This window comes from Panthera pardus, unplaced genomic scaffold (genome assembly GCF_024362965.1).
Source record: "Panthera pardus isolate Hobbes unplaced genomic scaffold, ASM2436296v1 HiC_scaffold_1, whole genome shotgun sequence".
Classification (NCBI taxonomy): domain Eukaryota; kingdom Metazoa; phylum Chordata; class Mammalia; order Carnivora; family Felidae; genus Panthera; species Panthera pardus.
Genome location: NW_026526654.1, coordinates 75,717,861 through 75,789,949, shown reverse-complemented (window position 1 = coordinate 75,789,949; position 72,089 = coordinate 75,717,861). Strand labels below are relative to the sequence as shown.

Genomic DNA, 72,089 nt, shown 5'->3' with positions numbered 1-72,089 from the left:
AATAGAGACCCAGTCGAGAGACTATAAATGCACAGAAGAGGAAAACTAAGACTGGAGAGTCTGGGGGAAGCACAGTAGCCACAAATAGGTGAGATCAGTGTGTCAGCTGTGGAGAAGCTGAAAGAGATGAGAGCAGAAAACAGAAGAAAAATACGTCATCACTTAACCAGAAATGTCATTAAGTAGGTTTACTGGTCTGCTCAGGCTGCCAAAACAAAGTATCACAGACTAGGTAGCTTATCAACAGAAATTTATTCTCTTACAGTTCTAGAAGCTGGAAGTCCAAGATCAAGGTGTCGGCAGACTTGGTTTATCATGACGCCCTTCTCCTTAGTTTGTAGATGGCCACCTTTTCCCATGGCCTTTTCTCTCTGTGAGCACATCCCTGGTGTCAGTCTCTCATGTTGTGACTAGGACCCCAATCCACTAGGGCCTCATTTAACCTTAATTACCTCCTTAAACTCCCTATCTCCAAACATAGGCTTGCACGTATAGATTGGGGCGGGAACACAATTCGGCCCATAACACCGAGGTTTGCTGTGCCGTGCCTATGGGGGAACAAGGTCTACATTGGCAGGTCTTAAAGTGTGGTCTTCTGTCCAACAGCATCAGCATCACCTAGGAATTTTTTTGGAAAGGCACATTTTGGGGCCTGCCCCACATCTAATGAACCAGAAACTCAGGATGGGGCCCAACAACCTGTTTCAACAAACCTTCCAGGTGATTCTGATACAGACCAATGCTGGACTACTACTGATCTAGAGTAAAATACCTACTCAAAAGCACTGGAAAAATGAAATTGGTCCTACATCCTAGTGAATGTGATGTGGTGGGAAAGGTACTGAAAAACAAATCTTCACGACCACCATAGAAGGTAGGCAGGGATGATATAATGAAATCTGTTCTATGTGGGAATGAAAAGCAGCACAGTTCCATAGCTGAATTACCCAAGGACACACATTACTGTACCGGAATGGCAGCAGTGGGGCTCAGGTCTCCTGATTTAGTGCCAGGACACTCAACACTTCCTACCAATCTCCTCTGATACATCTAGTTCTACAAATGACAGCTTGTGGTCTCCCTAGGGCAGCTCTTTTGACAATTTTGAATGTGACCAAGTCCTACATACACATCAATTATCAATAAAATGATTATGTTTTTCCTTTTTTTTTTTTTTTAAAAAAAGCTTATTTATTTATTTTGAGACAGAGAGCGAGTGTGAGTAGGGGAGGGACAGAGAGAGAAGGAGAGAGAGAATCCCCAGCAGGCTCCACACTGTCACCGCAGAACCCAATGTGGGGCTCAAACTCACGAACTATGAGATCATGACTAAGCCAAAGTCTGACGCTTAACCGATGGAGCCACCCAGCTGCCCTCAAATTACTATCTTTTTCAAATGAAAATTTCTATCTAGCCATGACTTCATGGTCAAAATAGTAAAGAATAAATAGAGCACAAGTCATTAAAATTAACTTAGGGCTTCATGTTTATAATTGAAAATTGGATGTAAAGAAATTCAAATACATCCTTAGAACACTGTGGAGGAAATCAATGGACACAAATTTATCCTCCCAAAGGTAGTACCAGAGCTGTGGGGTGAGTTCTGAGAAGGAAGAGAGAGACAGTTGAAGACTGTTAGTCAGCACTTTAAGAAGATGCATTTAAATCTGGTCCCCCTCTATCGGGAACATCATTTGGCTTTTGTTTTCTTCTGGGAAAATCTCCGCCTCCATCAGCCTTCTCCAGGACATTTATGATATGCGAGAGCTGAATTTGAACCCTGGGAAAATAAACATTTGGAGAAGCCAAACATTGTCTTGAAAACTGGCAAGGGTAAGAAAATTTGGGGGCAGTGCGAAAAAGTAAAACTACTTCCTAACTGCTTCCAAGTCCTTCCCATACAACGCCTTTCTGGCATGCCAGGGGTTGTGCTGGCTACATTCATAAAGCAAAACAAACTGTAAAATACGCTTCTGTGCCCAGAACTTTTACTGAGATTGTACACTCATCCCCTAAATTTCTGCTACTGACTTGCTGACTTACTTAAGGTAGAATAAGTGACCTATTTTTATATATGGAAGTTTTAATAAATATACTTTAAGGTGGTAGTTATCAAACTTTGCTACATATTTAAATCAAGTGAGGAGCTTTTAATAATCCACTGCCCAGGCTTCACCCCAGGCTAAGTAAATCTGAGTTTCCGGGGTAAGCTTCAGGGATTGGTATTTTGTAAACTTTCCAGGTGATTCCAGTGCACAGCCAAAGTCTAGAGACATGGCTTAACAGTAATATTTACTTTTCTTCATCCCTCTCATGACAGTTACAAAAAAGAAACAAGAAAGGAATTTAATCTAGAAAGAGAAAATTAGAAAAATTCACTCTACAGAGAAAGAAACTAAGTAGTAATTATATCATTTCAGCCTTCACCAGATTAATGACTGTGTCAAATCCAACTTCTTTAACTAGTATAGCCCTCAGTGTTTTATTCTCTGGGAACTGGCTAGAACATAATTTAAAAAGAACAAAAGAAAAATCACAGAAATCTTTCCGTGAGATGTATCTCCATGCTAGGAGGAGGGGCACTGATCAATCAGACCTTACGAAAAGTAAGCAGACCTCAGTGTAGCCAAAAGGATTTCCTATAGACACAAACTCTCAATTGGGCTCAAAATCTTCACTCTAATCATCCATCAGTTTTGATCATTCCTGAGAATACTGTTTTTTTCTAGGCCAGCCAATAAGAAAAAACCCCAATCCAACCAACCCAACTAGTTTTACAGTCTCATTTCTCCTCATTCTCCTGAAGAAAGACCAACATCAGGTTTCTAATCTATGAGACATTTTGCAGGGATAATTCTGAAGGAAGAGAGGACACTGGGAGATGTCACAGGAAGCAGGGAGAACTGAGGGAGATTTCACGAGTTCCTTCTGCCCCCATACTGGAAAAGAAAATCGGAGGAGGAAGAGTTGGCAAGTCTTTCCACTCCCTTGTAGCGACACTAGCAGATGCCAGAACTTCCAATGGGGTAGATCGGGAATGCCGTGCAAGGTTTACAGGCTGCTATGGCCATAGAGGTGTGACTGAGGACCCAGTGCTTGGCCTTGGCCCAGAGGAGCAGAGCTGCCCACCCTCTTGAACCATGTGGGCTTGGACACAATACAGTAAGAAGTGAGAGAGGCTCTTTCCTAGATCCTGAAACTCCTGTCCACCTAGACATAAAAGAAGGGGTCTCCATTATAACTGAGATGGAATTTGCTGGTAACCTGGTGGGATGGGGGCTTGAAGAAGATTAGTCTTGACTTAGGGTTTTTAAAAAATGTGAAATTTTTACCTTCAAAATTATAGAGGAAAATTCACACTGCTTTCCTGGTATTTCAAAGACTGACCTAGTCTCAGGAGTCAAAAGCTGTACCCATCAGAGCATATCTAAATTTCAGTTCCAAGATGAAATCACAGATGTAGAGGGAATGGACTTCTAAACAGCCAGAGCTGCCCACTTTTGGAGACACTGCCATACTTTTCAGGATAGGCCTGAGACACAAAGATTCATCCCCAAACTCAGAAATGTTTGCTCTTGGGGTAAATCTGTATGTTCTTGGCACACAGAGTTTCACCTTCACATCTGGCAGTGTCTTTGGAAACTACAATGCACAGCTAAGCAGGAACGTGGACACAACTTGAGGTTTCCTCTCTACAAGCAGTTCTCACTTATTCACCCAATAGACATTTACTGGGTATCTACTAAAGGTCAGGTGCTGGGGAATAAAACCAAGGGCTAAACTGGCTTAAGAAGTCGGATTTAACAGAGGCTTTCATGTCTGTTACCTCTTTATTTCCCAGTAATGACAGCTAATGACACAAACCACAGGGCAAAGAGCATCAAAGCTGAGGAACAGTTATGAAGATGTGAAAGCTAAAAAGCAAATGGAGAAGTAACTGATACTTGAGACCTTAGACAGCTGAAATCTATGCTAGCAAAAGGGAAACTAAGAAGCAATGTGATTTGTACCACAGAACCCCAGAACAAATCAGGAATTGGCAATACAAGCTATCTCTAAAAAGAAGGGCAAAAGTGGGGCTGAAAATGGCAAAACCGATTAAAATAATATTTAAGAAGCAGCTTGGCCAAAGACTAGAGCTTTACTCTCTGGAAAGGGTGCTTTTCTGGACTGGGGACACAGGACAGTGGGTGGGGTTGTCACAGTGAGAATAGAAATTAGGTGAAAGTGAAAGTGTATTAAATGGCAAGATCCCCTCCCAGCTCATATCCTCGATAGGCCTCCTGGACCACCAGGAGCCAGGCCCATGCCCCTCAGGTAGAAGAGTAGAAGATAGTTCTCCAGGAAGAATCTGACCAGTCCAAGGGACAAGGATGGAGGGTTCCCAGTGAAAGGGGACCAGCAAGATCACCCAAACCCTGGAGTCAAGCCTAACAGGACACAAACCCTGACCTTGTACTTAGAACCTCCAACTGACAACTGGATAACCTCATTCTTAAATATGACCAGAGAGTCAAATTTTTGAGATTTGGATGTTTGAGATGTAAAGCAAATAAATAGGGGGAAGAAGGTACGCAGAAGATACAACACAAAGTGAAGGTAATTTAAAAAGAAAGTTTGTCATTAATATCTCAGAGACATTAAGAGATTGAATTGATGAAATAAGAACAGAAGGTAGTATTCAGAGAACTAAAAGCAAAATTTTAATAAAAAATAAATGCAGAGAGAGAGCTCTTAAAAATTTTAGGGGTGCCTGGGTGGCTGAGTCAGTTGAGCGTCTGACTTCGGCTCAGGTCCTGATCTCACGGTTCATGAGTTCAAGCTCTGCGTTGGGCTCTGTGCTGACAGCTCAGAGCCTGGAGCTGCTTTGGATTCTGTGTGTGTGTCTCTCTCTCTGCTCCTTCCCACTCGTAGGCTGTCTTTCTCTCTCTCAAAAATAAATTAAAAAAAATTTTTTTTCAACGTTTTTTATTTATTTTTGGGACAGAGAGAGACAGAGCATGAACGGGGGAGGGGCAGAGAGAGAGGGAGACACAGAATCGGAAACAGGCTCCAGGCTCCGAGCCATCAGCCCAGAGCCTGACGCGGGGCTTGAACCCACGGACCGCGAGATCGTGACCTGGCTGAAGTCGGACGCTCAACCGACTGCGCCACCCAGGCGCCCCTCTCAAAAATAAATTTAAAAAAACATTAAAAAAATTTTAAATGATAGTACAAATGAAAAATTTGTCTAGAAGGAGTGAAAAATAAAATTCTGAAACTCTCCAAGAAATAGAACAAAATCAAGAGAAGGGAAATAGGAAAGAAAGGATAACAACAACTAGAGCCTGTGCAAACAATAAAAGTTCCAGAAAAGATTAACAGAATGAAGACAAATTCAAAAATTTTCCCACAGGAATATAAATTCGCATATCATTTGCTACTCACAATGAATTAATAGAGACCAAATCAAGACACAGCATTGTAAAACTTCCAAATATTGGGCTCCAAGAGAAAATTCTAATGCTTTCCAGAAAAAAAAAAAAAAGAACGGGAAACATACAAAGCAGTGGGAATCATACTGATATCAGATTTTTCAATGGCAACACTGGAGGCTAGAAGACAGTGGTGCCTGCCTTTAAAAACTAAGGGGGAAATATTCCCTTCCAGAATTCTATGCCCCAAAAAACTTTAATCAACTGATGTATAAAATATCTTATTACCACGTGCCCTTAGGAAACAACTGAAGGATATGGTCCTACAAAATGATAGAACGGACCCCCCTGCATGCCCCCCCCCAAAAAAAGGACAAGTGAGTAGAAACCAACACGGACTCCAGGAAATAAGGCATCCTACAAGGGCAAAGGGAATCTCCACAATGCTAGTGAAGTGGGGGCCAAGCCTAGTACAGCCTGAGCAAGTAACCAGTCCATGTTGGAATAAGACAATAGAAGCCATGTCTTCAGAAAGATGGAATCAAAAAATATGAGGTAGCTATTTTGCAAAGAAAGGAACAGAAGAAGCACTCAGAGGGGAACTGGAAGAACTAAACCTTCATCTCCCAGAAAGGAGAGTCAATAGAGAAAAATCTAAGATGTAAAAATCAAGATATATAAGTGCAGGCATATTACTTAGAGATTTGGACGTAACTGCAAAAAAGAAAAAGCCAAAGCATGAAAGTGATTGCCAGCTCAGGTGGAAGGAGATGGCAAGGCGAGGAAGTGTGGAGACAGGACACCCCTCTCTTAGAGAGTACAGTTAGACTGACAGATGTTTTGGAAAATTCCACCCCTAGCTCAGATACCTCCGTCCCTCTGTCTTTTCAGTGGTGCATTCAGTGGTGCACACAATTATTCCTTGGCATTATCAGAGCAATCAGAAACAATCAATACATACTAAATATGGTGGATTACTGTCAGTGAGGCACAGATAAGGAATATGCTGTGCTTTAAAATTAGATGTACGTTACTTTTTGGGTGAGAAGCTAAAGCAGTAACCTCAAGAATAAGGCTGAGAAACTCTGTGGTTCTAGACCTAATTTAACCAGCATGTGGTATAACCTGGGGCAAATCATTCTTCTTGCTTGGAAAACAGAGTTCTAAAATAAGGATTATAATAATATTGACCCTGTTCACAGGAAGGTTATTAGGATTAACTTACAAATAATTATAAAATGGCTTTGCAAATATTGCATTAGATCAGAATACCTAACCCCAGGCAACATATCTTTGCAGTTGAAATAAAGTTGAAATGTCTTTGATTGTTCATCATGGCCATAAAATAGAATGGAATACGAATGAATTACCAAATGTTAAGGTTGCCCCTAATGAGTTCATTGGTATTCATTGGTTACATTGCTCATGGCAGCCACACAAATCAACAAAATTTCAGTTGAATGTACTGGGTCACAGGTCAAATCCAGACAATTTTTTAAAAGATGGTTGATGGGTTTTGTCAAATAAATTAACATCAGTTTAGAAATTCAGGTAAATGAATAGTGTATCAGACAGAGTCCTGAGAAAAACACAGAATCCAATGCAGGTGGTTTAAGGAGCTTTCATTAAAATGTGGGCCAAGATAAGCAACAGACCTAAGGTATTGATGCCTCTAGAAACTAGCCACAAAGGCATGGTTACCACCCTTACATCTGAGGGTCAAGGGAAGGTAAGCCATGTGGGGAACCCAGAACTGAGTTGTGGGAAAGCCTGCACAAGGAAACATGGTCAAAGAATCCAGACTTTGCCAGGAGAGAGAAGGGAAGACATGGCCTAACTTCACTCTCCCACTACTTACCACATTTCATTCAGTATTTCTATTTGCTTTTAAAATCTTGACTGATTCAGACCACTATATCCTAGTTCTGCTGCTTTTGCAAGACAATCAGTAAATCACAGTCTTACAGAGTTGATGCACAATTAGGTAGGTTTCAGAACTAAATATACAGTTGGTTAAGTGTCCTACTTTGGCTCAGGTCATGATCTGATGGTTCGTGAGTTCTAGCCCCGCACCAGGCTCTGTGCTGCCAGCTCTGAGTCTACAGCCTGCTTCAGATTCTCTCTCTCTCTCTCTCTCTCTCTCTCTCTCTCTCTGCACCTCCTCCACATTCAAGTTAACAGCATAATGGGCTAACTTTGAGAAGCAAATATTTTAGTATTAAACTTCAGTTAACTCTAGTCATTGGATTCAGAAACACAAAATAGTTATTCTAAAAAGGAAAATCTAGTTCTTGAGTTAGCTGGGGCGCCTGGGTGGCTCAGTCGGTTTAGCATCTGACTTCGGTTCAGGTCATGATCTCACAGCTTGTGAGTTCAGAGTCCCACATCGGGCTCTATGCTGACAGCTCAGAGCCTGGAGCCTGCTTAGGATTCTGTGTCTCCCTCACTCTCTGCCCCTCCAGTTTGCACTCTGTCTCTCTCTCAAAAATAAATAAACATTAAAGAAAAAAAAAAGATATTACCTGTTATTACCACCCAACCTCCACACTCTTACTGGTGCTTCCCACTGGTTGTTTCCAAACAGAAGCCAGAAGGTCAGGAGATGCAGTTCATAGGTCAGCCTCTTAGGACACAGAGGATGCCTGAGGGGATTGAGAATGTATCCAAGGGGTGGTAAATGCAGAATAACCAGCATAAATAAATTCAACCCCCAAAACGCTGAATACCAGCCTAGCTTTAAAAATAAGGTTGTGTCTTCCTTTCAACGTATTCATAAGCCATTGAAAAATTCTACTCTACATTTTTCTTGGCAGTTAGCAACAAATTCCATATGTGCTTGGGTTTTGACTAGGCGTGCACTTTGATTAGGGATGGTACGTGACTAAGTAACAGAAAATCCCATTCCAGTGACGAAGGTAAGTGGGATTCACCCATGAGAAGTTTGGAGGCAGTAGGCTGCTGGCACAGTCAGTACCCAAGGACATCAGAGCCAGACTCGGTGGTTCTCTGGGCTTTCACCTCAAAGCTTCAAGATAGCTGTTGCAGCTTCAGATATCAAGCCTTCAAGGAAGGAAAAGGGCAGAATGGAATAGAGAGCGATGCTAGCTGCATCTGTCTATTTTTATCAGGAGAACAAATGTTTTCTTAGACAACTCAGTCAGATTCCACACTTGCTTCAGTCAAATTCCAACTTTGTTTCATTGACCATAACTACAACACACTTCCAACTGCAAAAGAGGCTTTATAAGCATAGATTTAGGTGAATGTTCCTACCCCTAACAAAATCTGGGTTCTGGCGGCATGAAGGAAGGAGATGTTTTATAGGTAATTAAAAGTATCTGTCACAGTGAAGTGTCATCTATATATTTTATAGTTTGTTACGTTAGATACTCAAAAGAAGCCCATTAATACTCATTAAACGTTAGATAAGAAAAAGCAATGTCCACTTACTCTTGCTTCTCTAATGAATGAACCAGAAGGGTAGTGAGTCTTATGGTCTGAAAACTTACCCTGTCCATTGCCACCAACCCATTTCTTATAGCTGTTAGGACAGAAGTGATTTAAAAGAAGTATCTCAGGACGCCTGGGTGGCTCAGTTGGTTAAGTGACCAGCTTCGGCTCAGGTCATGATCTCATGGTTCGTGAATTCGAACCCCATGTTGGGCTCTGTGCTGACTGCTCAGAGACTGGAGACTGCTTCAGATTCTGTGTCTCCTTCTCTCTCTGCCCCACCTCCACTCAAGTTCTGTCTCTCCCTCTCTCTCAAAAATAAAAACATTAAAAAAATTTTTTAAATGGGGCACCTGGGTGGCTCAGTCAGTTAAGCATCCGACTGAGGCTCAGGTCATGATCTCATGTTTGTGAGTTTGAGCCCCACATCAGGCTCTGTGCTGACAGCTTAGAGCCTGGAGCCTGCTTCAGATTCTGTATCTCCCTCTCTCTCTGCCCCTACCCCTCTCACTCTCTCTCTTTCTCTTCCTCAAAAATAAATAAATATTAAGAAATTTTTTTAAATTAAAAAAAAGAAATAACTCAAGAACATGATTTTGCTGTTTTCAAGGTTATTTTGTGTTCCTGTATCCTAGTCATTGCTAGGGCTTATATTTAGTTCAAATAGTACTAATATATTTGCTTCTGAAAATTTGCCCAATTATGCTCTTAAAAAATCTTATCTAGTTTCCAAATACACCTAGTATTGCCTTGACCCTATAAGACATGGTCTCTGGATTGCCATGCAAAGGCAGCAGCACAAGGAATTACAAATCTGAATTGGAAGAGGTTTTATTATAATTAAAAGTATTGAGTAAGATGTCCCTAGATGTAGCATGCTGATCAGTTACAAACGATAATATGCCACAGACCAATTATTGGCTTATTTACAAGGGGTGATCCTACCTACCCCTTGTATTAATGATTAGCTGCCAAGTAACAGTCACTGAAAGAGAAGGAGAACACAGAAACCACACCTCAGACTTCTTTATGGCCATGATTCATCCTACTTATACAACCTCAGTGTGATGTGTGACCTTGAGGTGCTATCATTTCAGTGGTTTTTAAATTTTTTTTTACCACTATTTTATTCTGCATTACATTGCATCTATTATTCATATGAATCTTGGAACAAAGCTAATATTCCTGCCACATCACCTTGTTTTCTGTCACACTCCCTTTCTGGCCACTTCTGCTCCAGAGTACTCTTGATGAAAGCGTTTGTTATACAACCAGCCTACAGTGTAAACCTTGCCCTATGGGCTTAACTTCACATTGAATCACAAAGGGGAGGGAAAATCATATTTTGGAGTGTAGACTTTAAAATCTGAACAATTCTGGAGGGTTTGGGTTGCTCAGTCAGTTGAGCATCAGGCTCTTGATTTCAGCTCAGGTCATGATCTCACAGTTGTGGAATCAAGCCCCACATCGGGCTCTGTATTGACAGCATGGAGCCTGCTTGGAATTCTCTCTCTCCCCCTCCCCTGCTCACGCTCCCTGTCTCAAAATAAATGAATAAACTTAAAAAAAAAAATAAAATCTGAACAATCCTGGTATATCCATAATACTGAGACAATGTTTCAAAGGCAGCCTCATGCAAAACATGGAATGATATTCAATTCAGTAATACTGGTCTGTGTTTTAGTTAATCAGTACTGTTGAACTATAACAGAAAAAGATTTCATAATCACAGTAAGCCATAGTAGACTATAGGCTATAACTCCTGTAATGCTTGAAAATTGAAAGTTTGAAATGGGGGATTGCTGAGTGGCTCAGTCACTTAAGCGTCCAACTCTTGATTTGGCTCAGGTAATGATCTCATGGTTTGTGAGTTCAAGCCCTGCATCAGGCTTGCGCTGAAAGATTCTCTTGCAAGTCTTTCTCTCTCTCTTTCTGTCTCTGCCCCTCCCCTGCTCACTCTCATGCACTCTCTCTCTCAAAAATAAATAAATAAAACATTTTTTAAAAATTCCACACCGGAAAAACAAATAATCCAGTGAAGAAATGGGCAGAAAACATGAATAGACACTTTTCTAAAGAAGACATCCTGGGGCGCCTGGGTGGCGCAGTAGGTTAAGCATCCGACTTCAGCTCAGGTCACGATCTCACGGTCCGTGAGTTCGAGCCCCGCGTCAGGCTCTGGGCTGATGGCTCAGAGCCTGGAGCCTGCTTCCGATTCTGTGTCTCCTTCTCTCTCTGCCCCTTCCCCCTTCATGCTCTGTCTCTCTCTGTCTCAAAAATAAATAAATGTCAAAAAAAATTAAAAAAATAAATAAATAAAATAAAATAAAATAAAATAAAATAAAATAAAATAAAGAAGACATCCAGATGGTCAACAGGCACATGAAAAGATGCTCAACGTCACTTCTCATCAGGGAAATACAAATCAAAACCACACTGAGATATCACCTCACACCAGTCAGAGTGGCTAAAATGAACAAATCAGGAGACCACAGATGCTGGAGAGCATGTGGAGAAATGGGAACCCTCTTGCACTGTTGGTGGGAATGCAAACTGGTGCAGCCTCTCTGGAAAACAATGTGGAGGTTCCTCAAAACATTCAAAATAGATCTACCCTATGACCCAGCAATAGCACTGCTAGGAATTTACCCAAGGGATACAGGAGTGCTGATGCAAAGGGGCACTTGTACCTCAATGTTTACAGCAGCACTTTCAACAATAGCCAAATTATGGAAAGAGCTTAAATGTCCATTAACTGATGAATGGATAAAGAAATTGTGGTTTATATACACAGTGGAATACTACTTGGCAATGAGAAAGAATGAAATATGGCCTTTTGTAGCAACGTGGATGGAACTGGAGAGTGTTATGCTAAGTGAAATAAGTCAGGCAGAGAAAGACAGATACCATATGTTTTCACTCTTATGTGGATCCTGAGAAACTTAACAGAAGACCATGGGGGAGGGGACAGAAAAAAAAGAAGTTCAAGAGGGAGGGAGCCAAATCATAAGTGAGTCTTAAAATCTGAGAATAAACTGAGGGTTGATGGGGGGTGGGACGGAGGGGAAAGTGGGTGATGGGCATTGAGGAGGGCACCTGTTGGGCTGAGCACTGGGTGTGGTATGGAAACCAATTTGACAATAAATTTCATTAAAAAAAAAAGCAGTGTGAAAAAAAACTTGAAATGGGGTTGTATGATAATGAAAGTCAGTCCTACATTTATTATGGACAAAATTACCTCAGGCATCTCCTGAGACATTTCTTTAAAATACAGCTAATAGGACATGCCACTATTTTGCCCTTTTTTCTTTATTATTTCCTTTATCCTGCTGCTGAGAACATGGCTGGAGCTTTTGGTACCATCGTGGATCATGAGGCAAAAGGTCCCACCTTAGGAATGATGGGGTAATGAACTGGAAGGACTGGGTTCCTGAAGACTTTGAGGACCAGCTCTTGATTTTACACTTGGAGATTTCAATGCGAAAGAGAAATAAGCTTCTATTTTGTTTAAGCCATTCCTGTTGTGGGTCTTTAGTATTCACAAACACATTGCTAACACATATAAGCTCAAGTAACAACACTAATGATAGCTAACATTTATTGACTTCTTGCTTTATCATATACTATGCTAAGCACTTTATTTGCACTATCATCTTTAATCTGTGTAACACTCTTATGAGGCAGGTGCCATTATTTTACAAAGGAGAAAACCAGATTTCCGGCAATGGGATTGAAGCTCAGGCATCTGACTCCAGTACCCAGGTTTGAAACATTAACCATGGTGAGAAATATCTTTGTGAGTTTGACTCATGGCTCCTGTATATAGTTCACTTATATCATTTCAAGCATTATTTTGTCTCATTTTTTGAACCGTCCCTCCTTCCAAATGCCCTACCTATTAAACACTTTATTTTTTTAAATTAATTTTTTAAATGTTTAGTTATTTTTGAAAGACAGAGATGCGAAGGGGGAGGGACAGAGAGAGAGGGAGACACAGAATCTGAAGCAGGCTCCAGGCTCTGAGCTGTCAGCACAGAGCCTGACACAGGGCTCCAACACATGAACCATGAGATCATGACCTGAGCCAGTTGGACGCTTAACCAACTTAGCCACCCAGGTGCCCCTTAAACAAATACTTTAATAGGTTACAATACTCTATGTTATCTAAGGTTAAGGAAGGGAGAGATGGCATTTATTCTGATAGAGCATATATATAACTGGCTTGTGCTTTGCAGAAAAAGACAATTTAATTTTCCTTACTGCTGTACAATGGGGAAAAATAAGTAGAAGATAGAGAAAATGTCTTCAAGAATGATTCAGAAAGGAGGGATGTAGTCAGAGAACAATCTGCGGCCAGTAGTATCCCAATGCAACCCTCCACAACATAGCATTTAGAGTACTTTATAGGTCAGAAACTAGGGAAAGAAAGAAAAAACAAGCTTAAAAAAATGCAGAAAGAGAAGAGTTTTGCCAAAGAAGTTAACCAGAACAAGCTTTGGTAGAGTAGACTACAACACCTTTGTTTCTCCATTATTCTAATGAATTCATTATAATGTCTAGCCTGGGATAAATTTCTTTCAGCCTCTTCCTGGATTTTTGACAAAAGTTTGCAAAATTATCTGGTTTCCACCAATGGTGTGTTTTTCCTTCATTCATTATTTTTAGTAAATATTTGTTGGGTCCCTATAAAGTGCCAGGCATTGTGTCAGCTCAAAGATGAGTATGAAAATAAAGAAGACATTGCCACTTCTCTACTGTGGCTGGGGAGACAGACAAGGAGAAGGTAGTGTAGACTGGGGGCCAAAAAAGAATAGATAGGCAGCAGTGAGGCAGGAGGGACCTACAGAGGGGCTGGAACACAATGGGCTATTCTTGCTGGCTGAGCGGTCTGGACACATCCAATGTCATGGAGAGACACCGAAGGATTTTAGGCAGAGGATTAACAAAGTGTTGTTTTAAAACTCTGATTCCACACAGGAGTATGAGATATGGATTATATGAGATTAGAATAGTGGCAGACTTTCTAGTGAGGAAGCTAAACTACAATAATCCAGAAGACAGATGATTAGGGCCCAAGCCAAGGCAGTGAAATAGGATGAAAAAGGGACTGAATGCAGAGAGATCTCATAGAGAAAATTAATAGGTTTAGTGTTTTAAGAGATGAGAGAGGGGAATAGGGAGGAAGAGGAAGTAATCTATGAAGATTTTCAGATTTATGGCTTGCTGGGCTGATTCTGATATTTTACAGGTAGTTGAGGTAGAAGATAGAGCACCTACAAACTGGCTGCTGGGAGTTTGTTGTTATTTTTTTTTTCCTTGCCTCTATCTCTTAGCAGCAGTTTAAACCTCTGCTTACTCATCTGTAAAATGAGAGTAAAATTTTTTACTTAGGATTTTAAAAGGAGAATTAAATAAGATAATATAAGAAAGGAACAAACAAAATAGGCCCTGCAACAAAATAGGATCTGTCAGTCAAGATTCAGTTCAGGAAAGAGAAACCACATAAGGTATATCAAGCATAAAGGTATCTAGTAAAGGAAACAAGATGCCTGCAAAATAATTACAAAGACTAGAGGAATGACTGACACAAACAGTAAGCTTTTAGATGTACCACTGCAACTACCATTAGGAAGTAAGAAAGCTGCTGTTGCTGCTACCCAGAAGCCAGGTGGCTCCAACAGATGTCAACATCACAGATGCTGTGCAACCACCAAAGCAGTAATGAAATGTAAAGCCCAGTCACTGAGCACATCCACCAAGGGCCACGTGTCAATCACCACTGTGTCTGGAGGGAGAATGGCTCTCCCTCCCTTTCACCTCACAAACACATATAAGTGCATTCGTTTGATAGAATATCAATTGCATCCAGAACTCTATGTGAAATTCTTAGGTTTCTGGCTCCTCAAATATGAGGCAAAGTATAGAAGATAGTGGAACTGAAAAATAACCAATAAATAATACCTGGCTCAGTTTGAGAATGACTGGCACTACTTATTCTTGAAATATCTGATAAAATGCACTGTGGAAGCCATCTGCTCCTGGGCTTTTCTTTGTTGGGAGGTTTTTGATTACTGATTTAGCCTCTTTACTCGTTATCAGTCTGCTCAGATTTTCTATTTCTTCATGATTCGTATCGTAAGTTAATAGGAATAGCAAATGTAGGAATTTATCCATTCTTCTAGGTTGTCCAGTTTGTTGGCATATAATTATTCTTAGTAGTCTCTCATGATGCTTTTGTATTTCGTAGTATCAGTTGTCTCCTCTTCCATTTCTAATTTTATTTATTTACCTCCTTTTTCCTTCTTGGTAAATCTAGCAGAGGTTTGCCAATTTTGCTTATCTTTTCAAAAAACCAACTAATTATTAATCTTTGTTATTGTTTCTCTTTTGTTTCATTTACTTCTCTGATCTTTATTATCTCCTTTCTATTAACTTTGGGCTAATTTGTTCTTTTTCTAGTTCCTTGAGGTATAAAATTGGGTTATTTATTTGAGATCCTTCTTTTTTTTGTAAATATAGGTAATTATCATTATAAACTTCCCTCTTAGAACTGCTTTAGTAGCATATCGTTAAGTTTTGGTATTTTGTGTTTCCATTTTGATTTGTTTTCAGATTTTTTTTATTTCATTTTTCATTTCTCCTTTGGCCCACTGGTTGTTCAGGAGTGTGTGGCATAATTTCAACATATTTGTGAATTTTACAGGTTTTCTCCCGTTATTGATTTCTAGTTTCATACCATTGTGGTCATAAAAGATACTTGGTATGACTTCAATCTTTTTAAATTTGTTAAGATTTGTATTGTGACTTAATATGTGACCTATCCCGGAGAATGTTCCATATGCACTTGAGAAGAACGTGTATTCTGATGTTGTCAGATGGAATGTTCTGTGTATGTCTGTAAGGTCCATTTGTTCTAACATGTAGCTCATATCCAATGTTTCCCCATTGCTTTTCTATGTGGATGACCCATCTATTGTTGAAACTAGGGGATTAAAGTTCTACTATTGTATTGTTGTCTACTTCTTCCTTTAGACCTGTTAGTATTTGCTTAATATATCTAGGAGCTCCAATGCTGAGTTCATATACATTTACAATTGTATATGTATTCAATTCACCAAGAAGGAACACTTCATCATCATGTAACGAACTTTGTCTCTTGTTACAGTTTTTGACTAAAAGTCTCTATTGACTTTATATAAGTATATAAAGACAAAGTATGTGAATTTAAATATATAAATATAGCCACCCCCACTTTCTTTTGGTTTTAATTTGCGTGGAATATCTCTTTCCATCCCTTTACTTTGAGCCTATATGTGTCTTTAAAGCTGAATTGAGCCTCTTATAGGCAGCATGTAGTTGGGTCTTGTTTTTTTTTTGTTTTTTTTTTGTTTTTGTTTTTTGTTTTTTTTTAATCATTCAGCCACTCTGTGCCAGAGCAATTAGGCAAGAAAAAGAAGTAAAGGTATCCAAAGCAGTAAGAAAGAAGTAAAATTATCTCTGTTTGTAGATATTATAATATTACATTTAGAAAATCCTAAAGATTCCATCCAAAAAAACATGCAAATTAATACACACATTCAATAAAGTTGCAGGACATAAAATCAACATACAAAAATCAGTTGCATTTTTATACACTATCAATGAACCATCTGAAAAAGAATAAAGAAAACAATACCATTTACAACAGCAGCAAAAACAATAAAATACTTAGAAATAAATTTAACTAAGGAAATGGAAGATCTGTACACAGAAAACTGTAAGACATTGATTAAGGAAATTGAAGAAGACACAAATAAATGGAAATGGAAAAATATCTTGTGTTCGTGAGTTAACATAAAAACAGGTATGTAGACCAATGGAACAGAAAAGCAAGAGTCCAGAAATAAATCCAAGTATTTATGGTCAACTAATAATTGATGAAGAAGACAAGAATACTCAATGGGGAAAAGATAGTTTCTTATATAAATGGTGCTGGGAAAACTGGATATCTATGCTCAAAAAATGAAATTTGATGGGAGAAATGGGTTAAAGTGGTAAAAAGGTACAAATGTCCAGTTATAAGATAAGTAAGTTCTGGGGATGTAATGCATAGCAATGTGACTATATAGATACCAATACTGTATTGCAATATGACCTGTATCAAATCATTATGTTATATACCTTAAACTAATACAATGTTACATGTCAGTTATATCTCAGTAAAGCTGCAAAAAAAAATGCTAATCAATGGTCAAACAAACAAATTAACTAGAGAGCTTTCATTAGCTTTATCAACATGGATGTCATTGTTTTCCTTGGCAGGTTAAGTGTCAACGACAGAAGCAAAGTTAGGTTTCTATGTTGTGAGGAACGGGTCTTTGGTATGGACTCCTTCAAGAAGCACAGCCATGGAGGAAAGAGATGGGACAGGGAGAAAAAAATGTGTTTTAAAAAAATAGCTCTGCATCATAAAATGAACTACTAAGATGTTAATATAAGTTCTTTTCACTTCCAGCTATCTTTGGTAGCTATGTGTCTGTGTAATGTATTCTGAAAATACTTCGTTAGGTCTGGGATGATGATCACCCAACATTATAATGGCTCTTCTAAATGGTATTATTTTCTTTCACTTTTTTCATAGTTTGAATTCTTTATAATGAGCATAAATTGTTTAAACAAAAGCAAGTGTCATTATCCCCTAAAGAAAATAAATTTCCTCCATGCTTAGGGTGAATTGGTACTTAAGGTTATTTTATACAAATGGCATTTTTATTGATAAAGTCTAGGACAAGGAAACCCAGTGTCTATGTAGGTATCAAACTTTTTCCTGGACTCGGGGTTTTTAAAGGTAATTATGCTATCGGAACATCTAAAGAGAAATACAGGATGAAGGAGATTGGAAATTAACCCTAAAACTTATTCCACATGGCTAGAACCTTACATTGAATACTAGCTTCACAGTTTAAGATGCGGGATTTTAAGATGGAGGGAAATAAAGAGACCAGAACCCAGTGCCTTAAATTATAAATGGAAACTGAGGCCCAGGAAGGACCTGGCCAAGACCACACAACTGAAAGAATGGGAAGTCAGACCCTTGAATCTCGGACTGAGACTCCACCCACTAGGTCAAAGGGCTCATGAGTGACGTAGAGAATTTGGAGAACCTCAGAAAGGGCCAAGGATTAGAAAATAGGTGTAGAACAAAAGGCTGGAGAATTTGGGATTATTTAAACTGGAAAAGAAAAGACTGAAGGGTTGCTTAATAATTTCCCACTACAAAAGGAACAATCTTTTTTATCTCTCCTAATGAAATAGATAAGTTTGGTCCACACTTTGCCCATGCTGTTTTTTCCATCTAAAATACTGCTTCTCTTTACTCCACACCTACCCACATATAACTCCCCCTCCCCCAATGTCATTAGATGAGTCCCACTCTTTCTAAACCTTCCCTAGATGAACTTTATCCTCTTAGGTCTCCTCCTTTAGCACTGATGGCTGGGATGGGACCAAAAAGATTGACATTATGCCTGTTTCACTAGAATGTGTCTTACCCCTTCTGAGAGATCTATCCCAGTCCTTCAATCTGTAACCCTACTGACTTTTGTCATGGCCTAATAAAGCGCTGCACTTACAGTAGATAATAAATATTTGTAGAATTTAATTAAACCATGGCATTGTAATTATTATTTGTTAAATATAAAACATATTCTGCTAATTGCAAATATTATTATTAAGTAGGATGCAAACACTCTACTACTTAAAAAAAAAAAAAGGCATATTATCTATGCAGGAAATTTAAGAACCCAAAGCACAAGGTTGCACAGATGAACTTCAATCCTGAAGTTCAAGTCTGAGCCTTATGATTCTGTCATTATCTACACTGAATTACAAAGTATGTGTCTCTCAAATACACTTCTTCAAAAGATGCACACAGAGGTTTCATCTCTCGGTAAAGTTGATTTAAACTACTACAAAATCGGGGCACCTGGGTGGCTCAGCTGGTTGAGTATCTGACTCTTGATTTCAGCTCAGGTCATGATCTCGTGGTTCCTGGGATCAAGCCCCACAATGGGCTCTGTGCTGAGAGTGTAGAGCCTGCTTGCGATTCTCTCTCTCCCTCTCTTTCTGCCCCTCTCCCACTTGGGTTCATGGGCTTGCAAGCATTTTCTCTCTCTCAAAATAAATAAACATCTTAAAAAACCCCCACAAAAACCCAAAAAACCACTGCAAAATCAAACTGATGAATCACTCAATTGATGAGATATTTGTAATGATTTTCCATAACATATAAATAAAATGAATAAATCAAATGAATGATTCAATGATCATATGATCAGAATATTCTAGTTCTATCCAAATAATGAGAACCACATGCAAAAGCCACCTTATCGCTCTAATGTTACAAAAGATAATTAACTATAGATGCACTCACTCTTTATGAATGACTAATCTATTATCTCTAATATTTATAAAATGTAACTTTTTTCAAATGTTTCTGTAGCCTTCCCCCCCCCCCCCCATTTTCTTATTTTTACTCAAGTCTGTGATACAGTGAAGAAGACAGGATGTCACTAAGTGACCTCAGCAGATAGAAAGAAAAAGAAATCACTTATAAGATACTGCATTCCTGCATATTTTAGATGATTATCCTTAAGGATTTTTACTGTTGTTTTAACTAAAACCACTCTAATTTCATGCTTCCAAAGTTTTACTTTCACCATAAAACATATGCCTGGGACTTGCCCTTTTATTAGCATGTAAATCTATTAATATAAGAAACATGATCTTTGGGATAATGAATTACTTGCTCTCCAGTAGAGCTCACTAAAACGTTGCCTCTAAAATGGCCTTCCTGAGAGGCAGACCTCTTTAAAAAATTAATGGGAATCATGAATTAAGTTTGTGAAATTTGTAGCATTTCCGTTTAGTAATAGCTATTCTTTCCTATAGACAAAGATGGCATTTGGTGCCCTTTGGGATGTTTTCATGTCTAATAATATGAAATATAATACAATTTCAGAATAAGTAGAGCTTTTAAATGTCATTTAAAATATGACACAGCTTAATGAAAGGAAACAACCAAACTGTCTTTGTCACATTTCAGGCCTCTGCTCTGTATGACTTAAGGTCGCTTGAAAAACAGCCATGCTCTAGTGCAGGATTTGAGAGGCGGCCATGTCTGGAACAGAAAGTCCTCCTAACATAGAGATGTACGTACTGTGAAGGTAATGAAGCTGACCCTTCAGGGACCTCCCTTGCACAGCGCTGTGAAGGCCACAAGACGCTGGGCTATAGCGCCCTAGAAGGGAGCGCAAGCCAGCTTCCAACCAGGAAGCATTCCCATGTGCTCACTGTTGGTGAGCTGCCTAAAGAGATCTCTGAATCTTTGAGCCTTCCATAATTTGTTGTGATTTATTTTTCTCATTTTAACTTAGATCGCTTTTGTGACTTGGTGTATTTTTCCCTAGAGGGATCTCCAAATCATGTTTCAGGCCCCACAAAACAGCAAGAAGGATTTCTTTGCAAAGAAAATTTGTTTTAAAGAATCTTTTCAGTCGACATTTTCTGAGTTTCATTAGTTTCACCAATGCCCCCCCACTGTAATTTGTGTGAATGTAGGTAGACAAATGGTCTGCATAAATGGTCACTGGGATATCAGTGGTTAAACCCCAAATGCCAAAGGCAACTAAACTGCAGAGGCAAATGAAAGCCCTAATTTAGAAGTAGCAGCACAGACCCTTAGAACAACAGGGGGATCAGTGCAACAGAATGACCCAGCAGATGTTAATTCCAACCTCACCACTAGGCAGGGTACTTCTACAGGTTCTGCCTGAGGTTCTGACGCATCAAACAAAAGTCAGGGGAAAAATCTTGATCTACCCTGAAAACTGTCAGCACAAAGTGAATTCAGGGACACAGAAAATTCAGCAGCCAGTGCAAACCATGACGAACAATGTGACGTGGAGATTTCAACCAATATGAGAAAAAAGACATCAAAAAATTAGAGGGGCCTCTGAGTACCATCTAGCCTACTAATTCTATTCTGCTGAGCTAAAGCATCACAACTTGAACATGGATCCACTTCTGATGAACTGATACTTGTCAATTATCCCATAAGAGGTGGGCTAATAACACATAAATAGCACTCAATAAGGGAAAAAAAAATCTTACTTTTAATTTCTTTTTTTTTAACTTTTTAATTGTTTTTATTTATTTTTGAGAGAGAGAGAGAGACAGAATATGAGTGGGGGAGGGGCAGAGAGAGAGAGGCACAGAATCTGAAGCAGGCTCCAGGCTCTGAGCCATCAGCACAGAGCCTGACGCGGGGCTCGAACTCATGAACCGTGAGATTATGACCTGAGCTGAAGTCGGACGCTTAACTGACTGAGCCAGCCAGGCGCCCCATAATTTCATGACTTACTAGCATGTCTTGTACTGTAGAAAATTTGCCAGCTATAACAAGGATACGGCAGTCCTGCATTGTAGTTAAGTTGGAGTATGTTATTTTTAAAAATAAATTCTTATATTTTATTATTTTTATTTCTGAGAGAGAGTACACATGCAAGTGTAAGTGGGGAGGGGCAGACGGAGAGGGAGAGAGAGAGAGAGAGAGAGAGAGAGAGAGAGAGAGAGACTCTTAAGCAGGCTCCATGCCCAGCAGGGAGCCCCACTCGCAGCTGGATCCCACAAATATAATGACACAAATATAATGACCTGTGCTGAAATCAAGAGTCAGACACTTAACTGTCTGAGTCACCCAGGTTCCCCCAGCATAAATTATTTTAAAATAATTTCTATCATCTGCATGAAACAAACTTTCAATATTTAAAATAAATCTGTTTTCTAAACATTTCCACAAAACCAAAAAGTCAGAACACCATCTTTTGAAAGAAAAAAATTACAAGTGCTGACTCTAATGGTTAAAAGGCATTAGTAGTGAGAGATGTCAGGAGTGTGGATGGGGAAGCGAGAATGGGAAGGGGAGGGGAGGGTATGGAGATGGGGGGTAAAGATCAAGGTGAAATCTAGTGAGAAGACTTTTTCAGGAGAAATTGCCTTCTAGCCAATGCCTTAGGACAGTGGTACTCCCCATAAAGGCCAAGGAAAGCTAAGGGTCTCTGAGACACTTTGAGGGTATTCAAAAACTCAAACTATTTTTATAATAATACTAAGACATTATTTGCCTTTTCCTTGTGTTATTTTGCATCAATGGTGCAAAAGCAATAGTGAATAGAACTCTTGGTGGCTTAGCACAACGCAAAGCAGTGGCTCAAACTGTAACCAGTAAAATGTACCAGTTTTAATGTTATGTTATTGTACTAGTATAATACACATTGTACGTCACTGCCATTCACTGGCAGGGGGGAAAAAGCCAGAAAAGAGTTTCACTTTAAATGTCTGTTACAAGGCAATACAGATTATTAATTTTATTAAATATCATCCCTTTAATATACATCTTTTTAATATTCTGTTTGATTAAAGGGGTAGTATGCAAAAAGCACTTTTACTGCATACTGAACTATAAATGTCTCAAGGAAAAGCACTTGTAAGGCTGAGTTGTGACCTGAATTAGCCACTTTTTTGAGAGAATATCATTTTATTTGAATCAGTGAAGAATCATGTTTCTCTAGACTTGGGTATTTGGCAGACATTTTCTTAACAATGCACCAAGTAAAGATTATCACTTCAAGGAAAATAACTGACAGTTTTGGTCCCATGATAAAATTCAAGCTTCAAAGCAAAAATTAGAATTTTAGACAAATTGTATCTACAAGTGTGAGCTTGACAGCTTTCCAATGCTCAAAGACTTTTCTGATGAGATAGTAGTGATATTAACGAATATAATATTTTATGGTGAAATATGCCAGCATTTGAAAGATCTGTACAACTCAGTGAATCAATATTATAAATGACCAATATATCATGTTATGAAATCATAAACGGGTAAAAGATATAAGGTATCTTATAAGGTATAAGATAAAACAATAAATTTTAATAGCTTCATGATTCAACTACCTCTCAATACAGCATCACGCTTCTCATGGGTCATGGGTCATGTATTACATCAGAAGTTGTCTGAATCTGCCCCATGGCCTACTTTTGAAAATGGAGTTTTATTGGAACACAGCCAGGCCTATGTGTTATACACTGTCTGTGGCTGCTTTAGACCCAGACAGCACAGTTGAAGAGTTGTCACAGAAACTTTTATGGCATATAACCCCCCCAAAAACTTAAAAGAGGTACTGTTTGGCCACTTACAGAATCAGTTTGCTTACGCCTGTCTTAAATTAACGTTCTGCAATTTACGCTGTTTCTACCTTTCTTATAAGGACACCAGACATGCTGGATTAAGGGCCCCCCCTACTCTAGTATGACCTCATCTTAAATCTTAATCACATCTGCAACAAACTTATTTCCAAATGAGGTCACATTCTCAGGTACTATGGGTTAGGGCTTCAACATATCTTTTTGAAAGATGCACTTGAACCCATACATTCATACATAAGAAAATTAGCTTTGAAAAGGAAAACTGAAATGGAAGAATTATGAACAAAGAAATTGTTAAACTATGTGAGTAAAACTAGAAAAAAATTGACTACTCTCTCTCTCAAAATAAATAAATAAACTCTGAAAAAGAAAGGGGGGGCTGGGTAGCTCAGTCAATTGAGCATCTAACTCTTGATCTCTCTCTCCCCCCCTCTGCCCTGCTTGCACTTTCTTTCTCTCTCTCAAAATAAATAAATAAATAAATAAACTTAAAAAAACTTCTTTTTGAAGGACTATGCAACCACACGAGTTTGAAGGCCATGCAACAGTCTAGTCATTTCCTTCCAAACACCTTTAAGTCCTCTGTCCTCTCCTGTCATTGCACTCATCAGGCTTAAGTCTAACCCTGGTTCAACCCAACTAATTACCAATTCCACACCTGTGCTCAAGCAGCTCACTGTCGCTGAAGAGAAGCCTGAGACCATGCTGACTGGTTTCACATTCAATCCACGATTACAACGCTCTAGAGGATACACCACACTGCCTAGCGGTCCTACTAGTCTGGCATGTTCAACTACTTCACACCTTCTTGTCTTTCCTCAACATTCCTATCTCACTGCCTCCACATCTCAACTAGCAGCTTATAACTTTACCTCATAGCTCCTTGAGAAAATGGTTGGAATAAAATCAGACCTTTCTCATCTTCTCTCCAGCAACCTTCATTTGTACCCATGCTTTGCCTCCCACTTATCACTATGGTGACGTCGCTCCACAGAAGTCTGCATTCCTCTTATGCTCTGGGCCCTGTCCTCTCTCAGCTCCTTGAAGACACTGTCCCTAAAGTTACCTCCTCTTACGTGTATCATCACCAATACCTCTTTATATCACATCACACCCATCAACTTAACAACGTGCTTTCATATATCCTGTCTTAAAAAACCCTCCCATCTCTCCACTTTCCTTCAGAGATGAGCTTCTGAAAAGAGTCTTCTATGTTGCCATTTCACTTCCTTAGCTTACATTTTCCGCCCTGTCCATTCCAAACAGACTTCCTTCACACCATTCCATGAAGACATTTCATTAAGGACAATGATAGTTTCCATGTTGCCAAATCCAATGGCTACTTCTCTCTTCTTATCTAATGGATCCATTGATCACTTCTTCCTACTTGATCTCTAATTTTGGAGTTCTCCCTGGTTTAGTGTTAGTTCCTCTCTCCAGTCAACAGACACCTTTAGGTACTTTACCTTGTGGTTAAAATACCATTGTTATGCTAATGATTTTCTAATCTACATTGCAAACTTGATTTCTTTCCAGAAGGGCCTACTTGCCATCTTCATTTTTATATCCAATAGATATCTTCAATCTAACTTGGTGAACATAAAACTTTGGATTCCTTTTTTTTATATTTATTTATTTATTTAGAGAAAGAGAGATGGAGTGAGGGAGGGGCAGAGACAGACAGAGACAGACAGAGACAGAGCGGCAGGGGTGGGGGGAGAGAGAGAGAAATAAAGAGAGAATCCCAAGCAGGCTTCACACTGTAAGCACACAGCCGATGCAGGGCTCGATCCCATGAACCGTGAGATCATGACCTGAGCCAAAATTAAGAGTCAGACACTTAATTGACTGAGCCACTCAAGTGCCCCAAGGATTTCTAATATCTCTATACCAGACTCTCAACCCCATACCTGTATTCTGCCTTATATTCAGTCTCAGTTAATGGCATGATCATTCACTTAGTTCTTAAACCAAATTAAACCAAAATTGAGCAGTTACCCTTGATACCTCTATTTTTCTTATTACTTATATCTAATCTCTCCCCCCCAAAAATCTGTCTTCTAAATCTTCAAAATATATCCATACTGATTGCTTTGAGAGTTGCTTTGTGGCCTATTAATTGGCTAGTTACTAAAAATGGTTAATAGATATTTAAGAAGAATGTGTATTCTCACTGGAGGGATGTTCATGAGATCAAGCTTATTAACTGTATTTTTTAAGTAAAATCTTCTATATTTTTACTAATTTTTTGTCTTGATCAGTTTTTGAGATGAGTTTTAAAATACTCCAATGTTGGATTGTCTTCAGATAAATCCGGTAATTTTGACCTTTGTATATTTGAGACCTAATTGTTAAGTACACATAATTTAGAATTGGCTATCACTCAGTGAATTTTAACTGTTTATCATTTTATAGTGTCTCTTCTTATCTATAAATAATAACTTTTCCTCAAAGTATTTTTCCTAATACTAATGTATCTGCATCAAGACTGGTTTAATAAACTTTCTTCTGTCCTTTTACTTTGGATGTTACTATATCCTTTTGATGTGGGGAACAAAGGGAAAAGGAAATGTAGATAAAATTAAATTTCCTTATAACCTACAGCCCATTGAAAAATACTTGAGGCAGGTAGAGTATAACATTCTTCCAGGAACTCCCAACTGTTTTAATGTTAATGTTTGCTAGAAGGGCAAACAACCTTAGCTTGACAACAGCTAGGCCTCCAGGATCCTTGAGTCTTCTTTAGCTTATGAAAATCCTTTCAGAAACTTCCCTTGTCTTTACCTTCCCCAACTCCCAAGTATATAATCAATTGCTCATCACAATCCCAGTGTAGCTCTTTCTGCCCATGGGTCCTGTCCCCGTACTTTAATAAAACTGCCTTTTTGCACCCAAGACATCTCAAGAATTATTTCTTGGCTGTTGGCTCCAAACCCCAACACTTCAAACTACATCACTTATATTTTAGATAATTCTCTTCTAACACCTCTTATCTGGTTGACAATCTTGGCCTTTCAACTGGAGAGTTTAGTGCACTTACATTTAATATTATTACTGGTATATTTGGAATTATTGCTATCCCCTAATCATTCGTGTGTGTGTGTGTGTGTGTGTGTGTGTGTGTAGTTAATGTTACTTGTTTTTTCTCCTTGACTTCTTTTGGAATGAATTTTTTTTTTTTAATGACACTTTTTCTCAGTCACTGTTTGGAAGATATACTTGTACTCTCAATTTCTATTCTCTGAGAGATTACTCTTAAAATCTTAAGCTAGATATTTAACTGAAAGTCTAAAACTATTCAATATCCCTATTATTCTCCTAAATATCTTAGATAACTTGTGTTTTGATAGCTACCCTATCTTATATTTATTGTTATTTTCCTACTTTAGTTTTATGTTTAACACTCAGTTAATATATTTCTTCATGGTTCTATGTAGTCAATTTTTTTATTTTATATATACATATTTTTCAAAGTTTATTCTTTTATTTTGAGAGACGGAGCATGAGCAGGGGAGGGACAGAAAGAGAGGAGGAGAGAGAATCCCAAGCAGGCTCTGCATTGTCAGCACCGAGCCTGACAAGAGGCTCAATCCCATGAACCATGAGATCATGACCTGAGCTGAAATCAAGAGTTGGGGGCTTAACTGACTGAGCGACCTAGGCACCCCCTCCTTAAGAAGAATTTTGAAAACCTATGTAACCTTCACATATTTTTTAAGGTAACATCTAAATTTCAAATTTATGTTGAAATATGATACACAGTACTTTTTGACACATAATACATTTTGATATATCACTTTTTAGAAAATGTAACTGCCAGAGGCCATTGGTAATGTTATAACAGAATACTACAGACCAGGCGGCTTATAAACAACAGCATTTATTTCCCACAGTTATGGCAGCCAGGAAGTCCAAGATCAAGGCATTGGCAGATTTGGTGTTTGGTGGGAGCCCACTTCCTGGTTCAGAGATGGCCATTTACTTGCTGTGTCCTCACATAAGGGAAGGACAAGGGAACTCTCTGGGGTCTCTTTTATAAGGACACTGATCCCACTCATTAAGTTCCACCCTCATGACGTAATCACTTCTCAAAGTGATTAGGCCCCACCTTCTAATGTCATTACACTGAGAACTAAATTTCAGCTTATGAATTTTAAGAGAATGAAAACATTCAGTTTATAGCTGTTAAGCAATGAATTTTAATACTATATAAATTTGGTATCTACCATCATTAAAAATACATTTAAAAGCGCTTCCTAAATTGAAATTTTATCATTTTCCTTCTACGTGAACTTATACTTCCAGTATACTTACTCTCCCTGACAACTGAATTTTATAACATATTTTTGTATTCACAAGTTTTTTATTTATCACCTTCACACATTTCTCTGCAACAAACATGTATATAAACTGAAGTTTAATGTAATTTTTGTATTTTCTTTGAGCATAAGGCTCTGAGTGTTGAAATTTGTCTTCCAGATTAGTTGCCATTATAATTATTATTAATATACAATGAACTAAAACAATTTTCATATATTAAAAACTTATAACCAAAACATAAATATATTTTAAAATTTGTTAAGTAACTATTAAACATAAAAACTAACATTTTATTGAAAGTTCTTCTCTTTAAGGCAAATGACACTTTTTGCCAATTAATTATTTCATCCATAGGTAAATGTTACTTATTTATAGATTAAGTTATAGGAATATATGCAATTAATTATATTTTTATTTTTCATTGTTATACATATGTACTGAGAAACTTTGTTCTCATAACTAAGTAGATAGCAAGGGAAGAATTTTAAAGCAATGCCACTCAACTCCTTGAACTCCTTCTGAGTTGAAAAGCAAAAAAATGTCATATAAAGACCTATCATAAGAAACATAATTACCATCTAACAACTCAATTTATTGGAAGGAAAGAATTAGAAATCTCCTAACGTGCAAAGGGATTTTTTATCTGGTTATTAGAATCATTTCCCCCACCTCAATTTCTGGGAAGTACACCAAAAAAGCTTTGCCAAGACTTATCTGAATATAAATTACATGTGCTATTCTTTCACTTAGAGGAATTTTGTTTCATCCAAAATATTCAGGAAGAAATTTAGAAAAATGAATATTATTAATTTAATTACAACTCTGTCAATACAATATGTTTGATAAAATGCTATCTAATCATGCTTTTTTCACTAAACTTCTTATACTTTGAGGTAACTCAAAGTGGATACAACGTGCAGTTGTGAAAAATAATACAACAAGTTCTCCTCTGCCCTTTATTTGGTTTCCTCCTCTAATCACATGTTTTTAATATGCTTTCATCAGTACCTCCAAGCTGTAGATTTAGCTCATTCAGTATATGGAAAAAGTCTTTCACACAATCCCACTGACAAAGCCAGTACTCGATGTCCAATTAAGCAGCAATATCAGAATTCGTTCCTTTCAGAAAGAAGTTGACTTCATTTTAAAATAATGCAATGTATGCATTTTTAGGATATTATTAAAATATGAGAAAAAATTGCAGCATGTTTTGTCAGCTAGGTTACTTGCTTCTGCAGATAAGATTTAAATGATGTACAATTAATAGAATCATTTCATAATCATTTCCTAATCAGCTATAATAAAAACAAGACAATAACAACATTGTTTCTCAATATTTATTTTGTGATAATGCAGTGTAATGAATAGCTGAAATGGTAAGTTTTTTATGACATGAGAAATGTGATAAAAACACACTTCCCCTACTTTGGTAAGTGAACTGTGCACATGAGGTAAGCTTTGTTTTTGATCCTTTTGGAATGTTTAATGGAAAGTTTATATAAAATCAGAAAGAATCCTATTAATTTTGTTAGATACAGTTATCTTAAATATAAATTCAGACCTTTCCTCTGAATTTATTAAAGGAAAAAAGATACATATTACTAAAATTCCACCAGTCCAGCAGCCAAAATATAGTATTATTTTTTGTTAATAGGAGGTAGAAATGATTGAACATTTTATAAGATGAATATTAATAGTAACTGGAACACATATTTCATTATTTGGTAAAAAACTTATTTTTAACTATCTTATTGGAAAACGCACATGAGCTTTTTTCACCTTAGTTTTTCACCACAGTTTTTTTTTTTTCACCACAGTTTTTTCACCTTAAATATCTTGAAGACTCAGTAATCTTAAAAAGCATTCCACTGATATTTATAAGAATCAACATCATGAACCTATTCTACTTGGTCAGTGCAAAGGTTCTTTTTGTTTTAGAAAATAAAGAGTCCCAGAAGTGTGGGGAAAGAGTAGCTTTACAAGGGAGAGACCTGACAAACACTACCTGAGCCAGGTGATCAAGGTCAACATCAACGGTGGGAAGTCATGTTGATTGTACGTACCCTGGATATGATGTGATGAGATTGCACTTTATCTCTACAGCCTTCCTCCCCAATCCCTATAATTCCAGTCTAATTATGAGAAAAACATCAGACAAAATAGCTGACCAGTCTCCTCAAAACTGTCAAGACATCCAAACCAAGAAAGCTGAAGAAACTGTCATAGCCAAGAGAAGACTAAGGAGACATGATGCTTAAAGGTAACGTGGGATCCAGGAACAGAAAAAGAATATTAGATAAAACTAAGAAAATCTGAATAAAATGTATGTTTTAGTTAATAATACTGCATCAATATTGGTTCATTAGTTGTAAAAATATGCCATAATAATGTAAGGTGTTAATAACAGGGGAAACTGGGTATGGGTATATATAAGAACTCTGTACTATCTTTGTAATTTTTCTGTAAATCTAAAATTGTTCAAAAATGTAAAAACTTTACTTCTTAAAAAAGTACTAGGGATAAGTATCTTGAATACCTAAGGTAAAAAAGAATTAAGCATATAAAAAGTGTAAATGTATGTGTTTAATTTTCAGCATTTTTTCCCTTGCTTTGCTCTCATATAATTCTCTCTCCAAACTGATAACAGACCAGAGGTAAAAGTGGCAGAATCATTAAACAAAAATTTTTAATACCACCACCCCATTTCTACCCAATATCTGAATTCAGGACATCCCAACATGGCATATTATTTATACTTAATGCTGCTTATAAGACCATGTTTCCCCTTAACCAAAATACACAGAAGACAGAAATCAGGATAATCTTAAGGGTTTTAATTATTTTTTAACTTCCTCAAAATTAATATTTTGATTTATTATTTTATTTTGTACCCTGAGGTTTTATAGTCCAGTTGAACACACCGTATAGTAAGATTTGGGATCAGTGAAGTATATGCCTTTCTCATGTGTAGCAGGAGTATTATAAATGCCTGTGAGCTCTCAGGTAGATCAATTTAAGAAAAATAATCGATACAAAGGTTGATGGTTTCCTTAAAACTATCTCTGCAGAAGTCTTTCCTTTGGAAAATCTTCCTGTACATTATGGCCACCTAGTTTGAAGACCACTGGAATGGTGAACTGTGGAATCCCAGATGGATAGAAATGAGGACAAGAGGGTGATTATCACTGGAGAAAAGCAGTAGGGCCACTGGTTTAGAAGCCTTGTTGGAGTCGAAGTTGAATTCCTGGCAAGGTCAAAAAAGGAAAACAAACAACAAGAACAAGATGATGACAAACAAAATGTGTTTTAAAAAAAAGAAAGAGGGGTACCTGGGTGCCTCAGTCGGGTAAGCCTCTGACTCTTGATCTCAGCTCAGGCCATGATGTCACAGTTCATGAGTGTGACCCTGCATTGGGCTCCATGCTAACACTGTGGAGCCTGCTTGGGATTCTCTCTCTCTTCCTCTCTCTCTGCCCCTCCCCCGCTAATGCACTCACTCTCCCTCTCTCTCTCTCTCAAAATAAATAAATAAATGTTAAAAAGAGACAGAGAAAAAAAGAAAGAGAGGGAAAACAAGAGAAAACTCAAGCCAAGAGTTTCCGCATGCTATTTGGATGGGAGAAAGTACCAGGACCACCAGCATGTTCTGGAAGGTCTGTTTTCTCAGACATCCTCATGATGACCAAGTCCATTCCTGCTCAAGTCTATCTTGTTCATGACTGTGTACAAGTTCCCAGCACATGGGAAATACTCAGTAATTATTTGACGACTAATTGAATGGATTTAGGAAGTTTACACTGCAAGGTACTATTCAGGGAAAATTTTCTCTATCTGCCTTGTCTATCAGTGCTAGAAGTGAAAATAAGATGACCATATTTATAGTTTAACAGCACCATTTTCCGAAACGTATTAGTTACATGTACTTTGTATAGAAATATCTCCTTGAGCTTTTCTAAAAGACATTTTTAACACGTGGAAAAAATAGTTCACTCTGCAATAGTAACCCTATTGGGTCCACTGCTCTTCCCTCCCCTTTTCCTGAGGGGCTAATGGAAGTCTCAGCTTTATAATTCTGCACATGAAATACTCTGCTCATATTTACTGTTCTGAAAACAATCAAGGTCCAATTCTGTTTTCTTCTTTTCTTGACTTTACAGCACATTTGCTCAAGAAGCATATTTTCTCCGGCTACTGATTACTGATTCATTTTCACCTGGACGTCGGGGGAGGCGGTGCCTGCACACCAGCTCTCCACCTGACAGTCAATGCCATTCACACACAACACTCTTGATAAGAATTCCTCTGAGTAAAGCCACAAAATAAGGCAAAGGATACAGCAGATGCGTTTAGCTCAGAAACATTTCAGTAACAATCTTCTTCTATTTTCTTACAGATGATCAACTCTAGAATTGTCAAGCTAGACTGTTGTTTGTTTCTTTTTTTAAGTAGGCTCTCCAGCCAAGGTGGGGCTTGAACTCACCCCAAGATCAAGAGCTGCATGCTCCACCAACCGAGCCAGCCAGGTACCCCTATACTGCTGGGTTTTTAACTGTTTTGCCACAAGAGCAAATATATTTTAGTCATGCTGAAGGTTCCTGCCTAAGTAGGTGTTCCCAATAGTGTTTGAGGGTTACACTGAGAAACGGATAGCAAAACTCTCTTGCCAGGCACTGGGAATTCCCAGTGCCAGGTATTATGGGGTAGAATTCAGCCTAAATATTTCACACACCTTTAACTCTTCCCCAACTCAACGCCCCCCCTCCCCCAACTTCTTGCTAATTCCTTCAAAGTTAGCTTTTCTATCTTAATACCTCCAGTTGCCATTTTGCTGTTATGAAATTCTAATCCGCGTCAAGGAAAACCCATCTTTGAGAAGTACCTAAGTGCCACATTATGAACTGCAAAGCTCCCACAGAGCAATTTAAAATGATGAATATCCTTTTCAAACATCCTTTTCAAAATTGCACATGGACTTCAGCCAGTCACAAGACAGAGATGTGGAGGATGCATTAAACTCCCCATCTGTTCTTCACATTGCTCATCATTGATTTATAACCCACAGTAAGTCATTTGGCCACACAAACAGAGCTGACAGGCAAGTGCAACACCCAGCAGCTGAGGTGCAAACCCTACGAAAAGATGCATCTGTGGCATTAATATTTTTTTCCTCCCTGCACCCTGATGTGACGCATTGCCATTCCAAATACAATTCTACCCACTATTCTCAGAAACACAAACAAACCAACCAACCCTGGGGTACATTTTAGACTTTGAGAAAATAAAGCTCCTCGGGGATAACTTCAGACTTCTGCTTTCATTAAAGCAGCTTCAACACATTTTCGCTCCCTTCAAACACGGCAGCAAGTGTAAATTTCTTCCTTCCTGTGTCATGTCCTATTAACAGAATCACTGTTTTTGCTTTCTAGACTGTGTACCATTCACTGATTAGGTGAGACATAAAGATATTTCCTTTTTCACAAGCCATGAGAGGGCACCGTGTGTTGCAGGAGATAAAACAAAGGCCACAGATTCATGCAAGTAACTCCAAGGCATAATTAACATTGGTGTGATTTCGGAGCATTATCTCAAAGTAGGCATATGGGATAGCCACCTTCCTCTGACACTTCAAACCGGCCCCATCTTCTATAAGAGCTGAAGGGTAACAAAAATTATGCAAGGTTATACTGTGGAACTGACAGAAGGCCGAATGTGAAGTGGGAATGTTTGGTGTTAGTGTTCACCTTGTTGCACAGCTGCCATTTTGGCCCCACTGACCCTTCACGTTGGCAGCCACTAGGATTTTTCCCTTTTGGGAATATTCCATAGGACAGTTCTTCAGAATGTTCCACGGACCTCTCACTGACATTTTCTATTATCTTCTCTCCACCCTTCCCTTCCTGTGCCCAACCTTTCTGTTCTATACCTAGCTTCACCCATAAATATCAGACCCCTAACAGTTCCAATTTAAGAACAAACTCATGTAATATACTCAGATGCTCATGGCTAACACAGAAATACCTCTGGCTTTTCACTCCCACAAGAAACTACAGTACATTTTAAACAGGGGCTTCTAATAAACTATTAATTTTAAGCCTAGAGAAAGGTTCTCCTGCTGGAAATTTCAAGTAAAATAGGAAAAAAGAAAGTACGTTTTTGGAGAGGAAGGTCAGTGACTTCTAAGATATACTATTTGACTATTGTTTCCTGGGTCCTAGCCATTTCATGCCTGTAATCATTGGAACGCTTTGATCCTAGAGAATAGAATCTTATCCTTGTTACTTCAAGTTAGAAGGGAGTTACTATAAGGATACATATCGCGATAAGAGCAACTGGAATTTTAAAGGACCCCAGAAATAGCCAGGGTTAATCAGCTTCACAGAAATAGAAATGTAGTTTGGAAACTGGAAAATAGTTCAGGATCCAAGACAAATCCAAGGACTGGATTAACTTGGGGTCCTCTTGAGAGCAGGGATTCATCTATTCCCTCACCATCATGGGGACTCAGTTCCTCTTGGCTTCTGTTTCCTTGTGGCTCTGAGCCAACCACCTCTCCTCTGCATGTATGTAGATTTCTGCTAACTCATTACTTTTGCTTATTCATAACTTCTGCTTACTCATAATTTCAGCCTACACACGGTCCTTGCCGTCTCATAGTCCAGGGGTTGTGTTGTTAGCTTCTGTTCTGGATTCCAACTGACCACCTCTAATATTTCCAGTTTGAATGTCCTAGCAGGAGAAGTTACCTGAACCAGTTAATTAGCATTCTTCTTATTGAGGTGGAGCCTTGATACCCAGCGTCAGCCAAAGCATTCTTAGCTAAGAATCAAGTTGGCTGGTTTAAGCAAAAAAGGAATTTAATGAAAGGATATTGGATCAGAGAAATGCTCAGAGAATGAACACATGAACAGAAACAGAGAGGCTGAGCACCCAGAATCCCAACCAATCATACCTCCAAATCAGACAAGTGGGAACACTATTGCCATCACTGAACAGTAGGAGCCACAACTCGTAACTGACACCTGGGCACTGAAGACCCGATGTCACTGCTTGTCCCCCTTCCCCTGCTGGCCCTAGGAACTGGATGTTGTTGCATTCACTGCCACAAAGCACTCTTCTTATCTCAGCTCCCTTGTACGACCAATTTCCAATTCTATCTCTAAGGAAGGTACATTTGATGGGCCAAGTCTAGGTCACATGCTCTCGCTCTAGCTGCATTGGGGGTTGGGGTGGAGATGGGAAAAATGAGAATGTGCACGTGGCCTTTTTGGCTTCACCAATTAAGCCCATCTCATCTGCTCAGGAACAGAACATGGCTCCTCACTCAGCAGAGGACTGTGGGTAGGGTGGGCATTTTGATTGGCTGGTCCAAGACAACCTCATAAATGAAAAAGTAAAGGAAATTCTTTCACGTGCTCTATTGGCTTGACGCCCCACACAGCACACTCAGATTCAATGTAGGTATTTATATGTTTGTCTGCCTTATTGGATCAGAAGCATTTTAGGGCAGAGACTGTCTTCTTTATTTTTATCTCCCCAGTGCCTGGGGCACTGCTTGGCATATAGCAGATGCTCCAAAAATGTCTGTTGAATTTAATAGCACTTAAGGTCCAGGAATCTGTCCATAGTGTTAGATAACATAAATTTCTCCATGTTTGGGGGAAGACTGTGATTTAAACAAACACACAAACAAACAAACAAACAAAAAACCAAAGGACTTATTGACACGACATGAAAATGCCAAAGAAGTAAAAATTTTTATGACCTACCCTCTTCTCAGTTACCTCAGTTCCTCTACAGGGCAAAGAGCTCTGAGATTGTGGAACATGAGAACTGCTTGAAAGAAGAGAGATTAAGGCATGAGAGAGAGGATAGAGTTTGGGGAGGGAATATCAAAAGGGGGCAGAGATGATGGGATCAAGCAAAGGGGGGCAGAGAATTAGTCTAGGGAGTATTGGAAACAGAACACAAGCCTTCCTGGAAGGAAATTCGAGAATGGACAAAGTAATTCTGAATGTTGCCTTGATGACAGCACCAAGAAGGAAAGACAGAGGCAGCATTTTTATGCACTCTTTATATGCAAGACAATAGCTAGGAACTGTGTGTGTGTGTGTGTGTGTGTGTGTGTGTGTGTGTGTGTGTGTTTAAGTTTCACAACAACCTATGAGAGTGCGTCTGTTATTTCTATTTTATACGTAAGGAAAATAAGACTCAGAGAGGGTGATTGGCTTAATCACACAGATAATAAGTGACAGCATCAGAATTTAATGATTCTCCATCTGATTCCAAATTCCACTCTTAAAAACAACAGCAACGACAAAACCAATCCATCCATCCCTGAGTAAGACAGAAAAGGATCAGAGGGACAGTTTGAATGATCATGAATGATCATCCTAAAAGCTAGGATTATGTCTCCAAACTGCCTGCAAACTCCCAGTAACTTGAATGGTGCCTGACCTACTTTTGAAAACTTTCTATGTAAGTAAATCTGACAATTAACATTTTTGAGATCTTTTATATATGAAATTAAAAAATAACGAAGACAAAAGAAGCTTTACCTCTCATACTGGTTGTTTTTTTGTTTTTGTTTTTTCACAGTTTGTGGTCATTTGCTTCAGTAGCCATAGGCAATTAAGTTCAGGAAATGTCAAGAAAAGCCTTACAGATTACGTATTTATTCCTTACTTCTTTTGTATTGAAACACAATCAGTATATAAAAACCGAAAATTTCTTGGATGTAACTATTTATGATGAGGTTACGTAAAAAAATCTAAGGTAGAACACTGAAGGATATAGATGGATGTGACAAAACTCATGGGAGTGGCATGTGAATGGGTCAAATTTAGAATGCAAACAGAAGTGTGTTGGGAGAGAATCTGAATCTCTGAATTCAGAGAATCTCTGAATCTGCCCTCTTTTCCATACAGCTCATTGCACTGCCCTGCATTTTACATGATACGAAAGATTCACAGAGAAAAGATGAACACAAACTCACAATTCCCCTGGAGAAGGAAGAGGGAGCAATAGAGCCTCTGCCCACTTACCAAGGGGGCCTCAGAATCTGTCCCTACCTAGAGAACCAGTGCACATGGGCACAGCCAACATAATCCCAGGAGAAGGGCACTGGTAAGTAGGAGTAGTTGTGCACGTGTAAATGGTCACTGAGACGTGTGCATCATCCTTCTATACTGATTTGCATGATTCATTTTCCTAGCCATAGTTGGACCCCGCTCAGGGTGAGTGCAGCAGGACAGGAGGGAGCAGGGACTGGAGGAAACGGAGCCATACCTTCACAGGGGCTCGGCCCTTCACCAGGCAAATAAGTCAGAGCCAACTGGATTGTTGAATTGTCAGAGCAGAAGAGACCGCAGACATCTTAAATGATCAGTTGAAGTAAGTTTTACAGTAAAAACAAAAAACAAACAAACAAAAAACAGGCATCCAGAGTCTTTAAGTGAAGATCACGAGGCTGATTGGTAACCGAAGTTCGTCTTGTCATTGAAAGGCTCCCTCCCTTCCCAGAGTTCTTTTAAGGTCTATGACCCTCTCTAAGCCAGTTACCCCGTAGGGACTTTTACGGTTGCCGGTTTCCCAGGCAGTGATGGAGACTGCGATCCCGTTCATTTCATCTGATGGTCTGGCAGAGGATTCAGAGGGGAAAGAAGAGAAAAGCACGGAAGGAGAGACGCGTGAGGCGAAGCCCGACACAGGATGGGGCAAAGTCCTCATGCTGCTCAGAGCTGGGCTTGCTGCGATCGACCGACCGGGGCTCGTGGTTTGGAGTGGGGGCTGCGCGGGACTCATAATAGATGTTTAAGTAAGAAACTTGGCAGGAAGCAGATGCTTTCACCTGCTGAGAAGTTCCTGAGCCCCCCAAAGAAACTGCACCCCCATAACTCCCCCCCCCACACACACAAAGTTAAGGGCACCACACCTGCCTTCCCCAGATGGGGCTCCCTGTGCGAACGCCTCCTCGTCCTCCAGGATTTTCCAGCGCGGGCTCAAGCTCCTCCCTCGGCGGAGCGGGGCTGCTGTCCTCCAGCCAAGCGCCAGCCAGAGCAGCGGCTGGGGGGCGGCGGGGAGTGGGCCCCGCTCGCAGCCATTGGCTGTGCGGGCCGCAGGGGCGGAGGGAGACCCGCGGTCCCGCCGACTCGGCGGCCCCGGCTTCACTCCAGCTGCGCCCGCCGCCTGCCCGTGCGCTCCGGCAGCTCACCGCACGCTGCGCCTGACTTCCCCGCGGACGGCTTCGCGGGCGCGGATCGCAGAGACCCGGGGGCCTGCGAGGAGCTTGGCGCCGCCCTAGTCCCACCCGGGGTGCCGGAGCGCGGCCGGGGAGGTCGGAGCGTCCCGACCCGCAGGTCAGTGACAGGCTCCCGACGCCGCCCGCGCGCGGAGGCAGAGGAGTGGGGAGCCGGGGACGCGCGGGGTGCCGAGCGCCGGAGGAGGGCTCGCCCTCGGCGGGGAGCGCCCCGACTCCTCGCGTGGGGCGGCCTCGAGTTGCGGAGCTTCCACTCCCTCCGGAGCCGCCTCCCAGACTCTCCCCGGCTCCCGGAGGTTTGGCTCCTTCTCTGGACACCCCGAATCCATCCCATTTGTGGCTAGCCGTGTCCTTTGCGGCCCCCAGCAACCTCCGCAGGTCGGAGGTTCCAGATTCTCGGGATGACCTCCCTGGGCGACGGAATGCCCGTGGCCCCGGGAGCACCCGCTTTTGTCCCGGACCCAGAGAGCCGGGAGGACCTGCCCCCGCGTCCGCTGCTGCACAGATTGACTCCTCTGTGCAAGTGTAGACAGTTCTACACTTTGCAGAACGTGTTTCTAGGTGCATTGTTTGCTTTTGCCTTTGTGGTTCGTGCGGTCACCTCTCCGGATTTCCAGGGTCATCCGGCCATTCCTCTACTCGCCACGCGCACACTGCCCGCTTTGCATCTTCCTGTGTTTGCGGGAGTCTTTTCACCCATCTTAGGTGGCTTCAAATCCGGGGAAGTTTTACCTGGTGCTGAACACTTGCGTTCCCCAGCGGTGGCTTCCGAGTTCCCGAAGAAGCCAGCCGCGCCAGCTACTTTCCCCTTTTCCCGGGTCTGAGGAGATGCTGGAATCCCGTGTTTCCCTGTCGAGGTGCGTGGATTACGGACAAATGACATCCTAGATGATTTAGGAGAGAGGTGTGTGATGTGCCCCACTCCGGGTAGCAGAAGGATGCGTTCATTCACAGAAGCATCTTGTTGAGGACCAGGTTTGTGGCTGTACCTGCGCGCTTTCTGCCGCTGCTTGCCTGCGGCCCGCCAGGCTTGGGTTGGTGTCAGACTCCGGGGGCAGGGTCTGTTTCCTAACCTCCTTCAGGTCCTCTGCCTGTTAAATTTCCTTCGTTATTTATTTACTTATTTATTTATTTTACTGAAGTGTGTAAGTACTTAGGTGGTTCTTTGTGGTGGATAATAGGATCCTATGGTTCTGGACATTCTCAAAGCCTTTTGGTCCAGTCCACGCTGTAGGTGCAAAGGGCGAAACCCGCAACGATTACGCCCTGGGGCCAACCCCAGGGACCACTCCTCAAGATGTTTCTTCTCTGGAGCTTTTTGCTTTACATTTTCTAGATTCGTTGTCAGACAACAGCCGATCAACAGAAAAAAAGCAAGATAAGTGATAGCGTTTTCTTAAACGGTTTACCTCCTAATGCAGTCTTGATGCCCAGTGCATCCCCCTTAAAAAGAAAGGTATTTAATTAGCTTAAAGTATGCAACTAGTCTGTTTTAGCTTATTTGTACTCTAGCTCCTACAGATTCTTAAATCTATTTCGTGACTAAAATGCTTCATTTCGCTAAGTACAGAGGCGTCTTGTCCCCCTACCCCCACCATCCCACATGTACACAGCACCGCACCTAGTTATAATCAGCACCTAGTTGATCCCTTGATGCACATCGCTCTTTGAAGTGTGTATTAGTGAGTCCAGCTCGTAACCAAGTTGCACTGCCACCACTCCCACAGGGCACGTCCTTCGAATGCTGGGCACTGTGGGGATGGAGAGCCATCTGCCAGCCTCTGAACATTCTGGGAATATGGAGCTCCAGAAAATGGGTGGGGTATTCCATTTCTGTGTTTTGATTTTGAGGCTTATTACTTCTTTGGGTTATGTATTTATTATTTTTGATTCTTCTACATAAGGCAGAGTGCTCTGAAGAGCTCCACACTTGCTCATGGTTCTCATTAAAGAAGATTCATGTAAGGTAAGATACATTCCATTTTCCCTGCTGTTAGTGCAATTCAACAGATTTCATTTGATGTCTGTGATGTGCAAAAGCTTGTCAGGGGTTAAGAGATAAATAATGGTGTGATGACATATGGCATCGAATCCATAAGAGGGTTTATTTGCAGGTTTCCTAGGACTTTTTTTTAATGAGGGCAGATGAAGGATGGCAGTTGATTGGTAAGAATGATTAACCATACTAATCATTAAGTAATGTGGAGTCATACATTTATTCTTTTTAAGTTTATTTATTTATTTTGAGAGAGAGAGAGAGAGCACACACATGCACACAAATGGGTAGGGGCAGAGAGAGAATCCCAAGCAGGCTCCGCACTCAGTGCCGAGCCCGACATGGGGCTCAAACTCATGAACCATGAGGTCATGACTGGAGCCAAAATCAAGAGTTGGACGCTTAACTGACTGAGCCACCCAGAAGCCCCCATTTTTTCTAAGAATGAAAGATTAACCCATCACAAGCAAAACTCTCTGATTTGGCCTCTATGTAGATCTATGTCAGCCCATTTGATAATATCCCTTCTTCTCTAGGCTTGCTCTTCTCCTTGCACTTGTATTTTAATATCTTTTTCTTTCTTTTTTTTTAAGTTGTAGACTTTAAGCATTTTTATATTTAATTTGTTATTAGGGAGAAGCAAAACTTATAATTGAGTTTTTTTATTCTGCTCCTTTGAGTTTTTAAAATAGTAATTTAAGAACCTGGAAAACTATATTCCTAAAAGTCCCTTGACATCAGGTACTGTGTAGGTCCCACTTGCCTGGCTCTTAGCACTGATGAGCCATTCAGTAAACGTCTGCTAAATGAAACCAGAACCCAAGAAAGTAGTGTTGCAGAAGAATGCCATTTTCTTCAAGTAGCCATGTGTGGAGCATATTATATTATTATATTACTATGTCAATATAAAGCATCACGGGCTTAACTTTTATTATTGTTATTATTCCTAGTGACAGCTAAAAAAATAATAAAGCCTTTAACTTAATTAATGGAATAGGGAACATAACAAAGAAGCAGCTCAAACTAAGTGCATGAGTTGGCAAGATTCCTTTTAGCTAACGGATGTACCTAGAGAAATCAAGCCAGAGACATAGGTGCAGAAGTCCGTGATATGTACACATGTGGACCAGCCTTTGATTTCGAACTCAGGAAGTCTATCTATGCATTCACTGACCATGTCAGATCTAGGACAGCAGGCTGATGAGCCAAGTTCTGGGAGCCCTTCAGTTCTGATTGTGTTTTGTGGCAGGTGTGCCTATGGTATATAGTGTTCGGAGTTACTCAGTCTCAAGACACAGTATGCCTCCTTCAGGAGTTCCTATGTATACGATCCATGCTCATGTTCACATTTGGAACCAGAAAGTAATCACTGTTTAGTCTAATAAGTTTTTTGGCAACAACAAAAACCATTAAAAAAATGGAGATTCTGAATAGTCAAGTAGCCATATACAATGTAATAGTATCTCTAAGCATGAAATGGCACAATCCAACCAAAACAGTGCCAATATTTCAAAGCTCTGAATTTATATCAGGAACAGGATAGACTGCCATTAGTATTTCCTGAATTCCTAATTTTTAAATTCTCACCTATTAAGTTATATTAAAATGGGAAATCAGTGGGCCCAGATTTGTAATTTACATTATGGGCTTGATTGTTGACCCTGTTGATGTTGTTGATATTTTTGACTGTTTGATAGTGTTATAGACAGTAGTGAATGGGTATGGAAATTATAAGCCTGTAATACTTGCTAAACAGGGTAACTTAAAGTAAAATACCTGTGTATAATTTTTGATGTGAAACAAAAGGATAGGTGGCTGTTAGATCCTGTGTCAAATTCAGAAAGACACGAAGATGATTTATTCCAAGGTTAAAACACCAAGACAATTCATTCAACATATAAATTTGCTCCTCAGGGAAAGCCAAAATAGCAGCTTTCCTGATTAATTTGCCACAGTGGTCTGATACTGATTAGAAGTGCCTGGTAATTTATTAACTATTGCCCATTAAACCAGTTTGGTTCTTAATCACTTTCAATTTCCCCTGTGACCAGGATTCTAGCAGAGGGATCCACTCTTTTCTTTTCTTAAATAAAACATTCACGGTATCCCATAAAATGCAACTGTAATACAAAGAGCAGTTAAGCCCTAATGGGCAGATTGACTTATTTGTCTCAGCCTGAGAGTCTTAAACTTTGAAAGGAAAGGTACAAGTGAACCATTTCAAAGGTTTGTGTTAAGTATATGCAGTACAAAAAGGAATAGGAGGAGGAGGAGTGGGGTGGGGGAGGGAAAAAGGAGGGGGAGGAGAAAGAGTTCTGGGCTTAAAAGCCAGTTGCCTTTTCACTGCATATGCTATCATTAAATTTTATTTCTATTTTTCTAATGAAAACACCTTTATTGGTTTTTTGCTGATTATAAAACAATATATTTCTGTGTACCAAAATTCACATACATGCACAAAATAGGATGTAACCAAACATACCCATATTACCTGCTAACAAGAAATGTTAATAACTTGGTGCATAATCTCTTGTTTAGTTTAGTTTACTTTTGCATGCCTCTAATATTGTGTAGCAGTGCTAGTAGTTCTTATTTTGTGAAAATGGAATCACACTATGCACTATTCTGAAGCTTACTTTTTGACTTAGGCATACGCGTCCAGCATCTTTCCAGGTTAGAAAATGTAGTCCTTTTTATTATATCAGAGTCCTCCATTGCATGATTCTAACATCATTTATTTAACCAATCCTTGACTCACAGACATCATGGTAGCTGCAGTGTTTAGCTACGGAATACATCTTTGTGCGCGCACCTTTTAAATTTGTCTAACTTTATCCCATGGGGTAAATTCTCAGAATGTATTATTTATATTGTTAGCCTACAATGCCGTACATTTTTGGATGAAATGGGAAGCACTCAAATAATTCATCTGATAAGCCTGGCACATTTTCTGCCCTTAAAAAAAAAACATTCTGGAGCATCTGGGTGGTTCAGGCAGTTAAGCATCCGACTTCGGCTCAGGTCATGATCTCACAGTTCATGGGTTCGAGCCCCACTTCAGGCTGTGTGCTGACAGCTTAGAGCCTGGAGTCTGTTTCCAATTCTGTGTCTCCCTCTCTCTCTGCCCTTCCCCCATCTCTCTCTCTCTCTCTCCACTAAATAAACATTAACAAAAATTTATAAAAAAACAAAAACATTTTTATTGATTTTTATTGATGTTTGACATTCATATAAAGGAGCACTCAATGTGAGTATTCATGTGCTCAACACACCCATGTAAATAGAACCCAGGTTAAAAAATATATATTTACTAATACTCTCCTTGATGACCTTCATATACCTTGGTAGCCTGTCATTCTAACAATTCCTCATGAGAAAGTCCTTAGTGAGCTTGTTGACCTCGATTTCCATGAGTCAAGTGCAAGGTTAAGGGCACACTTTTACAATGACAGTGGAATATTGACAGATTCTCAGACCTTCAAAAGGACTACTTGGCAACAAAGTTGGTCTGGTTCACTGAAATGAGTTTCCAAGATCTTTCCTTCTGTCTCCTGTCTAGTATCCTTATCATTTTTGGTCTCAGATTTGGACCTTCATGGCATATATTTTGATTCAAATGATGAATTAACCTCTGAATGACAAAGGAAACCGAGTAACATGTTTTTCACCTAATTTCTTCTTGTTGGCTGCCCAACTCAGCTCTGAGTATAGAGTGGATTTGGAACCAGGAAAGGATCCTAGGCTCCTAATTTGTGGTTTCAGCCACTGGCTATCTCCTTCCACCATCCTTTTCCAGAAGGTATATGAACAATGACCTTCAAATTTTAATTTACTTAACTTTGGAGACCTTGGCTTCCTGATTTATAAGTACTTCTAGTTACCCAATTCTATGAATAATGTTTTCCTTTTGTGGTTGCTTATTTACTTTTTGTTTTGGTATTGTTTGATTTTCTGAATAGAGGAAAATTAATATTAAGAGAGATCACAGGGAAAGAAAGAATAACTTAATATATGATAAATGACTTAAGTCAGTTCCAGAATGAATGAAAAGAAAAAAAAATTTGCTTCTTTTCTGCTCATGTGTTTTCATTCTTTTTGTTATTTTTCCAAGAAGCTGAGGTCTGGATTAGGGTGTTAGCACAATACCGCTTAGGATATCACTGCTCACATCACCATGACTATGATCCAGATGGAATGGTATTCAGAGTATAGTCCATGCATCAGTGCCAGCCCTTGAATCGTTACTCACTCACCATGATATATGGGACTTGAGCCAGAATATAAGGCACTAGTATACTTTTTAGTTTAGCTTTCTCCCTCCCTCCCTTCCAACCTCCCTCCCTCCCTCCTTCCCTCCTTCCTTCCTTCCTCCCTCCCTCCCTCCGTCCTTCCTTCATTCCTTCCCTCCCTCCTTCCCTCCTTCCTTCCTCCCTCCCTCCCTCCCTCCGTCCTTCCTTCCTTCCTTCTCTCCCTCCCTTCCTCCCTCCCTCCCTCCCTCCCTCCTTCCTTCCTTCCTTCCCTCCCTCCCTCCTCCCTCCCTCCCTCCTTCCTTCCTTCCTTCCTTCCTTCCTTCCTTCCTTCCCTCCCTCCCTCCCTCCCTCCCTTCCTCCCTCCTTCCCTCCCTCCCTCCCTCCTTCCTTCCTTCCTCCCTCTGTCTGTCTGTCTTCTTTCTGTAGTAAGACATTTTGGATGCTGGAAGCAGTGCTTTACAAGTTCCTCATTTCACAAGGACTCGTAGCCCACATATTCCTGACAGAGGCAAGTGGCTACTTTAAGTAGCAATGATCTCCAGTGTGGGGCTTTGTAGTTAAATTGAGAAATTTATAAAACTGTAAACATTTTCCATTTCTGTGCTGATTTTCTGTTGAATTTTGTTTTGCTCTGTTTTGGCTTTTAGGTTCTTTTGGTGAGGGGAGAGGTGAGCTAATTCTTGAGGTAGAGTGACTAACAGAGTACCACGGCATATGATGTTCCTGAATGAAGTAAATTAAAATTGTCTTCCTCTGTGATGATTGGAAAGTGGGTATTGTCCTTGATCCTGTTTGTCTCCACAGATGAATACAGTGCCAAGCGTTGTGATTGTAAGGGACTTAGTAATTTTCAAAGGATGGGATTATCATGAAGTTTAACTGAAAGAACATTTTAAATTAAAAACAATGTGTTCTATTTTATATCCAGTCAGGTCTTCACTGACTCACTATGGTAAACTCTCATGATTTTCATTGTGCTCTTCAAAATACATTTGTTACAATCCCTGATCTATGTTCACAGTAATGAATTTCAATATTTACAGCAGATTCCTACATCCTTTCCTTGGTTATCCTGGTGGATACTTGATTAAATAAAATTTTTGTTGACACAATTGCTTGATAAAAAGTATGCTCAGAGTTTGCTCTAGAACTTGAAACTATAAATTGTATTGCCATAACTAAAATAGTTATAAAATTTAGGGTGTGTTCCACATTATTCTTTACTATTGAGTACTTATCCTTTGAGTAATTGATATGATTTTATACAAAATCATTCATTCATTCAGTAAATATTATTGCACATCCAAAAAATAGAACAAATATGGAATACCTCTTCAAGAAGCTTCCAGTTTCTTCATTCCCTTACTCTTTTATTCACGCAACCATCCTACAAATGCTTATTGAATATCTTTATACAAGACACTGTGCTGGTTCATGGTTATAAAGATTAGTGAAATGGTATCCTCTATTTATGAGTTCATAGTCTATCAAAGTTGTAGAGAAACAGGTAAACAAATATAATAAGTATAATAAAATGTGAGAAATGCCAGTGTGAAAAGGTATAGATATAATCATGAGAATGCAGAGAAAGGAGCCAGAAATTTGCGTAGAGAAAGTAGGTGGGGATTTATATTATGAGTGAATAACTAGATGAGACAGGAGGGAAGGCTTGAATAGAGTCCTGAAGAATGAACAAATTGGATTTTGGGTGGAGTTAGGGAGAAGACATATATAAATATAAGGATTAAACATATATGCTTTTTAAAAAATGTGGGAAATCAAGAACAGTTTGATATGCTTGAACCACCAATCTTCGGAACAATGGGAAAAATGAGGCTGGAAAAGTAGCAGGTAGCCTGATAAAAAGGAACATATAATATAGCACAGGTAATATAGGAAAGGTCTTTTAGATTTGTTACTCAAGATGGTCACTATAAAAATTGTATATGCAATAGACTCATGCATATAATAGTAATATTTTATCACCTTCCTGTACATAGTTAACAAGTATTTGTTGAATGAATAAATGAATGCACCAGAAAATATAGTTTTTCTTAACCAAAGGCAATACCACTGTCCCATTACTTGTATAATGAATTGTTTTTTCCCATTAGAAGTAATGAGTTAGTCTTAATATCTTTACTATCTCTTACATGTTCCCACTTTAAACCCTTTGTGCATACTGAAGTTATAGCTGGTCAGGACTATCCTTACACGGTAGCACCTGATCATGTTCCAGATTATTAGGGAATATGTTTTTGGCCACACCAGTAGCTAATTCTCATCCCTTTAAGCCTCACTCTTGCATGAAATTAAAGTTCACCAAAACATCCTCTACAATCTTCTTGCTCACCACTGCCAGGAGGGGGTTTTAACATATTACATAGACAATTCATGCAACTCTAAGTTATACTCAGAATTTGGCTTCTTTAATTTCTTGAATACCAAGCATAACCTCTGCTGTCATAGTATAATAAGACCTTACATCAGTCAGTAGAAGGTAGATAATGGCTTACAACAACAAGTGCCAAGGGACACCTGGGTGGCTCAGGAGGTTAAGCATCCGACTCCTGGTTTCGGCTCAGCTCATGATCTCATAGTTCCGTTGAGTTTGAGCCCCACCTTGGGCTCTGTGCTGGCAGGGCAGAGCCTGCTTGGGATTCTCCCTCTCTCTCTCTGCCCCTCCCAACTTGTACTGTCTCTGTCTCTCTCAAAATAAATAAATAAACTTAAACAATTTTAACAGAAACACACACAAAAAAACAAGTGCATTCGTCATTAACACTAAGTATTGATAAGGCCAGCAAGGGTGGCGGTCCTCACCCAGCTCACCCCGGGACAGAAGCTGTCCTGCACTTAAAGAGTTACTGCAGCAAAGGGAAGGGATGTGGCAAATCTCACATGGGCCTTACATTTTCTACCTAGAAGTGACACGTCACTTTTTCCAGATTCTGTTGGCCAAAACAAGTCATCTGGCCACCCTAAATTCAGAGGGGATGGGAACATGCAATCCTACAACATGTCTGGAAGGAGAAAGGAACAGCAGAAACACATGAACAGCATGAATGACCACAAGTCTTGAAATTATCCCTCTTTTACCCTCAGGCTCCCTGGAGAGAAGGAAGGTAGTGAATATAGAGCACTTGGAGACACAGGGATACAGATTTGAATTCCAGCCCTGCCTCTAAGTGGCTGGGTGATCTTGGGCAAGCTTTTAAATTCTCTGATCCTTAATTTTCTCATCCGTTAAAGAAAGGTGAGGAGCGATAATGACTACCTTAAAGAGCTGTGAAGATGAGAGAAAATACACATGCACAATGCCTGTGTACACATGAACACACATACAAAATTAGTATATGCTTTTATTTAATAAATCCTGGCTGCTATCATTGATATTCTTACTGCTGTTTTCCTAAACTGGCATGCTGGACATTCTTTCCCCTACATAACATCCTGGGTATACCTTCTTCTGCCTATCATATCCTGGAGCCATATATATTCCCATTCTACAATTACTAGGGTATGCTCCCCCCACTCTCTTTCTCTCCCCTCTACCTCCTCTACTCTTCTGACACGATTTGCCCCCTACATTCCAGCGCACACCATTGAAATAAAAGAGAACTAAGACTAGATATAAGACTAGTGAGGGGCGTCTGGGTGGCTCAGCCAGTTAAGTGTCCGACTCTTTTAGCTCACGTCATGATCTCATGAAGCCCCATGTCAGGCTCTGGGCTCACAGCGAGGAGCCTGCTTGGGATTCTTACTTTCCGCCCCACCCCCACCCCCCACCTCTGTCTGCCCCTCTGCTGCTTGCTTGCATGGTCTCTCTCTCTCAAAATAAATAAATAAACATGAAAAAAAAAAATAGTAGTGAGTGAAGTGTGGACATGTGCTTCTGACCAAAGCTATTCCTACAACTGAATAAAACACATAGAGCCCACAACCTTAAAAGTAGATAGCCCCACCCTGATAAAGGAAAAAGTCAGTTAAATCTCATATAAGAGATACTCATGGTTCCCTTAAATAAAACAATATTTCTTTATATTTTTAAAAGAATATATAACTATTGTGGTGGTCTTTTTTCTCCAAGTAATTCCTAATTATTTTTCAATTTCACCTCTTATGTTTTTAAGTTAAAAACACATTCTGGGAGAATTTGAGCCTACACTTGTTTATTGCTTCCCTATTGTCTTTGACAGATTCTTGAGTCGTTATCTAAAATGACAACAGGCTGCTAAGGACTTGATTTCCTCCTACACTTGATAGCCTGCCATATCATTTTGTTCCATGTTACAAGGAACATGTAGACATTCTCTTTGTTAGCCAGACTTTTGAGTTCACTGTACTGCCTGAGATAGAGACAGACAGACAGACAGAAAACGAGGGAGATAGAGAGCATTAAGGCAAGCACTGCTGTTTGGTCCACACCAAGGATTAGGAGGACCACAGGAAGTCCCACGTGGGAATACGCTTTCCTCATGAGGACACAATGTCCTCTTTTCTGTCCCCTGCCCTCCCTGGTGTACCTGAAAATCCTGGTAGATGAGTAATTTCAGAGCCATAAGAGAGCACTTTGTCTCCTTATAGTGGTGTTTTATGTAACCCCTGTCTAAAATCTGACTCATCTCATACTCATCATTTTAGGGTACTTACCTATATTCACAGTCATATGATTGCTGATGACTGGCAAAAAGCACTATTAATATCAGTGCCCTCTTTTTTCATTTGTAGCCGCATTTTGCAGTGACGATTGATGATTTAATCAATCATGCCTATGTAGTGAAGCCTCCATGAAAACCCAGAAAGACAGGGTTCAGGGAGCATCCGGGCCGCCGTGCTGGGACGTGCTGGGAGAGGGGATCACTCGGCATGGAAGCTCTGTGCCCTTTCCCCATACCTTGCTCTATGCATCACCTGCTGCTGTCTGGTTGTTTCTGAGTTATATCCTTTTACAATAAACTGGTAACCTAATAAGTAAAATGTTTCTCTGAGTTCAGTGAACTGCTCTAGAAAATTAATTGAAGCTGAGGAGGGGGGCTTGGGAACCTCTGATTTATCACCATTCAGAAACACATGTAACAACCTGGGGCTTAGGACTGGTGTCAGAAATGTCTATATTGCAGACGAGGGTGTCGTAGGATTGAACCCTCAACCGGTGAAATCTGATACTATCTCCCGATAGTGTCGTCGGAATTGGGTTGAATTATAGGACACTCCGCCAGTATTCCTAGAATTGCTTGTTGGTGTGGAGAACAGCTCCCCAGTTCTGCCTCACACACTGGAATTGGTACCAGATCCTATTTAACCTGAAACTAATATAATGTTATATGTCAATTACATCTCAATAAAAAAAACCCAAAACACCAACTATTCTTTCTTGACTCAAGATGCCTCCAGAGTCCCTGATATCTTTGGGTATTTAAATTGTAGGAGAGATGTCTGGCTGCTTCTGAAGATGACTGATGATGTAAGACAAACCATTGGATTTCATGATTCTGGAGGTCCAGATTGAGATTCAGACCAGTGGGTGATGGCAGGAGTGAAGTTAGGAATAAGGCTGGCTGGCAAGTCACCATTCCTAGTGTTTAGACAGCATCTCCCACCACCATGAATCCAGTTTCTCCGGCATATCAAACTTCCTCTAACGCTTCACCTCCAGTAACCATGGATTAGTGGGCATAATGAGCTGATGGTAGCAGCAAATATGTGAGGTTTTTCCAATGCCATTTGAAAGATTCCTTTGAAGAATCAGGCTTCTATCATTGCATATTTTTAAAAGCTCCTAACATTTTAGCTCACTTACAAATATCCTACCAAGCCTATTTTCATTAATAGCTTTGGGGACAAGTCATTTTTCCCCACAACTTGTATGTTGAGAAATTCCAAATCTACTGAAAAGTTGCAAGGATAATAACCATGCACACCTATAGATTGTTTAACTATAGACTTTAACTAGACTAAACCAATTGTGAACATTTTGACATATATGCTTTATCATATTTCTTTCTGTATGTGTGTATAAGTGTGTGTGCTTGTTTTTTGGGTTGTTTTTTGTTTTGGTTTTTGGCTAAAACATTTGAGTGTTATTTGCTGATTATTAGGATACTTTTTGGCTACAAACTTTAACATGCATTTCCTAGTAACAGAACATTCTCCTATATCACTTAGGAAATTTAATATTTATATAATACAATTATCTAGTGTGCTATCTATGTTTAAATTTCCCCAGTTGTCCTCATAATGTCCTTTATAAGAAAGCCATTTTTTCTTCTAATTGGCCAAAGGATCTTGCATTGCATCCGGGAATGGATCTTGAAATCTGCTCCCTATTTCTTTTTCTGAATATTCATCTGACTCCTAAATAATGTAATATGGCCAAAACTGGCTGGATCCAAAACAGCCTGCCTAAGCTGCCAATTACTAATCATTCTTCCTAAATACCCATTTTACTGTGGAAAGCATCATCATTGACTGTCAGCCATAGAGGACCGGGAAAAATGGAGAACTTATTTAGCGAAATTCATATGTATATATTATGCTAAATACTGGGCTAATATCCAGAAGGGATGGGCAATTTACATACTATGTAATCAACTAAGGTTCTATTTGTAGTTATATTATGAGGGACAATGGCTCATTAATTCAAGTAAATGCTGTGCCTTGATTAAAAATGTCATCATGTAGAAACTCTGTGAGCTTGAGACTTAAAATGTAAGACCTAAAACATTTATATACATTTGTAATATTCAAATCTATTCTTAAGGAGTAGACTATAAAGCATCTTAGTTTAAACAAATACATGACTGTAGTTGTCATGAATAGTGGCTTGCTTAATTATTTGATAATACTCAAGTTCTTTTCAGACAACCTGTGTCATCACTTTTTTTTTTAATTGTACCTGTACATGTGATTTTATGGATAGAGGATAGCTATTAGTCTTTGGAATACTCTTATTTGCAAAACCAGAGAACTGGATATATCATATAAGTTATATTCCTCTCTTCCCTCTGCTTCAGTTATCAAGATATTTTAAGTAGAGGTGAAGTTTGGGGGTTAATTTATGGAGTGAATGAAATATTTACTACATATCCATTGTTATAAATTGAAAGTTTATGAGATGATGAAAATTTACAAGAAAGTACATATAAAACAACAGGCATTTACAGAAAGAGGCAAACCTAAAGGTCCTCATTAAACACATTAGTTTGGATGCCTATGGGAGACGGAAGGAAATGGAATGAGGAATCAAGATAAAGAGGAATCAATGAAGACAATAAGCTACAAACTGAGGAATCTACCTACTTAAAGAATTAGGCAGCAGTAGACACAAACGAAAGTACTGGTTGGGAGGGATACAGCTTCACATTTTCCCCAATTATAGTGCGTGGTCCATGGCTGCCCACTTGTGAGGAATCTGCTTAGACTTAGAGGGGACTTCATTAAATGGCTGTTGAAAAACAAACGTCCAGGCTTTTCCCTATTCCCTTACAGCAGTTTTAGAGGAACCCACAGTTCCCTGGAGCCTGAGAGAGGAGACTGGGGATACGTAGTGGTCTACATGTAAAGATTGAAAGAAAATTGTAACAATCACAAAATTAGGTTTACAAGGACAAATTTTCCCAGTGTCATACTCTATAAGGGGACTGTTACGAGAAATTCCTGATTAAACAAAAAATATATTAGAGCTAAGTTATTTTAGAGGCAGAATGACAGACCATGGAAGAGGAGAAAACACCATTCCATTCTGCTACCAGAGCATGATTTAATGAAAAATTTTTTATATATGTCCAATCTTATTAAAAATAAGTAAGGTTTTTAAGTATACTAATGGTATGATTTAACCAATTTTAGCTGCTCCAGTTCTGGTATATATGCTGCGGGAGAGTACACTAGCTGTTTTTCTTAATACACTTCTAAAATACTGGAAAAGATCAGATCCTAGTGGAGGGCGAGAACTGACCTGAAAGCCCTTACTAAAAATACTATAACATCTTGAAAGGCCAGTCTTGCTTCCTGCCTTCTTTCTTCCCACTGACTCATTTGGACATTGCCTATGATCCTCAAGTCATCATTTCTCTGGCTGTTCGCTTTTCCTTTAAATCAAGTGTTTAAGCACAGTGACCTTTCCTCCCTCTCCATAGAAGATTTTCATTGTTCTGCTGCTTCTTACTCAGCTCATGCTTCCTTCAGCCTTCAGGGTGCTACTTTTCTCATTCTGATTTGGATTAATTGTGTTAGCCTAGATGGGTCCAATATCCCCAGAGGGTAGGACCCGAGCCCTTCCTGGTCTTTTCTACACATCATAAAAGAATCATGACAATGCTATGCCTAGACCTGTCTTTGTATTTGACCTGTTTTTTAACCAGAGAATTATGCATTTAAACTATCTTATTCTAAAAGAGTGACATTCTTTTATTCTTAAGAAGCAGTGTTTTGGTCGTGAAATCTTCACATGGGATATAAATACAACAAAAATTCATTAAGAATAATACTTGGAGGGGCGCCTGTGTGGCTCCGACTTCGGTTCAGGTCATGATCTCACGTTCGTGAGATGGAGCCCCGTGTCGGGCTCTGTGCTGACAGCTCAAAGCCTGGAGCCTGCTTCGGATTCTGTGTCTCCCTCTCTCTCTGCCCCTCCCCTAATCACATTCTGTCTGTCTCTCTCTTTCAAAAATAAATAAAGATTAAAAAAAATTTAAAAAGACTACTTTGATTTCTCCAGAAAAACAGTGTTATATAAATGCAAGGGAGGTCATACTATAATTACATTTGAGGTTGTACAAGATGGATGGTCAGTCATGTGTATATTCCCTTTTGAAATACTTGCTTGTATACATGTTTTTTTTAACTTCAATCTACACCACTTTGTATATCAAGAAAGGTATATTCTGAATATTTTGTGAGTTATAATTTATGTAGATAACGATTTTTTAAAGAATTAGTACAAACAGTTCATCTAGCATAAAAGCATTCTGAGTATAATTTATTTTGTTAGGGAAATATTTTACTGGGCCTGAGAGTAATCCAGATTACCCTTACCACCAAGTCCTCACCAAGATAGAGAGAATTAGGAGACTGGTCTGGATCTAAAACAACTTAAAGACCTACCATAGAAATTGATTTTTTAAATGTTAAAAAAAATTTTTTTAGCTGATACTAAATTACTACTTTGTCATTTTAAAAATTTTCACCAAAGTACTATGAAAAAGCTCTGACTATATTCTGATCATTCATTTGAACAGTAAAGAGAACTGTTAATTTTAATTTTTTGTCTAACATTATCAGTCCAGATCCATGAATTCCAGTGTATTATTCAGAATCTTCATATTCTATATTTCTTCTCACAAGATGGTCTTCAAATTCAATATTTGATAATACATAGACTCAGTTTATTTCATCACTTGGTTTTATTTTTTATTGGGCTATGACAGGGAATCATAAACAGAATTCACATATAATTCTACCCTGCTAAGTACTATACTGACAAGAGCAGTTCTCAGACAAATATATGGATGGCTGAATCATCTTTGAATAATTATAGCACATAAGACAATAAACTTTATTTTCATTATTCCAAGACCAGGGGTAAGTATTTGCAACTGCAAGTGACAACTGACATTTAGAGAAGTGTGGGTGGGGCATATGTATGTCAGCACCAACCTTCTCTCATCTAGCATGACCTAAAAGGCCATCAGCCAAAGAGAAAGCGTTCAGAGAGAAGATAATCGTGCAAATAGTAAAGGAATGTCTCGAGGTCTCATAGAAAGCATATTGTTTTTTAAGTAGAACTAAAACCAGCTTTGCTTACGTGTGATAAGGTCCCTACTAGATTTTGGAAATGATAGTTTCTATGTGTTCTACAGAGAAAGAGATCCAATATATCATTCTGTTAATCAAATTCTACATTTGTAGACGGAAATAAGGATTTTACCATGTCATGTTAATAACTTATCAACTCTATCAAATCATTACTGATGGTTTGAGAGGATAGCCTTTTGGAGAATGACATAGCAGGACTTGCTAATGATGAAAAGCTGATTCCGACATCCTAACAGCCAGGGTACTCTTTATGTCTGCAAGGCAACAAAGCAGCTTATCCCAGTTTTCCACAATAAAAACCTTTCAAATAGTTGTTCTTCACATAGAAATGTATTGAATAAAGGTCAGAAACAAAGCAATTGCCGTGCCAGATTTGAGGCTGACTGTGGGCTGAGTTGTGGACACCATTACGTTGTAGAAGTCAAGGCATGGCGTTGGCTCCACCCATATGCAGGCCACCAGAGGTCTTGCAGTGCCTGTGTGCGCAGACTCAGAGGTGGGGGCCTGTCGGCTCTTTTTCCTTTTACCAGGCATGAAGTACACATCAGAGGGTATGCTTTTGTTCTTCTGAAACTTTACAGTTCTCATAATGACCCCATGGGAAGGAAAGCTTCCATTCTTCCAGAGGACTCACAGATGCATGGTGCTGAGTGTCCTGGAACCAGAGACCCCCCAGTCTGCCCTGTCTCTACTGTCTCTCCACCTCCCTGCCCCACTGGGCTCATGGTGACATTACACATCCACTCTTCCTCACTTAAGTAGGTGACTGCCTTTTGTAGATTCCTCCCCGGCACAGGTTTTTATTCCAAGACACAAAGGGAAAGCTGGCTGACCATGAACCAAAATATTTACACAAATCTTCATTTGTAATGTTTTGATCTAGCTGTCTCATTTCCCTTTCTCAAATATCACTTTTTGAGGATGGCTCAGAAAAAAAAAAAAAAGAACATCATAATGCCCACGTGGCTTTAGGTGCCACCCGAAATGAGAGGACATCGATGCTGCCCTGAGACAGGTCAAGGCTATGCATTTAAGATGAAGTCTCTCTCTTCTTTTCTTTAAACCTAATCCGTTTGGGAGAAATGGCCCAAGGTGCATCATCTTGAAACGTTTGTTTGATTTCATTTTCACAGTGCTACCTTTGGCCTCATTCACACAGTCACAAGGCCTGAACATGTACAACCTGCTTCATCCTGAACATTTATACACAGATTGTCAAAACATTCACCAGAGAGAAGGAAGATTCACCAAATTTTTAAAACTTGAATAAGAAAATGAGAATCAGTGCCATCAAAACTAAAACAGTCTCTAACAGTGCAAATATTCGGTGGTTTCAGAGTAGGACAGTGAAACAAAATTTGCATATCTGTCATTTAAAATTAAGAAGTATTCTGGAAATGATATTAAGTCTGAAATACTGGGAGGAAAACATTTAAAGGAGAAGGTATTTAATTGTGAAGTGTCAGACAATAACACAAACTTTCATTTGTTCATTTCTACCATTCTTCTAAGACCTCTTAGAAGATCAGATGCTCTCCCCAAATCTTCTTAGCCTCCTTTCCTGTAAACCATTTCACAGACAGTTGAGGCCCACAGGAGCCCTTTTGTCTGAAAGTGAAGATCTTCTTGATGTGAAAAGTTTCCTTGGAATATTTACAACGTAAAGAGATGCCTTTGTTTTAAAAAAGTGGTCTGGGGGCGCCTGGGTGGCGCAGTCGGTTAAGCGTCCGACTTCAGCCAGGTCACGATCTCGCGGTCTGTGAGTTCGAGCCCCGCGTCAGGCTCTGGGCTGATGGCTCGGAGCCTGGAGCCTGTTTCCGATTCTGTGTCTCCCTCTCTCTCTGCCCCTCCCCCGTTCATGCTCTGTCTCTCTCTGTCCCAAAAATAAATAAAAAACGTTGAAAAAAAAAAAAAAAATTTAAAAAAAAAAAAAAAATTTAAAAAAGTGGTCTGGCAGCCAGCTGTGAGCTTCTCCACTGAACTGCTGACACCCTAGTGACACTGTCTGTGCCTCCAGCTCACCCCCAGAAAATGACAGTGTTGGGTAGCAAAGGTGGCTTTAGAAAAATCAGCCAATTCCAGCTGAATCTATGACCTGCACGTGTCAGAACGGTAGGACCAGCCGAGACTTTGAAAGCTCTTCTAGCCGTTCTAAGCATTCAGAAGGAACTATATGTCTACTGGGACTTTACGTGGGATGGCCTTTTATAATTTTCTAAGTATGTTTATGGAAATGTTATCACATCCTAGCTCAGGACCTCTTGGTGAGGTAGGAAAGGTGAGTTTTATTGCACGAACAGGAAAATTGAAATGCCAAGAGTGAACAGCGAGCTTGCCCAGAGTAAGTGGCAGGTAGGAGCTAATGATGCAACTCTTCATCATTTTTCTCTTCCCATCACAGTTAAGAAAACTAAGAACACAGTTCAGGCATGGGGTCTAGTCCCTAGTCTGTCACTGTCTAGCTGTGTACCCTGAGTAAATCATGTCTTTGTGGCTCAGTTTCCTCATCTACAAAATGAGAATAATAATTCCTGCTCTACCAAGTAGCTGTGAGGAACACATAAACTGCTTAGTCCCCTTGTCACCCATGCTAGGAAAATAGGATGTAAAATCCTTACTACTCAAATGTCAGGAAAATTGAGACCAGATGGTATAAGGAGTGAGGATGGGCAGAAACCCCACGTCCTAGCTTATCTTTTAATGAGAGGTTTCTTTAGTCAGATCAGTTAGCTTCTTTGTCTCTCAGTTTCCTCAGCTAGATTTAGGAGGTCTTTCCAGAACACTAAGAATATTTCTTCTTATTCATTCAGCCCATAAGGTTTCCATCCTAGTTTTCTTTCCTAATGATCTTGCTGCCTCTGAGACTATTTTCCCTAAAGATGAATGGCTAGGACATTTACATAAAGAGGCAAGGGACTGTCAAATCAGTGTGACACATTTTAGTCCCCCTGTGACTCTCTCTCTCTTTTTTTAAGGATCATTAGGAGCCTGTAGCAACTTAATGGAATTAAAATCACCAAGCAAAGTATAATGAGGAGTAGGAGTCAAATTACTTTAGGAACTACTAAGACACTGTATGTGGCCTACTCAGAGGAACTCACTAAGATCATTAGCCTGCATGACACCCAGCAGGGACAATCTTCTCATAAGTGTCCCCTGCTTCCCAGGGATCATTAATGCTGCTCAGCTCTGGCCACAGTGGCCAATGTCAGACCCTCAAAGAATCAGCCACTTAATTAGATCTGGAGTACAGAAGGGAAAAGCAAGTTTTCAAGATAAAATGCAGGGGAGAGTTTAGGAAGAGGGAAAGCCAGGGGCAGAGTGGATTTTTCACATTAGCATTTCATTCTATCTGACAGGAGGAGGTTTAGAAATTTACAACAAAGGGATCTAATGCCACAGAGAGCTAGGAAGAGCCTCTTTTCTCGACTTGAAGAGTCTTCTGCCCAGAGGGATCGATGCATTCCGCGCCTCCACGTGGACTTAGCGGGCTGGAGGCCGAGGCAGAAACCACTGTGACTTTGCCAGTCATGGAGGAGAGGGTGTCTGAGACATGCTACACCCACACTCGGAGCCTGGGGAATCATGCCGTCTCCTGCTTGCTACCTGCCTGTCAGTCTGCTTTGCCTGTGTGTTCCTCACAAGGACCACGTTAGGAGCGAGAATGTGGTCAAGGGCATACTCTGCCTCCCGGCTGCCAGAAAATCATGCCTTCTCCACACTCAATAAACACACATACACACACTATCAACTCATTTTGGCCCAACCTCTACAATTCACAAAGTGCTCCCATGGCTGTTTTCTTGATAACCCAGGTGGGACAGGTGCTATACATTTTACAGATGGGAAAGTGAAGCTCCGAAAATGTAGGCAATTTGCCCAACTTCCCAAAGGTAAAAGGGAATTCGGACCTCAAACCTAAGTCTCTTGACAGCAAATCTTGTACTTTCCATCACTCAGAGGGAATCCAACCTTTTTTCTTCTAAATTAATCTGAAGTTTTTATTCAGTGCTAAAGTATGCACTAGAACGTACACAGGTAGATAGAAAAGAAATATGAAGAAATGGCCCCTCATTTCAAGGAGATGAATTTTTATAAACAAATCAGAAAATTATAAATGTTCAACAAAAAAGCAAACTTACCTGCACGGCGTAATTCTTCAAAGTCTAGTAGAGATAAATCCTGGCTGGGAAGGTGCTAGTGGGCTAGAGGTGCACAGAGTTAATTTTCTGGAGAAGAGAGGTTTGGCACTGACTTTCTGGGTCCTATTCTCAGATCATCCACTTGGAGCATCTGTTGAAATCACAGCAGATGGAACACATCAGAAATGTATTTTCCTTTTTACTTATTTTAGTTCCTTGGAGAATCCTGGTACCTGGGGTACTGCAGCGGTAAAATGAAATAAAAGTTTATTTTTATATCATCATTTGTAATATCATAAGCATTACCTGTTCCTGGAGAAGTAATTGCATTCCCTTCCCTTCTTGAAGTGAAAACTGGAAATAAGACTGAAGTGTGATATTTTGTGAATAACGCATTCAGTTGTTCTTTTTTGTTGTGTTTGTTTTTGCAGTGCCAATGGACACCTGATCCCCTGCTGCCTTTGTCTGAAATCCAAGAAGTTTCCTTGTGCTGATTTAACTGCCTGCAATCTTTCCTATCATAAAAAACAAAACAAAACAAAACAATGCTGATTCTGTCCATTTTAACCCCTGTGTGAAACTGACTTTTAACATACTTGTGCGTTCTTTGACCCTCCATGAAAGATGTCTGAACCTGGCTCTTCATCTGTATTTTCGGGTAACGTGGAGAATGGAACCTTCCTTGAGCTCTTTCCTACATCCCTGTCCACATCGGTAGACCCTTCCTCAGGCCACCTGTCAAATGTCTACATCTATGTGTCCATATTCCTTAGCCTGTTAGCGTTTCTGCTTCTGCTTTTAATCATTGCCCTCCAGAGGCTCAAAAATATCATCTCTTCCAGTTCCTCCTACCCAGAGTACCCAAGTGATGCTGGCAGTTCTTTCACCAATTTGGAAGTCTGTAGTATTTCCTCTCAAAGGTCCACTTTCTCAAACCTTTCCTCATGAAGAAAACAGAAGAATTCTTGAATGCTGCAGCAGCCTCGGTTTTCCCTTGCGGGAAGTGTCACATGAAGTAGTTGCTTCATGAAAGAAATAACCCCCTTTCTTTTCCAACCAATGAGACCTGTGTCTCCTCCTTCACCCCTAATCTCTCCTTCCAGTCATGATGCTTTCCATTTGTGAATGCAGGAGTTGATGCTGACTCAGAGAAATGTGTGCAAACCTTAAGGGGCAGAATTTCACACAAACCACCTGACCAATCCGGAGCGGACTTCTTGAGGGTGGATCAGTTCATTTCACTCTGCTGGACACCCGAGGCGGAAATCACGCGAGGCGGCCTCACAGTGGGTGCTGGATACAGACTCTTGCCCTTCATTTCCCTTACAAAACCGTGAAACCAACTGAGCTGGCAGGAACTGGCAAAATTAAGTCTGAGCTACTTAGAAGACATTTTCCATATTTAAAAGATAAAGTGGAAACATCAAATTAAAAAAAAAAGAATCAATTTAGATTTAATGTATAATATTCCTATAACCGGAGGCAAAATATGCTAAATGTTTTCACTTTAATAAATGAAAATCACATTTATTGATGAGTAAGTCACTATGGAAAAGTTTTGGAAGAGTAACTTTTAATAGCAAGACAAATATGTGTTATGATGCAGTCTGTAATGTATTTTTGCCTCTTGGTTTTTTTTTTTCTACTTATGTTATAGTCATAATACTCCTACTGTTGTAGAATTCTTTGTGATAATTGCTGTTACTAAGAGAAACACCCTAAGAGACACTAAGAAGTTTTTATTTTATAGCTATACTTTCTATTAGTGGAAATTAAGCATATGGAAAAATATTCATTTAGTTCTGTTTTCTGCAGTAATAACTCCTAGCAGTCATGTAAGCATGTTCCTTTATTCAGTTTCATAGTCTTTATAATTTTAGTGCAGAATTCTGTTAAGGCTCCCAGATGTCAGATGTTTGTTCACCCACATTAGATTGCAAAACTTAAGGGACTAAATTGCTATTTTACATATTATTATATACTCCATGAATGTGACATGTCTCTGATAATTAGTTGTTCTATGTTAACATAACACTTTGAATTAGAACCCCGGGATGTGGGTTTTTATTAGAAATTATAGACATTCAAATTGTGTAGCTGCTGAGAACTTAGTGATCCTGGGAGCCCCATACTATGTTCACCCAAACACTGAGCTTGGGGGCTTTGTCCATGAAGTGAGGCATACCTGTGAGCACAGACTTAGAAGACGGAAGAAATCAAGCTCCCCCTAAAAACAAAGCAAATAAACTACAGCTTCTTTAGAGTGAGAACTTTAATTTAATTTTAAAAATAATAAATGGCCCACAGCATAAACAATGAAATTCATCAGCCTACGGAACCCACTGCATCAACATGCCCCATCTTCCCATGGCAAGTGGATCATTTCTTGTCCAAAACATTTTCTAACCTTCAGTAGTGGAGTTTCAGTACATCCTTTAGATTGATTGTGCAGGCGACACTGTCTAGTAACTCAAATGGGATAAAGAATCCACCATTTTTACAAGGTGTATTTTTGTCATTCCAAAATGCTGAGACAGATGAGGACTGGTAATGAGGATCTGAAGGTTGTTTATTTGTTGTTGTTTTTTTCTTAAATCCATAAGCTTCACTTTAAATCAGACCACATTGAACTATTTATATGAAAAATGTTCCCAGACACCATAAGACCTGCACAGAGTTGCTGTCCTAAATGCGTAATTAGTGAAAACGTGGTTTCTGCTGCCATTTCAAGCATGGCAATGTGTTGCAGTGTTATCATGTAGTGTAAATGCTGGACTAGAAGAACTCCATTACTTTAGATCATTATCAGCTGTCTCTGAATGTGTGTGTGTGTGTGTGTGTGTGTGTGTGTGTGTGTGTGTGTGTACTAATGTATATATATTTTTTCACACGCTCCCAATTAAAAATTCTGTAAAAACTACAGGATAACAGAGGCATCTGTGTTATCACCTTTGCTTTTTTGGTTAATTTTGTGCTATTTTGGTTATTGAGGAAGAAAGGATATGGATCAAGTGATTTAAAAAAAAAATAAAGTAACAAGTTTGCCACACAATAGGATAATCTGAGTATCATCTGTTCTAAGGGTAACTTTATATCCTTTCCTTCTGAAAAAGATACAAGGGCTTCTGAAAGTAAAACTGCCTTTAAAAAAAAAATCTGCAGGTAGATCCCCCTCCCTGCTGCTGCAGTGGTTCTTGCTCTCCAGATTAAGTAGAGTATTTAAAAGCAACATTCGAAAATGTGTATTAGGACTTGTCAAGCTTGCCAAGATAACGGATTGCACAATTTGAGATGAACTTGTCCAGGAAGTTCAGAAAGGTTGGAGGACTGGTTTATAAATAAAGAAGTAGAGCCCACTGAAAGCCTGGTTCTTCTCTTATTGATTTCAGTGAGGTGGTCTTCCCTCTTAGGGAGGCTTTTCCATCACTCTGTCTGCACATCCTCTCTGAAGCAGGGTCCCTAATGAGTGAGTGACCCTGATCTCAGCCTCTCCCCACCCTGCAAGAGTCCCCACCCTTGGGCCAGTGAGTCGCACACTTCCCTGGTCAGAAGATTCACCTAGACACTTGGAAAATACCCTGGTATCCAGGCCACAGCCCAGACCTCAGGAGCGGAGCCAGAAAACTGGTATTTGTAAGAAGGGCCCTGGGTGATGCTTGTGATCAGTGGGACACATGGTGGCAAAGGAAGGGTCACATATATTGCTCTAGTGTATTTGCAGAGGTCAAGAGCTCTCACCTCTCATTTACTGCCTGAAACAACTGCTGTATCTCCAAGCTAAGTTGCCCTCCTATGCACAGCTTAAAGCACCCCCACCCCAAACCTACTCACTTTCCTGCAAGGGTCTGAACTCCAGGCCACCCTCCTCAGTGGAAAGCTATGGCCATCGTACTGGGCTCAGTGCAAGAGGGACGTGAGGAAGGTCACATCCCTTCTTCCCCACAACACCATTTTCATAAGACCATGTGCATATAACAGACGATGGCAGACGACTGAGGGCTAACTGACAGGATTTATAAAATGAGAGAAAACATTTTACATTGTATTCTCACAATCCAAAGGAAAACAATGACACAACTGAAAAATGAAACATTCTCAAGGAGAAATGCCAGTTTCTAGAGTTGGCTCTGCCTCAGGTCTGCCTTTCCTGGAGAGGCTGCCACTTCAAGCCATTGCCAGGTCCCGCTCTGGTTTGCAAAGTCCTCTAGGACCCATCCCCACTGGTGCAGCACACAGACCCAAGCCCCCAGTACCACATTCCCCAGAGCCTGAGTTGCTCAGGATAGGATGCCAAGGCTGTGTGTGGAGGGGTATGGTGGGTGTTGGAGGGAAGGGAGGCTGTGGGGGAAGAGTGGAAGGGAGGCTCAGAGCCTCCCAGGACCAGCTCTCCTCAGAATCTCTCCATCTGTGAGAGAACAACTGCTTCTCTTTCCTTCTAGTTATCCAGTGGGCAGCTCTTAGAATCCCACACGTGTCTGTGTGTGTGCACAGACTCATACACACAGAGAATCCCACGCATATGTTCTCTTCCACACACAGCCCTCCTATGAACAAACAACATATCTCAATGTGCACCTCAGTTCTCAAAGTCCATCAACCTCAATTTAACCCTGCCTTCAATGTCAAGCAGAGTACAGTAGTGCCCCATGCTCATCCTTCTCTTTCAAATCTGTGTCTACACATCCACCCTTTTAAAAGAGAGAATTGCTAGTAATGCTCCTTTTTATTGCAACAGAGCTCACTGATCCCTGTAGTCACATTTGACTATATGAAGACCTTATCAAACCATTGCAAGTACTGACTGCTTTTCTATATATGCAGGTAAGAGCCCTTCTGAAGTAGGGTCTTTGCCATCCTGAACACTGTAAGGAGACAGAAGGCCCTTGTCACTAGACATAGCAAATAGATACGGTTCCTGCCCTCGTGAAGCTTACAATCTACTGAGAAAGACACAAAACAAAAGAACAAAAAATATGCATATTTACAACTGCAATTAGCACTATGAAGAGAATAAAATGGTGGAATGACAGACAACAAGGTGAAGTCCCTTAAAATATGGTGGTCAGGGAGAGCCTTTTTGATGAGATCATATGTAAGTACTGAAGTGTGTTGGGAAGAATATTCTCTCAAAAGGAGTAGCATGGGGGTGCCTGGGTGGCTCAGTCGGTTGAGCGTCTGACTTCGGCTCAGGTCATGATCTCACCATCTGTGGGTTCAAGCCCCACATCGGGCTCTGTGCTGACAGCTCAGAGCCTGGAGCCTGCTTCGGATTCTGTGTCTTCCTCTCTCTCTACCCCTCCCCTGCTCATGCTCTGTCTCTCTCTGTCTCAAAAATAAATAAAAACATTAAAAAAAATAATTAAAAAAAAAAAACAGGAGTAGCATGTACAAAGGCCCTGTGGCAGGAAAGTTCTCCGCTTATTGGCGTAGAGAAGTCAGAGTGTTGTGGTGCAGAGCAGTGAGTTGAAGGTGGGTAAGGGCAGATTATGTAGGGCCTGGTAGGTTATAGTAAGAGTTTAGGTTTTATTCTGAGTGCAGTGGGAATCCACAGAAGGATTTTAAGCAGAGCTGTTAAATAACTAACTTTACATTTAAGAAATATTACACTAGCTGTTTTGTGGAAAATAGACTAGAGATGGACAAAAAGCCTTATTCAGATCCAACCTGGGTGGGGTATGCGAGTGGGTGGAGAGTTGTTCTCCCAGCTACAAATATCATATCTGTTCATCTTCTAGCCATGGAAACGGTCTTAGCTTAGAATTAGTGTCAGCACACAACTCCCTTCCCCTCCTCCTCCACCACATACTCATCTCCCTCACTCCTCCCATCTTTCTGTCTCTTTTACACGCACACGCATACGCACTCCTACCGTTTCCCTCCTCTCCTCACTTGTCCGCATTTGGCCCTCGCTGACGTTCTTTCAATCATTTTCAGTCCATGGTATCTCTTATTCCAGTATCTTCAACATGATGTGTGACTAATGTTCCAATAAAATAATTAATATTCTAATACTGGAGTAAAGTTGAAGCATTAAAGCATTTAAAGTTTTGCTCCTTTCAAAATTCCATTCCCGAAAAAGCTGTCATTCTTTATGCACTCTATGGCTTAACCCTTATGATTCTAGCGTCTCGTGAATAGTTGACATTTTTGAAAAGTTTCTCCTCAGTTATCTGCCTGCCCTGTTTAACTAAGTCTACGTGCCATAGAACTCAGGGTGTATATTCAGAGTTTTGTTCAAATCCCCAAGTCCTAAAGACTACCTTCATGACCACAGGCAATCTTCCTGAGTCTCCAAACCTTGGTAACCTAAAGAGAAGAGTCATTTCCTTATGGGTTGTGAGGATAAGGAGAAACTGTATGTAAACTGTCTAACGCTACATTGCTTTCTACGTGGTAATATTACAGATGCAAATACCAAGCAAACATCATTTAGAACTTTTGGTCCCTGAAGGTTCAACTTTTCCCATTTTTTTCTGCTTACCATCTACTCTCCTTGCCTTCATGAATTCGATCCCTCTTCCAGTCTTATCTTTAAGCAGTGTTTAAGACTTTAAGCAGTCCACTGTACTGCCTTCACCTACCCCCTATCTAAATCTCCCTGTGACCTCAGTGAAGATCCATGAACGGAAGAAGTTGCACAGCAGTTTCTCTCAACAACGTACTTACTTATTCAGCCTTTCCCCTTCCCAAGGACTGTGCATGTTAGGGACAGAGTAATGTGTCATAATGTAAGCAATAATGGGGGAGAGACAGATCAAGAACCAAGACTGCTGGTGAGCACCATCTGATTTATGAAGCATAGTAAATATGCTGGAGGGATTTGGGGTTGCAATCAGATGGATGATTTAGGAAAATCAGATTGGGAAGAGTCAAGCAACACTAAGGCCTCTGCACATTTGCCCAAATCATCCAGTGTTGGCCCAGTTAAGCAGCACCTCTGGACTCCCGGTATGAGCTGCTCAGCCACACAGCATACTGTTGGTTCCCAAACTGTCTTTGTTTCCTTACTGTTAGGGTAGTCTTTGTGCCACTTATCCCTTGCATTCAAGAATGTAAACTTACTGAAGAATTTTTGCACATTGCTACTTCTGGATTACTACATTTCATAAAAGCAGTTTCTAGTTGCTTTTTATAACACAATCCACTTCAGGGGTGCTTGGGTAGCTCAGTCGGTTGGCCATCTGACTTCACCTTAGGTCATGATCTCAAGGTTAATGAGTTCAAGGCCAGTGTTGGGCTCTGTGCTGACAGCTCAGAGCCTGGAGCCTGCTTCGGATTCTGTGTCTCCCTTTCTCTCTGTCCCTCCCCTGCTCACGCTCTGTCTCTCTCTCTCTCAAAAATAAAACAAACATTAAAATCCACTTGACCCCAGAGCTGTAGTTACCCTGAGAATTCAGAAGATAAGTCAAGATTTCCCAGTGACCCAGACATATCATTATAAACATCATTCTTATACCAGTCCACAGGGAACTCTGGTTAATAAAATGCCAGATTCATTTACTATAATATCAGTTGTAATAAAATTAAAAGTATCTAGACATGCCTACCATTAGTAATAAAAGTAAACTTAGCTCAAGACCGTTATTCAAGCAGGAATACTACTGATAATAATATTAATTGCCAACATTTATTAGTCATTGTAAGACAATCTTTTAAGTGCTTTATGTGTTCACTCACAACACTCCATAAAATAGGTACAATTAACATTCCCATTTTACAGATGTGGAAACTGAGGAAGGTCATAAAGCTAGTGAGTGGCAGAATCAGGGCTTCCACTAAAAGGAAATCAGGTTTTAAGTTCTACAACTTCATCATTATGCTTTACTCCTCCCTTCCTTTCATTCAGAAATAGTAATTTTTAATAGAAATATTTGGGAAACTGTTTACTCACAAAGGCAGGTTGAGGAGGAATAAATAAATAAATAACCAAATGTTAAACTTTATATAATATGTCCCAGACCAGTATAAACACGTACTTGCTAAAAATGGAGAAAAGATCATAGGCTATTGCTCTCTTACCTAACTATGGCACCAGGTCCCACACAGTCCCTTTTGTCATTGACATGCCTGAGGCTGACCCTGTAGATACGGAGCAAGGGCCCTGCTTCTGGAGTCTGGACAGAAAGACATCTCAGTTCCATGGGCAGCATGGCAGCATGGGAACATACATGCAAGATGCACAGGGAAACCCTCCTTGCAGTAGATTCATTTCAGATGAAAGGAAGAGGTGTTAATTCATTTAGCAAATATTTATTGATCATCTATTATATACGCCAGGCATTGTTTTTTGGTCTTGGGATTCAAGAGCAAACAAAACAGACAAAAACCCTTCAAGAAGTTGACATTCTAGTGGAGGACAGACAGTAACAAAATAAATAAGTCAAATACATAACAGGTTTGATAATTTAAGTGAACAGGAGAAAAAACAAAGTGGGAAAATGGGATAGAAAGAATTAAATGTGACTGAAAGTTTAGAGAGGGGTAGAAAAGGTGATTTTTCTGAGAAGATGCTATTTGAGTTGCAAAGAGGAACTTTTTGTGCCCTTTCCCCCCCCAAATTAAATTATAACCCAAAAGACAATCATCTGAAGATTACAGAGTAAAAATGTTGAACCCCATGATTTCAATCACTCAGAGTCAGCCAACATAAAACCATAAACCAAACAAAGCTTTCACAGATTTATGTGGGGGAAAAAAAGGAACAGAAAAAAAATAGATTTCCTCACACATTGAATTGACTTCTTGCTCTGTCTTCCATCTGCTGATGTGGTCTAACATGCTCTCCTTACTTGCACAGAGGATATATGCATGAAAACAACTGGCTGGAGAGTTGAAAATGATATTAACCACTTGCTTTTGCTATCCAATTCCAAATATTGTGGTGATTATTTTCACTTAATAGAAATGAATGCACACGGGTGTCATGCCAACCCAGCCTCAGCTACTTGGCTAGAAGTGGGAACAGACTGCTATTAGAACTTACTAACTATAAAATTAGCTCTAATGGAAGTAAATATAAGGTACAGCAGACACACGAAGAAGGAAATCTGTTCCCAAGTGGAGGATGCTTGAGCCAGCTGTTTGCTATATGGAATGCTGAAGGAAGCACTCTAGCAGCAACACCAAGTCCAAAGGCATGGAGGTCTGAGAGGGCTTAGCATGTCTGAGGAACCACACGGTAGCCCATGTTGTTAGCACATAACACACAGGAAGGAAGGCACAGCACCACAGGACCACCTTTCAAAATGTCTCCGCCCTCCACTCCCGGCACAACATCTTAATTCTTGGTGTCCTGGTGTCTGAATAGCACTTCACAGCCTGTAGCTAGATACCCACTGGGGCACTTTTGCAGGGCTGAGAGAGAGAACCTGAAATCCAAGATCAAGGACAAAGGGCTTGCATGAGAAGGTCACTCGTCCTTTCCATCTTACCCCATACACCTCTATCTCTGAGGGTCTGAGGGTGAGCCTCACTGATGACCCTGGGATGACAAAATTGCTAGTTATGGCTCTTCCAGAGACTGGCGGAAGACAGCGCTGGACAGCCAGGGCTTAAACCTAATGCCACATTAGGTTCAGGCATTATTCTACAGCAGGGGATTGCTGCTGGGCGCTCCTAACCAGGGGAATGACATGATCATATGCTTCACACGTTTATTTTAAAGTTGGAATAATAATACATTTGAAAGTGCTTTGCAAACCTTAAAGTCTTATTTTCCCCCCAGTTCTTGGCACATAGGATGACTTAGTAACATTTGTAGAATGAATGAGGGAGTGAAAGACCAACCGCGCAGAAACAAATTCCCTCTGCTCCCAGAAGAACACCTTTAGAGCCCTTAAGCCTGTGAGGAGAACTGATCCCCAGTGATTTCACAGGCACCATCTAAAAACTCTATGGAAACTAGTTGAATTGGAAGGCTTTCCAATGTTCTATTTCATCATAGAAGCTATAACAAATATTCACTTGCTTAGAAAAGTGAGCGGAAAGAAGTCAGACTGGAAGATATGTAACCACAGCTTGGATCACTGAGTTTTTGAATTGAGAACTTTTGATAAAGCAGGGCATACCATATGCCATGAACATGTTCATGAGGACACGAGGAAAGTAGGATTAAGCCAAAGAATCGAATAAATGGCTGAACAGGAAAAAGGATCCTATTTGGCTCAGTAAACCCAACATTTATGAGACTTTAAACTTTTCTGTCTGTCCTACTGCAGCTCTCAATCAGCCGTTCCATATAAATAGCAAAATATTTCTAGCTTATTTGTACTCTTTGCTTCAGTGACCATACAGGCAATTTATCTTACACTGTTTCCAAGGCTGAATGAAATCCACAGTTCTGCCTGAATTCCTTTCTCCCTTTAGAGATTTTGCTGCCTCCTAGTTTGGGTCCTCTCCAACTTGCGAGAATAATGTGTTTTCTCCCCCTTCCTCTCTCCCCCTTCCTTCTGATGCTATCCTTCATTAACTCCAAAGTTTCCTCTTCTCCAGAGATTCCACTGGCTTCTTCACCTTTCCCCAGGAACGAGCAGCTCTCTCATTTAGGGACTTGTCTACCTTGTGCTCAGAATTAGCAACATCTGCTAGTTTGTTTTTCTGCACCCTGGGCTGCTTAAAACTATCCTGACTTGTAATCCCAGCAAAACTAAGGTCCAGGGGGCATTTATGCTCCAATCTACAAAAAGCTTCTCCATAAGATCTGATTTACAATTACACTGCCATGATGAGAAAGCACTGAAGGAAACTGATTTATGATATCAGTACTCATGTTCCAATCATTTGTGACACAGCTCACTGTCTCATCATAAAATAATAATAATAATAATAATAATAATAACAACAAACATTTAGAATGATCATATTTGCTTTGGTGACAAAATGGCTTTTTCTTACTTTTAGTAGTACTTCTGTTCTAAAGTATAACTAAAATATGTAAGAATATTTCACTCTAATTTTAATAGCACTCTTTTCTTCCTACATTAATGCCACATTCAGTATCTCAAATTCGACACAATAATTTAGTCAAAGAATGTCATCATATATGAAGAGTAGCGTTTTTAAAAGTCCTCATTTCCTTATAACACACCCTGTTGTTCTCTGGATGGGCCTCCCTTGTCCTAACTTGACTTGGGAGGGAGAGGGCAAGTAAGAAAAATGACAAGACCTTAGGAGAACAGCTCAGGAAGTCAGGGGGAGGCGAAGGCTGCCAGGAACAGGCAAAGCAATTGTGGAGAGAAAGTATCCGGTCGATAAAGGCTGGTCCTTAGGAGGGCACTTGAGTGAGTGAATGCAAATTGTCCAAGGCAGCAATGGGATCTTGGCTCTTACTCTCTTCCTGTTGTGATCTAGACTTTATTGAAAGGGTTTCCTCCACTTACTCCCTCAGCTTCGTTCACTTCTCTACCTACTGCAGCCTGCTTTCTGTACGTACACACACACACACACACACACACACACACACACACCTTTGACTGAAATCATTGTGCTCTTTGACAGTCACCAGCTTTTTTTGTCATTAAATCCAGTGGACACATGGGGCGCCTGGGTGGCGCAGTCGGTTAAGCGTCCGACTTCAGCCAGGTCACGATCTCACGGTCCGTGAGTTCGAGCCCCGCGTCAGGCTCTGGGCTGATGGCTCGGAGCCTGGAGCCAGTTTCCGATTCTGTGTCTCCCTCTCTCTCTGCCCCTCCCCCGTTCATGCTCTGTCTCTCTCTGTCCCAAAAATAAATAAAAAACGTTGAAAAAAAAAAATTTTAAAAATCCAGTGGACACATCTCAGTTGCTCCCTTGTCTGAATTGCCTGCAACACTGACACACTGTGGAGCGTCCCTACCTCAAAACTCTCTCTTCCCCATGCTTTATTACCCCATGTTCCCCAGGCATTCCTCTGGCCACTGCTTCCCAATACCTTTCTCTGCATCTCTTGTCTTGACTCGTCTTTTAAATGTTAGTGTCCACCAGATATTTGCCATTGGTATTTTCTTCTTTTCATTCTACACAATCACATCCATTCTCATGGAATTCATTTCCGTTTTCCTCCTGACAACTCTCAGCCAACCCATAATCCAACTGCCTCCTGACCCAAACTCAGCATATCTAAAACTAAATTTCTCATTTTCCTGCCAATGCCCCCCCCCCCCCCAACCTGCCTCTCTCTTGTATCTGCCGTGCTGACTCCTCCTAAGGCCTCACTGGCACTCTAACACTCACAGAATCCTGACCATCAGACCTACTAAGATCTTGAATTCAGCCACATCTCCCTTTATCCACTGTTGTCTTTCAGGCCACTTTTCTCCAATCCTTCACTGGTCTTCCAGCTTTCTCTCTCACTCTCCTCCAATCTATCCTACAATCTGCAGCCAAAGTCATCCTAAGAAAATGCGAATCTGATCCATCATTTACCATCCTTCAGTGACTCTCCACTAAATGCAGAATAAAGATAAATTTTCTCTACTGGTTATAAGGCCTTCGGGCATGGCCCTTCAGGTCCTTATTTCTTACTATCCCAGCCTTCTCTCTGGGTCCTCCCACTCAGTCCTGCCCACATGCTCCACCCACATTAATATGGAAGGAAAGACTTATAGTCTCAATCAATCTCTGTCTCTCTCTTTCTCTCTGTCTCTTCCCCAGATCTTTGCACAGATGTCTGGCCAAAATATATACATAAATATATACTTATAAATATATACCTTTTCCTTAGATGTCAGGTCCTCCAGGGGACTTCTGTGACCCTCCCAGGAGGGGTCAGTCATCCCCTATGGGTTTCATACTGCCCCTGTTCCCGTGTTGGGAGAATACACAGCACCCATCACTGTGCTGTTTCATGTGTCTCCCCTCACACACGATACACAGAGCTCCTTGCAGGCAAAGCTGCAAGTTATCCTCACAGCCCTGGGCCTGGCACATAAGATACCTTCAATAAAGGGTCCACAAATAAATGAGTGATAATCTAAGAAAAGAGAATTAAATTTTCCTCACACACATTAATATTTCCATACAGAATTCACTGAGAGTAACAAACCAAATAAAATTCCCTTTAAATGTTTTTTTTAGGGTTGCCTGGGTGGCTCATTCAGTGAAGTGTCAGACTCCTGATTTCAGCTCAGGTCATGATCTCATGGTTGTGAGACTGAGCCCCATATCAGGCTCTGAGCTAAACATGGAGCCTGCTTAAGATTCTCTTACGCTCTCTCTACTTCTGCCCCTCTTCCCTGCTCACACACTCTCTCTCTCAAAAAAAAAAAAAAAAAAAAGCTATATAATACCTCATAAAACCAGTGAAAACAAGAGAAAAAAAATTAAGCTTAAATGGCTTTTCCAAGTCATTTAACTGCATAAAGTTCAGGGCTTTTCAGTGTTTGCACTTTCCTGACCTGTGAGCTGTCCAAGGCAGGACCTATTCCTTTTAGCTTCTTTTGAGACTAGAGAACTATTATATACTCCCCTCCATGCCCTTGCTGTAGACTGTGTGTGCCCCCAACTGTCACTAATTCTCTTGGACCCACTTGTTCTTTATCAAAGGAATCTCTATGACTCACCAGCTTTCAACCTGCCTTCTTAAACAAGTGGACCTTTTTGCTCAAAGCAATTGAACACAATGAGGCACTACATACCACACAACAATTGAGTTAGGAAAACACTCAATAGACAGATCTCTACATAATCAGAAAATATCTGCTTATAAGCTGCAGGTATCTAGAATCATTTTTTTTTCAGCACAAAGTCACAATTCAGCCACACTTTTCCACATTGTCATACTGAATGCTAAAATACAATAAATAATTCCTTGTGAGGGAAATATGTTCTTAGTGCTCAGTGCTGATTTTTTCCCCACAGGAAAATGATATTTTACCAAAAATAATTTATACCTTGGCATCCGAAGTAATGCAAATTGATGAAAATATGAGACTCTGTTAAAATTAAGGATATGAAATCCCTTGGCTCACACAATATGTAGATTTGAGAACTTTGGTGAATGTTAGAAATGTGGGCTGCACATTGTGTTCTGGGTGCATTTATATAGGTTGTACAGGTCTGTTCCCAATCCATGTGAAAACATACCCTAAGTAAAACCGTTAACGAATGTTTACTGCAATGACCATATAGAGTTTATTCTAAATTTGAACTTCTTTGTACTTCCAACAGCAGGAATACAGAAGGTTGAAAGGCTGGCAGCCTCAAAGATTTTTAAACACA

General features: G+C 40.0%; 2 protein-coding genes across 8 annotated transcripts; both read left to right on the top strand.

Annotated features, from left to right (window-relative positions):
• Positions 1–36,652: 36,652 nt before the first annotated feature.
• Positions 36,653–58,445, top strand: LOC128772492 (uncharacterized). 7 transcript variants are annotated; one of them, XM_019447748.2, is made up of 4 exons: positions 36,653–37,786; positions 39,414–39,503; positions 39,595–39,652; positions 58,325–58,375. In XM_019447748.2, the coding sequence occupies exons 1-2, from the start codon at positions 37,140–37,142 to the stop codon at positions 39,469–39,471; spliced, it is 705 nt and encodes a 234-aa protein (XP_019303293.2). In that variant the 5' UTR covers positions 36,653–37,139; the 3' UTR covers positions 39,472–39,503; positions 39,595–39,652; positions 58,325–58,375. The 7 variants fall into 7 exon arrangements, with proteins under 7 accessions (XP_019303293.2, XP_019303292.2, XP_053756171.1 ...); XM_019447747.2 differs by having other exon boundaries at positions 39,591–39,652; positions 58,325–58,363; XM_053900196.1 differs by lacking the exons at positions 39,414–39,503; positions 58,325–58,375 and adding an exon at positions 48,664–48,906 and having other exon boundaries at positions 36,655–37,786.
• On the top strand, positions 58,396–61,255 carry SERTM1 (serine rich and transmembrane domain containing 1). Its single transcript, XM_053900205.1, has one exon. The coding sequence runs from the start codon at positions 58,518–58,520 to the stop codon at positions 58,839–58,841; it is 324 nt and encodes a 107-aa protein (XP_053756180.1). The 5' UTR covers positions 58,396–58,517; the 3' UTR covers positions 58,842–61,255.
• The last annotated feature ends 10,834 nt before the right edge of the window (positions 61,256–72,089 follow it).

What these genes read in the sequence shown, in the direction of transcription:
- LOC128772492 (XM_019447749.2), top strand. Translation starts at nt 37,140, where the DNA reads ATGGGGCAAAGTCCTCATGCTGCTCAGAGCTGGGCTTGCTGCGATCGA. An exon ending in CGGAGCGTCCCGACCCGCAG is followed by an intron (nt 37,787 to 58,324) that starts GTCAGTGACAGG and finishes TTGTTTTTGCAG; the next exon opens with TGCCAATGGACACCTGATCC.
- SERTM1 (XM_053900205.1), top strand. Translation starts at nt 58,518, where the DNA reads ATGTCTGAACCTGGCTCTTCATCTGTATTTTCGGGTAACGTGGAGAAT.